Source organism: Impatiens glandulifera, chromosome 4 (assembly GCF_907164915.1).
Source record: "Impatiens glandulifera chromosome 4, dImpGla2.1, whole genome shotgun sequence".
Lineage (NCBI taxonomy): Eukaryota > Viridiplantae > Streptophyta > Magnoliopsida > Ericales > Balsaminaceae > Impatiens > Impatiens glandulifera.
In genome coordinates, this window is record NC_061865.1 from 18959490 (window position 1) to 19031578 (window position 72089).

Here is a 72089-nt window from a genome sequence, read left to right on the forward strand (position 1 = left end):
ATTCAAACACATCGTTCAGGTCGACTTTGAGGAAATCCGGGCAAACAGTTCGGCTCCGGCAAAGCAAGTCTTATCCCGGATTTCCGAGTCCGGACTCGAATACTTCCTAGGTGGTCCGTTTGTTCTATACCAGGAAGCGGTTGAGGAATTCTTTAAAACCGCATCTCTCACCGGAAGAACAATAACCGCAACCGTCGGCGGTCAGCAGCTCGAACTAACCGAAGAGTCGGTCGCTGAAATCTTACAACTACCAACAGAAGGAAGCAACATTTCGGCGGATCTAGATCGAGAGACCTTCGAGGCGGCTTGCCAGGTTCTCTCGGCAACCGCGGCTCCTATAGAAGTCTCCGGAAAGAAATCATCACTTCGACCGGAATACATACCGCTATGTGATATCTTCACCAAATCGGTCCAGGCGAGAGGGGGAAATTTTGACAGTCTCACCAAGGCAAAAATCGAGATGCTTGCCGGTTTACTAAACGGCATCAAAATAAACTGGGCGAAGGAAATTTTCAACAAACTAAAGGAAATGGTTATACCGGATTCCACCCGGTCATGGGGATACGCCATCCCACTCGGGAAAATTATGCTCCACTACAACGTCAACACCGGTCCAGGTGTTCTTATTTCTTCAAGCAAAATCATAAGGTCCCGCCAATTCAAGGAAAGAAAGAGCAACAGGAAGGTCTCTACAGGTGGCCGAAGAAAGAAGGTAGGCGCTTAGAAAGCAGCTCCGGTAAAGGGAAGATCCGGAAGCAAGAAAGACAAACAACCGATAGAATTCGCGGATCCGCTATCCGAAACGTAAAATGAGGACGATTTGGCCTCTAGTTCTGACCGAAGCGCTTCACAGAATAGCGAGGATAATGAATCCGGTAAAGGAAAAGGACCGATGGACGAGGAACAATCGACCAGTCTTGAAAATGCCGATACCGGTGCGGATAGCCTTGGGGAGGTAGACGATCACGCTAACGACAACACCTAGGAGGTGGCCGAGAATATCGTGCGCAGAATAATGGAGGAAATCGATCAGCAAGCTCACGAGGCATCCAGAGTATTCTGTTAGTGGTCCAGTACCGGTGTGACATATTCTACAAACAAATGCTACAGGGCCTAACCGCTGGACAAAAATTCGAAAGGTTGATGGAGATGGAGGAGGAAGTCATCAACCTAACAAAAGCTAAGGATCCAAACGAAGCCTTGGACCGACACGCAATAGTGGAACCGCGTGCTGGGCTACAAAAGCTAGCCGAACATATTCAAAACCTAACAGAAAAGTATACTCCGGGAACACCGAATTCTCAACTACAACTCTTGGTGTTGGAGTTACTTGCGGTCAAGAAAGGAGAGTTCACCGAAGAAGTGGCGCGGCTTGAAGCGGTGCCCGAACAACAAGATACAACGCACTCTCCGCCTCATGAGAATGTTGACGGTCAGAATCAAGGCGATAATGAGATAGCTTCCCCTCTAGCGGATCAGACTATCAACATAACCGACGACAGGACAGAGACTCCTCTCACCGGCCTACGCGCATCTGTTCAAACCGGGGATTCAGAACCGGCCGTAACAGAAGAAAGAGTCAAGACTCTCATTGAAGAGTTTGTCAACGACCCGGTTAAGCCATGGAAGAGGAAAATTAAGAAAGTCGCGGTTCAAGCAATCAGGATAGTCGAGACAACAAGGGATGATCTTGGTCAGGCGGGCAAGCGGATCACGTCGGTAGAAACCAACTACGGTCATGCCGGTGTACTGTACGGTGCTCATCTTAAGCGAACCATGGCCTTTGAGGATATGACTTCGAAGTTGGTGGATGACTTCGAGTCGGTCATCCAAAGGGTAACAGAGATGGAACGGTCTCAAGAAGAGACCGAGCAACGGCTGACAAAGGTCGATGAGGACCTGGGGCGGTCAAGTACCCAAGCCGATTCGACACTCGACAGTGTCATAAGTCTTGAAGAAAAGAATGCAAGTCTTGAAGAAAGGAACACCAAGCTTGAGGCTGACCTCAAGGCGGTCACCGAACAGGTGACTGAGTTAATAAAGGCCAAGCTTGCTGCGGATAAGGCAATTGAGGAGGCGAATGCCCTCGCGGCTCGGCAAGTTCAAGATGCGCTGGACGAGGAGACGCGGAAAAAGAAGGAGGCAACATTGTCTGATGCGAACGTGGTCGAACGCTTACGGATATTAACGAACAATAATCAGGAACTCGCAAAGTCCATAGCAGCTCAAGAAGCCAAAGATGCAAAGCGGTTCAACGCTGAGAAACAAATGTACGACGAATATGCCAAGGCTCACAAGAAGTCCCAGGTGGCTCCCTCCTCTTCGGTTCCGGTGACACAAAAAAGGAAAGCCCCTTCAAAGAAGGCTCAAGTCACCGAGATGCTGGACAGAATCACCGAGACAGTTGTTGACCCTCCACTCAACCCGGCTTTGCAAACCGAGGATGACGTCGAAGAGGATTTACAGACGCAACTCACAAGACATCGGGTTCTCGATGCGGTTCCAATCAGAACGGTCGGTCAACAGTTCTCTTCTCATACGGGCACCTCGGGAGCTGGAGGTTCCTCTTTAAGGCCGACTCAACCGGCTAAGGGACAACCAACAGATGAACAAATGGAACAATTTCTGCCGTCCAGATTGAAGAAATAGGGGCTTTCTTTTCTATCTTTACTTATGTTTACTTCGGTTTCTACATATATAATATTTTACCCTTCTACGGTTATCTTTACTTATATATATATAAAGTTCTTTTTGGAAACCGGCCTACATTTGCAATCTTACATGATTTTGATGATTTTAAATAAAATAATCAAAAAGGGAGAAATTGATAAGATAAAAGATAAAAGATAAAAATTTTCTCAAAATTTTCCAAAATTTTTCGAAAATTTCTCCCAAGTCAGTTTCCAAAAATCCGGCCAAAACAAACTCTTAAAAACAGAACCGGCCTACATTTGCAATCTTACATGATTTTGATGATTTTAAATAAAATAATCAAAAAGGGAGAAATTGTTAGATAAAATTAGACCGGTTAATAGAACTTAACACAAACAAAGTTCCTATGCAGGAACAGACAAAGAACCGGACCGGTCAAATTACTCAACCGGTCAAGTCATCAAACCGACCAAGAACCTGACCGAACAAGAAAGACAAGATCGGTCAAAACAGAAGGCTGGAAACACCAGACAGTCGGTCATTTAGAAGCCAAAGAAAAACCGGAAGTCATCCGGTTAACATCCATGACCGACCAGCATAAAAAGATACTTCGGGTATCTGTTGAGAATGATGCCTAAGGAACAGACTGAACATTGCCATATTCATACAAGTCTAAGGAAAGTCTGCAGGCTACAGAAAACCGTCCTACAAGATCTTTCCACTTCAGGATAAATCAGAAATGCAATCTTCCAAGTACAGACAACTGCCCAACCGATAGTTACCATATTGAGTAAAAGACAAACCTAGCCGGTTTGACCTACACACTGGAAGACTAGACCGCCAGGTCTAAATCACTGAACCTCTGCTCAACCAATCAGATTCAAGGAAATGAAATGTGACCGTTGACACATTTCACCTATAAAAGAAGGAGCTGAAGAGGAGTAAATGCGGAACAGATAAGGGGTTTTTACAAGTTCTGAATTCTCAACATTGTGTTATATCTCTAAGCTTGAAGTTCTTATTTGACGTGTATTCTACAATTTCGATTAAAATTGTACGGGTGTTATCGAGCAGGAAATAAGTCTCGATCGGATTGTTTGTATTCATTAGTGAATATCCTTCTCGCGGTTTCGAGAGGAAGGGGTGACGTAGGAGTTTTATCTTCGAACATCCATAAAAATCTGTCTTGTTACTTACTTTCTGCTTTCTTTACTTTATAACCGATCTGCACTAACCTACTAATACCGCTTCAACCGATTTAACATCACCTAAACCAAATTACTAAGTCTCAAAACCGACCAAGCAATTTCCAAACCTGTCCTATTCAAAACCAGTTCTGCCTATCTTGTGAGTGTGCTGCTTCAACCTAAAACAAACCACTTCCGCGCTTGAACCTGGTTCAAGGGTTTGTGATAGTTTGTGTAGTATTGAAGCCCCGGTGTTAATCTCTAACCGGATTAATCACCACCCTTTGAGTGAAACGCGATAACCGTCCAGACCCCGGTTCTCCAGCCGCGACCTAGATCCTAACATTCTAATTGTCATCAATTTAACTACTGGAGAGAAGATTTCATTGTAGTCAATACATTCTTTCAGTTGAAATCCTTTCACAACCAACCTTGCCTTGTACTTCATGGTTTTATCATGTTCTTCTTTAATCCTGAAGATCCTTTTGTTGTGAAGTTCTTTCTTTCCCTTTGGTAGCTCAATGAGCTCTCAAGTCTGATTCAACATCAAAGAGTCCATCTCATCTTTCATAGCAGACTCCCACTTAATCGATTCATCAGATTGTATTGCTTCCTCTTAACATTCAGGTTCACCTCTATTTGTCAACAAGATATAGTTCAGAGATGGAGACCACCTCTCAACTGGTTTTCGATTCTTTGATGATCTTCTCAACTGTATAACTGGTGTTTGCTGATTTACCTCTGGGGCCACGTTCTAAACGATTCATCTTCAACAACACATTGTTCTTCTTCGACAACCGGTATATATTCAGCTGAAAATTGTCTCAAATCGACTGTACTAGTCTCTTCCAACTTGGAATCACCATCTGATGTATTCCCAACACAATCTTTGTAGAGAACCTGTTCATTGAAGATAACAATTCTGCTACGAATGATATTCCGATTTTGATTATCCCAGAAACAATAACCAAACTCGATATCACCATAACCAATGAAAAAACATTTATTAGACTTTGGATCAAGCTTGCTTCTATCACATTCATTAATATGAACATATGATAAACAACCAAAAACTTTCAAATAAGAAAGATTTACCTTTTTATTTCTCCAAGCTTCTTCAGGAATTCAGAATTCAAGAGGAACAGAGGGTCCCCTGTTTATCAAATAGGCAGCAGTATTAATAGCTTCTGCCCAGAAGGTTTTAGGCAGCCCTGTATGCAATCTCATGCTTCTAGCACGCTCGTTCAATGTTCGATTCATTCGTTCAGCTACTCCATTCTCTTGAGGCGTTCGGGGAACAGTCTTCACCATACTTATCCCATTCACAACACAATATTCTTTGAAATCTAGATTGATATATTCACCTCCATTGTCGGATCTCAAGCACTTAACTTTCTGATTTGTTTCATTTTCAACCTTCACTTCTTGAAAATAGCAAATACTTCAGACTTGTGCTTCATAAAGTAAATCCATACTTTTCTTGTTGAATCATCTATAAAAGTCACATAGTAGTATGATTCGCCAATAGAAGAAACAGGTGCAGGTCCCCACACATCAATGTGTACCAACTCTAGTCTTTCTTTCTTGAGCTCCTTCCCAATCTTTAAGAAACTCACCCGTTTCTGTTTTCCAAGAATACAATTTTCACATAACTGATGTTCAACAGACTTCAGTTCTGGAATCTGTCCATTCTTCAAAAAAATTTCATCCCTTTTTCGCTCATATAGCCCAACCTGCAATGCCACAATTCACTGTTCTTCGAGTCATCAACTACAGCAGCAACTGTTTCTCTGCAAGTTGAAGTCGTGTATAACGTTCCAGTTTTGTGACCTCGAGCAACAACAATTGCTCCTTTAGTCACCTTCCATGCACCATTTCCACAACTGAAATTGTGACCTTCTTCATCAAGTTGTGTAACAGAGATCAAATTGTGCATTAAACCTGGAATGTGTCTCACCTTATTAATCTTCCAAACAGAACCATTTTCCATCTTCAATTTGATGTCCCTCATGCCAACAATATCCAGTGGTTCACCATCTGCAAGATATACTTTCCCACAGTTTCCAGCCACATAATTCTCCATTAATTCTTTGTGAGCAGTGGTGTGGAAAGACGCTCCTGAGTCTAAAACCCATGAATCTATTGGGCTATCAACAGACAGAAGTAACGCAATAGTGACAGATTCTGAAACAACGTTGGCTGCATCTTTTTTATCATCACCATTTTTCTTCGGTGCTTTGCAGTTCCTCTTTAAATGACCCTGTTTACCACAATTTCAGCACTCAAATGTCCGCCCAGACTTGGACTGACTTCTCCTGCTCCTTGACATAGATCTGCTCTTACCTCGGTTGAAATTTCTATCATTACCTCTTCCCCTGTTTTCCACATTTAGAGCAGAACCTTTGAATGTTTCACCAGAATCAATTTTATGAACCTTCTCAGCAAGAATACAATCTCTAACTTCAACAAATTTCAGTTTAGCATTTCCAACTGAATTACTAATTGCTGCCCTCATAGGTTCCCAACTATTTGGTAGAGATGCTAACAAAATCAGGGAACTAACTTCATCCCCAAAATCAATCTCAACATATAGCAATTGATTCACAATTGTATTGAATTCATTCAAATGAGTAGTGACAGAAGTACCATCAACCATTCTTAAGTAAAAGAGTCTTTTCATTAAGTGTACCTTATTGTTAACAGATGGTTTCTCATACATATCAGAAAGAGATTTCATCAGACCCATGGTGGTCTTCTCCTTTGCTACATTGTGAGCAACCGTCTTGGCTAGCGTCAATCGGATAACTCCCAAAACCTGACTATCAAGGAGTTTCCATTCAGCTTCATCCATCTTCTCTAGTTTCTCACTCAAAGGAACATGAAGCTTCTTTTCATAGAGATAATCTTCAATCTGTATTCTCCAGAAGGCATAATCTGTCCCATCAAATCTTCCAATCCCATGTCCTATATTGTTCTCACTTGCCATTGTTTCCAATGCTCAGATCTAGCCTAGCTGCTCTGATACCAGTTGTTAGGATTTCTATCTCCCAAATCCTACCAGCCTGAAAACAATCTGTAAAAACACAAGAAAGAAGAACACAAGAACACACAGATTTATAGTGGTTCACTCAAATTGAGCTACATCCACTTCAGCCACCACCAGATTTACTATGAAGAAGAAGAAGGAATACAGAGTTTTTGCCTCACACTTTATCTCGATAGAATTCTGTCTACATAATGTAAACCCTTTTAATAATCACATATTTATAGGGTAAACATTCAGGTAATAAACCTAAATAACTTTGGTCAGGCCCAAGCCCAAAACCAAAAAAAAAGAAAACCCAATAAACTCTAATTAACAATGTAGAGTTTATTATAAGTGTAGGCTCCATAACTCAACACGCCGTCCAGATCAATGATCACAACACATATACAATAACTTTTGGCCCTATTTTGGTATCTTGTTGAATGATTATGGAGGAACTATTTTGGGATAGATATAGAAACCAGGTCGCTAAGGTTGACATTGTATTGAAGAAAATGGTGAGAAAACAAAATTAAATGTTGGTATAGTCGAATTGGAGGCTCTTTGTGTGTGACAGTTTTTGCGATCTCCACTCTGCTCAACTTTTGGCTGCTCAATCGTATGTAGCAATTGGAGTTCCAGTTGGAGGGAAACATAATGGGAAGTTTGGTCTTTTTGACATAGATGGAGGGCATATTAGACATTCAACCTAGGATAAGAATATTGTTGTGGTAGAGGCCTCAAAATCTCAGTTTGGAGATGATTAGGGGAACTAGATGCGGTAGTAAATGTAACTGTAACGGAAACAAATTTATTAGAATGGAGCGACTCCAATGATGTCAAAGTCTATCAATGATGTAACAAATTGAATGGATTCTAGTGACATGACTAGTTGAAATGCCTAATGCACAGGATGGTGGAGAATGAGAGTATTGTATTGCAGTGCTACATTGTCCCACTAGCCAGGACTCTTTTAGTGTAGTCTCAACTCAAGATAAATTGAAAACTATATTTTTCAAATGTGTTTGTTAAAACACGACACAACAGAAAATGCATGTAGAAAAATTCTTTTTAGGGCAATATATATAGTCTCTCTAGAATTTCATTGTAAAGTATTATGAAATAATATAGAAACAATTGTAATGAAAATGGCATCATAGATTGAACAGAGAGTGTGAAATGAGAAGGATAATGCATATTTCTGATACAGTTAGCAAAACTACTAGACCGAATGTCAAACATATCTTTGACCGATTAATCTCTACAAATAGAAATAGTATTAAGCTCGGGGAAAACCTTCGCCAAACACTTACCACCACACCAAGTGTCGTCCCAGAATCGAATCGAACTTCCATCACCCACAATAAAAATCGAATGCTCTTAATAAACCTTCCACATGGCATAAATATCATCCAAATATTGCATTCGTGTTAACAATGATAAATTTTAATACTTTTAAAAAGTACATTGATGATCAAGTTTTTTTTCATAAAAAGTCAATAATAAAAATGTGAGAAAATTATAAGTCAAGAGAATTCAAACGTCACACAATTTGAAAAGACAAAAAAAGTCTATTTTTTTATTGGTACATGTTGATCTAGTAATATTCAAATAATTTATACTAATCAATTATATTATAACTTAAACTAAACTGTTCTTTTTATGGGTTTTCATCATTAAGTTGGATATTTCTCTATTTAATGAATTATTAAAATGAGTTTTATCCTGTAAGAAAATATTAGAGCATACATACATATAACACGAAAAGTATAGGTTAAGGATAAGAAAACATACCTTTTGCTTCCTTGGTTGATCAGCATGCCATAATATTAAATATTAAACCTATTTTTATTACTCTTTTGGTCTTTCCTAAACATTCTGCACATAAAATGGAGAATTACAAATCAACCGCAATTATAAGAAGATTGCAAATCAATTTTTGTTCAACTTTGCAAAACTACTCACTCTACTCATATAAATCTCAAGCGTTTTGAACTTTTATTATCATAATTTTGTATTCTCTTGTTGAAATCATTAGAAAATATTGTTATTAATGGATTTCTAATTGCACCAAACACATAGTCATGTCATCGTATAGTGTTGTTTTTATAAATAACAATGTTAGCAAAATTGAACTTTCATTACAAGAAGATTCATTTTTCTTTCTCAACCATTTCCCTGTCATTTTTTATGTTATCTGAATTGTATTAACACTATTTATTTTCATATTCATCCATTTGACAGCTAAATATCAAATTTATACATATTTTTCTAGTCCAGTGAGCTAAACTTTTACTTATCCATTTTGAATGTTAAAAAACTGTAGTATGGTGTTAGGGTCTGCTCACCAAAGCCTCGGTTCTAAAATATTTGCAGCACCATTTTTTCGGCCCTAGTGTGCATATGGGTCAGTTTATGTCTTTTGCTTAATAATTCTGTTTTGTTTCTCTTCTCTTATATTTCTTTTAAACCGAATTCTGTTATTTTTTCAAGTTGTTGTAACAAGTTTGTAACCGATCGACTACTCTTGGGTAATTCAGCCGCTTTAAATGCTGATGCCCACCCCACTTTTTGGGCTATGAATTGAAACTTGTGAAAATTGTTACTCTAAGTTATTCTCTCGGCCTTGAACCTCTTTCTTGGACTAATAGGTGTATTCTAGTAGTATTCTCTTCTCACCCCGGTTTCTTCTCTCTTTAATCTCGAATTCTCTTATCACATTGTATCCACTGCGCTTGATTAAAAAATTCTATACTCGGTCCCATCAATCAAGAAAACGTTTCTTGAAGTAAAGAACTCATAAGGCTAAGTTATAGTTTATAGTCTAACACAATGTTAGTTGTATGAAATAGATATTTTTATTATACAATGCTTTCAATTACCTTCCTAATTAATGTTCTCTTATGAAAATATATAGTTTGTCAATATATATAGATCATTACCATTTTGCCTGCAATTTGTTATAACACTCAAATTAATATGTACTCGTTTTTTTTTATCATTATTAAAGAGTTATCTAAGTATGTTGATGAGCTCCTAGAGTTTTAATTGTTTTTAATGTGTGTATAGAGGATAATCATTGACATTATCTTGATTTTCTATTCAGTAAATATTCATTAATTATTTATCATGAATATCTAAACAGGGTCGGTCTGCTTCACTTATGCATTTGTTCAAAGGAACACCTAAAAAATATTTAAAAATATATTTCTACAAATATTTGAAGAGTTCACTTATAATCACTAAGCTTATATACAAGATAACTTAACAACTAAACTAAGTTTCTTCTATTGTGATTTAATCTCAAACTAATAGTAAATAAATATAGATTTCATATTAAAACAATTCAATAGTTAACCAATAAGTTAAATTCAAATAGTTCACCAATTAAAACATCAAATAAAGTTGAGTACATATAAAGTTCAAACAATCAAATGTCAATTATCTCTAAATAAACTCATCTCCAATTATATGAGTAATCGATAATGAAAACAATGTTAGATATTTTTAGAGTTCCATCTTCTTAGCACGAAACCTCCAGAAGAGCTTCTTTGAGAATCTGTACTCTAAACATTATAGATGAGTCGTTACTCGTATCCATAAGCTCGAACAAGCACACATCTCCCAATTTTAAATTATTGTAGATGGCAAATATCTTCAAACCAGTGAATCTTGTCGTCGCCTGATTACTTCCGTTGTAGTATATTTTCCACTTATTTCCCAAATACTCTAAAATCACGTACACATTGTCATTGGGAAGATATGGACCCATTTTCTCAGGAACATCCTAGTTGCAAATATATAATTATTAAGAAGGCACTTATAAAATTTGTTAAAAAACAACAAGTAACTTAGTTGGGAATCTTATATCAAAAAACAGTTTTTATATGAAGTTATTATATGAATAGAGATGATTACCAATGAATAAAATGGTTCGAGGTTACGTTGAGTTATGCTAACTTGGAAGTATGGTGTTCCTAGTAGAGGAAGAATTGGCTCCTTCTCTATTTCGGGTATCATTGATCCCGACAAAGGTTGGATCGATGACATCTCAGCATTCACTGTAAGTGTAGCCAACAACGCCTTCTTAGCGTCTTCCGTTGCCATGATCTCCTTTATTGATCTATACTGTTGAAGATAAGTAATACAAATATTTTAGAAATTAAAAGGTTTATAGTAAAAATTTAGAAAATCTGTAATCTAGTGAGTTATAGATTTTGAAATATTTTTTTCTTAAAATGTCACAATTAGAAGTAGATTATGAAAATATTCCTTAGATGATGTAAGATATTGATTATTTAAAATTAAAATAAAAACTTAAGAGATTTAATCAAGATTATATTTTTTATGATAAATATTAAAATTCAAAATTAATTTTAAAGCTTATTTATGGATCATATATTCTACAATATTAGAGGATGTATTGTGCTTCATGCTCATAAACAATGAGAGAAAGCAGGAGATCTCCCATGAAACCACTTAGTAAACTTATGAAACCAACACACGTACTATAACTTTTGGCTCTATTTCTGTATCTTGTTGAATGACTGGAGAAACTATTTTGGGATAGATATGGAAACCGGGGTGCTAACCGACATTGAATTGATGTAGCAAATGGTAGGAAGACGGCAACAAATGTTGGTTTACAAGGTTTCAATCCAATTCAGACAACATTGTCAGATTGAAGGCTCTTTGTATGTGTCAGTTTTTGCGAGCTCGACAGTACAACTTTTGGGTACTCAATCGTATGTAGTAACTAAGAATAGATGGAGGAAACATAATGGGAAGTTTTGATATTTTTGACAAAGGTATAGAGCATATAAGACATTCGACATATGATCGGAATATTGGCCGAGGTCTCAAAACACTTAGTCTGAAGACGATTATGTGGAACTGAATGCGATAGTGAATGCCACAAATTTCTTAGGATGGAGCGACTCCGATGACATCAAAGGCGATCCAAGGATTAATAAATGGAATGGATTCTAATGACATTACTAATCGAGTGACAAGGGGGTGTGGAGTGTAACAAAGTCTCAACTAAAAAGAAATTGAAACTTCATCTTTCACGTGTTTTTGAAACGCAGCGGATAAAACGTCCTTAAAATAAATAAAATATAAAAAATATGGAAAAGTGTTGTAAGGGACCAACATAAGAGAATTTTAGTAGTCTCGATAATCTTATTTTAAAGGATTACGTAGATGATATAGAAAAAATTGCAGTTGAAACAATATTAAAAATTGAATAAAGAATGTGATAATAGAAAGATGTAAAAAATCACAAGTGGATAATACAATGAAATTTATGATATAAACCACAATGATAAATTTGGATACTTTGGAAAATTCTATTGATGATCTATTTTTGTTTTTTAAAGATCAATGAAATGAAAAAAATATGTGAGTAAGTCAATAGAAAAGCATCTGCAAAGGTCATGAAAACGATGAAATAGGGAAGCCACGTGTTCACCTATTTTTTAAGTTGTTAGTGGGCTAGGGATATTTTTTGTGGTTATTCAAATAATTTATATTGTCAAATCATCTTATAACTTGAACTTAATAGATAAAATAAAAAAATATAGGATAGGAAAAAATACCTTTTGCTTCCTTGGTCGATCAGCAGGTGACAATTCTGGATTCTTTTTTATTATTCTTTTATCCTTAGTTCTTTTCACTTGCTTTGATTTCATTTCTTGGACCTTGTTACTATCTTCACCAATTAAGCTGTAAAATAATGATAGAAATAAGAATTGATTTGATTTGAGAAGTGAAATATAGGGAGAGTTATAAGAGAAATAAAAGTCAATGAGAACAAATTATAATATTTTATAAATTCACATTATTTTTAAAATGGAGTAGTGTATATAAACATATCACATGGCAACTAAAAGAAACATACAAATGGAGGATTACAAATCAACCACAATGATAAGAAGATTGCAAATCAATTTTTGTTAAACTTTTTAAAACTACTCACTCTCCTAAGATAAATCTCAAGTGTTTGCACTTTGTTTGTTATCATAATTTTGTACTCTTATTGAAATCAATAGAAAATATTAATTATTATGAATATATCAATGGATTTCTAATTACATATTTTTTACCAAACAGTCATGACATCATATAAGAAAGACATTTATATATGCTCAGATTGCAAAACAAACATAAAAATATAACTACTTAATGTAGATTATAAATAAAATAAGAACTATATTATATATAACTCAATAGTTCAAGTGTCCTGTATATTCATTTAATAACTATTCAACAATTCACTTTTGTGATAACTAAGACATTTTTTAATTGTTTTCTGGTATCAAGAGAATCACACACATCTAAAAATCAAATAATTCTAACAAATTTAGCAAGAATTCAATAGTACTTGCATAAAAATAGCTTCATGAAATAATTGATAATAAATGTTAAAAGATCATCAAATAATCTAATGAGAAGAAGATATAATTCAAATATTGTCATTCAATTTCTCTATTTTTGGAATGGAAATGTTATATTTAATTTATACTTGACTTCAGTCCGATTTGATATTTAATTGAAATAAATTCTTAGAATCAAAGCAAAATGAGTAGGGATTTGAAAGGATTTCAAAACCAGCTACTGTGTTATTAAAATTTTGATTATCTAACTCTATCGGATTTCATATAACAATTTATCATTTCAGAATCTCAACAAATTTCTAAATCTCGTCAACAAGCTTCGTAGTAAAGTATACAAATTCAAGCTTTGAAAAATTTCAAAATATCAAGATTGATTTTCTTTACCTTTGAGATATAGGTTCGATCTCGTTTTCCAGTATATTCTTCTTCTCTTTCTCAACCTTATATGTCCGTCGAAGACTATAGGGCGCTGATCTTCTTCGTTTTCCATCCATCTTCCTTCTTTCTTTTTCTCTCTTGTGACGCCGCCTACATGCTAATCTTATTATCGCCTTTTGTTATTAGCTTTTAAAAGCCTAGGGTTAGCATATTGGGTTAAATAAAATGATGAGTCCAATTCAATGGTGTCCATGTAGAGGTGTTTAGATGGGAAAAGTTGAAATTAAAATGAACTTTAGCACTTTATTTCAAATTTTATAATAATTGATATTGAAATATAATATAATTTTTATATTTAAATGAATTATAAAACTATTATTATTAAGAAATTAATTTTGTTTATTTGTATATATATTTATATCATTTTTAATATTATATTAATATATACAAAATAATAAAATTAATAAAATATTTTATTGACTATCATTGCTTTAATAATAAAATAAAATTGATCCAACTTGTCGTTTTGTGGGATAGTACAATTATAGGTAACTATGAAAAAGTGATAATGAGACAAGGACAAAGATTAAGGTGTCTTAGAGCATCCTTATCCATGAAACATTTTTTGGTCATGATCATGAAAATAGCTTTATGACCAAGATTTTTGTGATTGTGCTTATACATGATCAACCAAATCTTGATCATGAATTAAAAAATATTATTTTTATTTTTAAATTAAAAAATAATAAATAATTTTTAAATATAATAATAATATTTAATTTCTAATTTTTATACATAATAATATTTTTTAATTTTTAAAAATAATAATCAATTTTTAAATTAAAAATAATAATTAATTTTTAAATGATAATAAACACGAAATGAAAATACATTGTTAACATAGCGAAAATTACAAACTAAATATAGTAGAAATTAAAACAGACGGCGATAATTAAGAGAACAACACCAACAACCATATTTCACATATCAGTCGCTCCATATAATTGCTATATATTTTCGACCAAGTTCGATTTCAGTAGTAGGTGCGTGTTTTTATCTGCAACATCGTCCTTATTGGCCAAATACGTATTGATATCCACAATACGTTCACTCGAGAACTCAAAATCACCGTCTTGTTCAACATACAGCTTGCTTTAACTTCTTCCTTCTACCGGTCTTACTTGCACGCCTCTGCGGTTTGTTTGCATAATTATCTTCCATGAATTCCTGCGGGTTATCATAACCATCATATGTGTCTCTTTCATCTTCAACTATTATGTTGTGCATAATGATACAAGCCATCATGATTTTTCTAATAACGTCTCGATTCCATGCGAGCGATGGCTTACAAATTATTGCAAATCGAGCTTGAAGCACCCCAAATGCACGCTCAACGTCTTTTCTAGCAGCCTCTTGGTGTTTTGCAAACAATTTTTCTTTTGGTGTCTGGGGAAGAGTTATTGACTGGATGAATGTAGCCCATTGTGGATAGATACCATCTGTGAGATAATATACCTTATCATAATGATTATCATTCACCACAAAGTTGGAATCTGGTACTCGACCTTCCAGAACATCATCGAACACCGGTGATCTATGAAGGACGTTAATGTCGTTATGTGATCCTGGCATGCCAAATCCACAAGTCTTTAGATGCAACTGCTTCTAATATTAGTGTTGCCTTCCCACTTCGACCTTGATATTGGCCTTTCCAAGCAGTCGGGCAATTTTTCCATTCCCAGTGCATGCAATCAATACTCCCAATCATGCCTGGAAATCCACGTCGCTCCCCTTTGCGCAATTCTAGTAATTTTGTGGGTAGGTATCAAAATTTTGTTGGGAGTTTTGATAGAAGTTTTGGGACGAATTCTGAGATATACCGTAATTATCTCCCAGCGACATCATATTTTGCCACCCGGTTGGATTATTACGTTTGAACTGTCGAAAACTTTAATATTCGGTATCAAAATCAGCGGAAGTGTTTGGATTATTGTTGTAGTTATTCATAATAATTTAGTATTAATTATGGATAATTGTAAACAAAGGAGGATAATTAGTAAAAATAGAGAAAATAGTGATTTTTTTGTGCTCCGAAATATAGCAAGAGTGTCTCTATTTATAGATCTCGAAAAATTATGAATTTTGATATAATTTTATTTTTTAATTATAAATAATATTAAAATCGGGTTTTAAGGATAAGAGATAAAGAAAATATGGGCAACCAATCAGATACTGACAGACATCATTTGATTAGATGACCATGGTTGTGATTTTTGTCCTAACTTGACAAAAACAAAGACCAAATCACATGGTTTTGGTTTTGGTCATGGAATGACCCAATATTTGGTCATGATAAAGTGACATGATCATCCATGACCAACATCATGACCCATTATTTGGTCATGGATAAGGATGGTCTTAAGGTATACCATGTCCTAACTCCTAACAATATTAAAGTTATAAGATTAATTATCTTATGAATTGTATAGAATATATTAATAATAATTTTATAAAAATAAAACTGTCTACTATATTAAATGAGATATAATAAATTATGTGCAAAACACACATTTAAATATTGTTGGATAATATTAATTAGTCTAGTCCCAAAACAATGGGTTAATGAACATGTGATCTTTTACAACAAATTTTAGACTTTACTAACTAATGAAAATTGAAAAATGCAGATTTGATAATATGAAATGTGACTTAAAAAAAATAAAAGAAAAACGCACACGTAATTAATTGGCCGTCTTGATCTCGAATCTCATAAATGATGAGGTGAAACCAAAAATAACTTGATCATATATTTTCTTTTTATAAATCTTTAATTTCTTTGAGTCATCACTCAATTTGTCAAAACAAAAATGAAGAAAAATAAAACAGTGTTTTTAGAAAACACAAGTGAAAAAATTATTTATTTGATTGGGTGCTGTTTTGATGTTCTCTACTATTAACTCTAGGTACTTTTGTAAAAACGGTACATTTACATTTTATTTTAAATTCAAACCTAACATATTTTAAAAATAATTTCGGTCCTACCATGTGTCTTATTTATAGACTATTTTATTCCTAATCATGGTCATCCAAATAGCAAAGTAATTCCAAAATAAATACCTGAAATTCAAGGACATCAAGCTAAGAAAAATCAAATTAAACTTAAAAAAAGTCTTTTATATTTTAAGTTATTTAGACTTAGCAGTTCTAAAGATATTTTTTAACACAATTTTGAATAGTTTAGAGGCTGAACTAAAAATAAGATTAAACTGACGAATTTGTAGATAAACAAATTATTAAAATTTATGTGCAAAAACCAAGTCATTGGGAGTAATATTTGAATTTTTATGAATTTTGAACATGTCACCAAATATTTTTTTAATTTAAAAAATTTCAAACCTACTTTATAAGCACCACTTCTAGATAGAAGCAATCAGATAAATATAAAGAATATTGGTAGATGTATATTTGGTGTTCATTGTGTGTAAATAATTTAGCCAATTTGAATCAGTATCCAAAGCATGATTACCAAGATGCATGACATAAATAATGAAGAAATTCCAATTTTAAAAACTTTACATTCTTGCCTCTATATGACCTATTTAATATATGATAAAGCAATTGGTATTGATATGAGCTCATAATTCAACACCCAAAAGATCAAAACCATTTTAACCCCGACATATTTTATTGTAGTGTTCGATAGACACACTTATAGTTTGAATTTAAAAATATTATGATTGACACAAACTTGTAGAGAAATGGGTAAAAATCTTATGATATATTAATCAACTATGAACATTCAATTCAAAACAAAATGTTTCAAGAAGATAAAAATTCAAATTAAACATTTTCTTAAATTTGAATTTAGGGATTTTATTTTGATTGACACGATTTTAACGAGTTCTTAGAAGGGAAAATGAATTATTATCATATATTGATGAAGTATGAATCATCAATGGAAAGAATCCACAAATTGAACAAATGACTCAAATCGGGGTTATATTACATTAAAGAACAATCTACAACTAACCTTACAAGCTTAGATGATTCAAAACCGAAATCTCCAATGGTGAAATCTTCCTCTACCCTCTCGTGCCTCTACCCTCTTGTGTTTTGAAACTTTGTATTTATATTTCCCTGGACATAGTGAATCTAATGTAACAAACCTTAACCATTTTGGTTAAATATCCAGAGTTGGTTTTGAATTTTTTCTTTATATTCTTGAATTTTAAATGATAGATTCGTCTAATATATCAATTAAATTCGATGACTTCAAATAGTTTCGAATTTGATAGTTTAAATAAAATAAGGCTGCCCCGTTCATCTCTTTCAGCCTTCAGGTGGTTCCTCAAGCTTCCATGTGATCAAGACCCACCTTCAAGAGACCGAAGCCCTAGACCCACTACCCGCGTTGACCAGGCCTATCCCAAGTTGACTCCGCCCTAGGGCTGGCGCCGCCGGACGCCGTTCCCAAGCTCACATTCTGCAAGCCTTCACCCACTTTCCTTTTCAGATTCAAATCCTTTATTTCTTCTTCTCCACTACCCACTTCATCTTTCAATCATCCACAATGGTCTGGTCTGTATAATTGGAGATATTGTCCCCTCAATCGAAACCGCTTATGGGCCCGGAACCGTCTAGGCCGTCGATGCCATCTTCCGTTGGAGCGTTCCCAATATACCTTCTGGCCCTACTAAACCTGAGTTGGTAAGTTCATTGATTCTTATTTGTGAAAAAAATTAGGTGTCCCCAAAGGCAATTCCGCCTCCAAAGAGTTCAGGACTGCCCCTTAATGCTTACATGCTCCATAATCTTGTTCATGTCGAGCTGAATGCTTTTGCTTGGGACACAGTTGTTCGGTTTTCACCTTATGTTATATCATTTTTTTGTTTTCTTATGTGTGCAGTTATGGAGACATGCCAGCCCATAATCTACACTGGAGAGAATGTGAGAAATCTTGGTTTGTTTCGGTTTGCGAAAAGATGGGTGTTGTGCCCTGCTACACTTTTAAAGGCGAGTGGATAATAATGTGTTAACTACTATTGCTCATCACTACTACTACTTAGTTAAGCATGTTTTTATTGTGTCCAGAATTGTAGGGATTGAAGGGCGTTTTAATTACTCAGCTTGCGGCGAAGCTGGAAAATCCCGAGAGATTGGTGAGATAATAATTATGGACATGATATAACAGCTAGCACTTGATGTGTTACGGAAAAGTTCAGCATGTGGAGCAAATATCTGTCATTTACAATCCATTTCCAGGTACATAAACAACTAATGATAGTTCAAATGACAATTGCCTTCTGCAATTATGGACATGATATAACAGCTAGCACTTGATGCTATACATTTTTACACAATTTGATGGCATTTCTGAGCTAGCTTATGCAGCAGTTGGGTATGAAGCCTGCATAGCTATGCCGCACAGTCCTTCCTTGGCACTAATACACGTTCCATTCTGATGTATCCTTCCTCGCCCCACGAGTTCTTCACAAGCCAATATTTGGTCCCATCATCCGCAGTGCCATAGCCCACAGCCGTTACACCGTGGTCTAGAGAGGTTCCACACGCACCCGTGAAGACACCTCCGGAGTAGAACTGAAAACTGAACCCTCCTGCATCAATGGCTACCGAAACAGGGTGATTGGCCACAGCTTTGAGCAACGTACTCTCGCTGTTTGCGGGTACGTCTTCAAATCCAGTTATCTTAGCCGCGTGGTTGGCTGCCTTTTTTTTGCTGCATTTGTCATCAGTTCCAGCGTATGGGTAGTTGGATTCGGTTGTGAGGCCTCTGTTGCTTTTTATGAACTTGAAAGCATCATCCATAAGACCGCCATTGCAGCCTTGATCCACTCCGTTTACGTCGCAATCAACTAGCTCTTGCTCAGGGAGATCAGCTTACCAGTCGTTAGCTGTGTGATTCCTTCCATGGCACAGCCGAAAATCCCCAGCAACACCCTATCGATTGATCAATGAGGCCTTTTTATTTTTTATAAGTAAATCCTACAAAAGCGAACTCACCACACTGGCCTTGGTCCTTGACTGGAGTAACTGCGCCTTTCTTCCTCCAGTCAATGGTAGCGGGCACTGCTGAAATGTTCCCATATCGGAAGAAATCGGTTGAAGATGTCTGGCTCTTGAACCTATTCCTTAGCTTGAACTCTTCATTCGTTAGGTCGGCAAACCGGTTCTCTCCGAGTTTGTATGGAGCCTTTCCGGGCTTTGTTAAACAACTCAATCTTCTCCACGTTCTCTTTGAATACGTTGAACCGAGTGTACTTCTCAGCATCATCTTTGTAGACACGATTATGTTGCACCATCCATTGCTTGTGCCTCTTGAGCATCGAGGTGTCAAGGAGAGACCGGGACGTGGTTTGAGAAACGAGGGCTGCAAAAATCAAGAGCAAAGACATTCATTCATTCCCATGTTCTTGGAATACATCTTAATTCAAATTTTGTTAAATAGTAGAGGTAGATTTTGCTTTCCAAACTCACATTGTAGTATTTTTATAGGCATAAATAAATGGGTAGAGATGTTAGAATTAATTGTATCTTAATTTGGTCTTTTTATATATATATATATATATATATATATATATATATATATATATATATATATATATATATATATATATATATATATATATTATATATATATATATATATATATATATATATTATATATATAATAATGCTTAATTTTTATAGTGTTCTGATTGTGGAGTCGAGAGTTTTGGTTAATTTGGATATATGTGAGAGTAATGGTACTTGGGTCGGATTGTGGGTTGACCCCCCCATAAACTTAAAACGGTTAAAAATAAAATTAAAAATGTTATAGGTATGGTTCGAATTTGCAACATAACAAAACAAGTACAACCTTTTAACTAACTAGGCTAATAACACTTTATATTTTTAAATCAACCCAAAATTTGATAAACGCGTGACATTTTAACAATATAAGTTCAACTTTTTAACTAATATATATATATATATATAATGATGTTTAATTTTTAAAGTTTCCAGATTGCCGGGTCGAGAGTTGTGGTTAATTTGGATATATGTGAGAGTAAATGAATACTTGGGTCGGATTGTGAATTGACCCGCCTATAAAATTTTTATCATAATATTTTTTTCACGGTTTTTTATATTATTACTCGTGCAAATGCACGGATTACATGCTAATTAGTATAAAAAGTATTGTTTCATACAGTGCATTTTGAAATGTTCTATTTCCCTTGTAGCTTTCTATTGTCTCTATTTTGTTTTCAAATATTCACAGAAGAAAAGGAACACTCCAATTTTATTCGTATATATATTACATCTGAAATTGAAATTGATTGCTCACATGTTTAAAACTCAGTGGTATTTCTCATTAGAAACTAGATCCCTATATAAAAGAGAAAAAATCAATTGTTTTTCTTAGAGAGGTGTGAACATTATATTGTAACACTATATATATATATATATACCCGCGACGTCGCGAGAAGTCCACTGAACCTTATCATTTAGAGAAAGGAGAAGTCGTAACAAGGTTTCCGTAGGTGAACCTGTGGAAGGATCATTGTCGAAAACTATTTCAAATAACCAGCGAACATGTTAAAAAAATGGGTTTTGATTGACATTGGTCAGTCTATTCCTTTCATGTGATTGGGGTGCATGTTTTGTATCCTCTTTTGGGTATATTATATGTTCCCCCAACTCATAAACAAAACCCCGGCCTAAACCGCCAAGGAATGTAAAAAAGACTACCCATGCTAGACCCATTTACTTGGGAATATGTGTTGGTGTTAGTTTTCAGTAAAAATAACGACTCTCGACAACGGATATCTCGGCTCTCGCATCGATGAAGAACATAGCAAAATGCGATACTTGGTGTGAATTGCAGAATCCCGTGAACCATCGAGTTTTTGAACGCAAGTTGCGCCTAAAGCCATTAGATTATTATTATATATATATATATATAATAATAATAATAATAATAATGCTTAATTACAAATGATTCGAATTGTCGGGTTGAGAATTATGATTAATTTTTAATATATATGTGAGAGTAATAGATACTTGGATCGGATTGTGGGTTGACTCGTACATAAATTTAAAACGATTAAAAATAAAATTAAAAATGTTATATGTATGTTTTGAACTTGCAACATAATAAAATAAATACAACTATTTAACCAAGTAGGCTAATAAAACTATATATTTTTAATTCAACATCAAATTTGATGAATGTGAGACATTCTTAACAATATAGGTTCAACTTTTTAATTAACTCTATATATATAATTGGGGTGAACAACGGATAAAATCATTCAGTTTTGTCCGATCTGTATTAAATTCAGACTAAATTTATCTAATTCGTAATCCGAAATATTTTACAAATTAATACGGATATGAATTGGATGAAATATGGTTTGGACACACTACAATAAAAAACACTTTTGGCAACGCTTAAAAAGGCTTCTGCCAACCCTTAAAAGCGTCGCTAAAAATATTACCGACACTTATTCTTGCGTCGCCAGAAGCAGGGTGGGCGCAAGTTATAACGACGCTTAAATAAGCGTCGGTAACATTAATTTAAGCGTTGCTAAAAGTCTATTTCATTTTTAACCATTCTTTATATTATAATATTAATTTATTTTTACAATTTATCTGAATATTTTTAAAATTAAATTAATAATCAAAAAAAATTAATTTATACTAATTATTGACATTTTAATTATAACAAAATTAATATAAATTTTTACAACAAAACTATCTCATAAAATACAAATTATTTGAATTCTTCTGTCTACAACTTTCTAACTGGTTTTTAGCTAAATCAGATTGCTTGAAGCTGCAGTTAAGTTCAGAAAGCTGGAAATACAAACAAAACATAATCAATAATAAAAAAATAAAAGGCCTCCAAAGTTGGTACCAAACTTTGAAAGAGAGAGACAAGTCTTCCCACCTTCACATCAACGACCTCTGAAATAATTTTCTTTTGACCTGCAACCACATCTGTCAAACACAAATTTCATTAAACTTTTATACAAATAACAGCAAAATAGTCATTAAGTCATTTAAGATTCGTAAAAGCATTGAACCTTTTTCAGCCATTCCATTCTGTACTTTTGCAATCACATTCTCAACTTCATCATCTGACTTAAGCCTAACTGTAAAAAAAAACATATTTGGCTTGACAAATAGGAAAACTTATTGTTTGACGACAAAGAAATCATAACAGTTATGTATCAATTGATGTATCCTCCTCCTTAGTTGAGGAGTCAATCAAAGAGGCAGTCAATGAGTTAATCAATTCATTCTGAAAAGGAGGAATCTGCTTTGACTCAACAACCACCTCTAAACACATAAAGAGAAAACTATTGACCACTTCTAAATAAAAAGTAGCATTACTCAGGTATTGAGAATCCAGTGACATACAAAGAAATAAGTTTTTGAGGTTTTATATGATTAGGGAGTTCAAGTGGGAATCAACCTTTGACCATTGGTCTCCAAGATAACACCCATTGCCACTTGAGCTTCCCTAGAGGGTTCATAAGTATTTTAAATTTGGGAAAAGAATTTTTAGAGCCAATTCAACAAAACAGTGAAAAGAATTAAAAATAACCTGATTTTTATTACTCATAGCTCCAAAAAATGAGTTAGTGAGACTCCTCAAGACAGTTATGAAAGGCAGCAAAATAGCTGGATCTTTAGAGGCTGGCTCACCCTGCTATTAATGCAAAACAGTTGTCAAGAGAAAAATATATAATGGACTTTGTAGCTACAAGAATTGAGGTATTAAATCTTTTACCTGCAGCACCTCCAATAGTAGGTCTTCACATTCACCAGGTGAAGAAGATACAAATTCAGCACAGGTCTACCAATTAGAGAATAATAATTTAGATATTTTTCCTACTTTGAAATACCATATAATAATAACCTACATAAATGCAAACAATAAATTCTATGCAACACATACCCTCTAGTAGAAGGCAGAGGATATAAACCTCTGTCTTTGACAACTTTTGGCAAAACTCTGCATGTTGAATATGATATTCATGGCGCCTTTTCAAAAGAATGCTAGCCAATATTTTAACATCTTTTACATGTAAGAGTTGACCATCCACTCCTTTGACCAAAGAAAGGATGTTTAGCTGTAAAGTGAAGGGAGAGGCGGGGGAACACAAGTTTGTTAACAAAGATCTCAATTATAAAAAAAATAGATGCTCAAGAACAACAGCAATATAAGTGTACAACAAGCAAAAGAAATTAAGAACCTTTGACAACTTACCAGTGCAAAAGAAGGAAGGTTAGAGCAAAGCCAACAATGAAATGCATGATCTGATTCTTTTTAGATTTTTCAAACCTGAAAAGAATGGGATGTGGTTACTAAATATTGTAGTAAAGTCATGCAACTCTCTATGGTATAGGCACAAAGTACCAAAAACTATTACGGAGAGGAAAAGATCATACAATGGCCTGGAATATGTATAAGATGAACAAAAAAAAGTACTATAAAATCAGTTAAAGACCTTTCTCCAATTGTTTCTGGCAGTAGAAGATTATTGCGTGAGCAGCCCAGAACAAATATAAAAAACGAGAAAAGCACATTTCTATCAGATAGTAACAATGCTTTAAATTCAACCATTAAGCTTAGCAGTTCCCCGAGAAAGTGACTCCATTTTCCACTTTCACCTGTCATAGTTTTAACAAAGAAGGATGAATTATATAAGATACCGCAGCTCGCACATCCTGAAAGAAGATAATAACATGCATAAATTTGGATAAAAAGGAAAAGATTATATTATTGTCAATTAATACAAAATCATTTAATGTACACTTTGAATGAAAATCTTTAACCAAAAAGATGTATAACCTGAATATCACTAGACAGAGGAACAAGCAGCGAAGGAAATTCAGCCAGAAGTTGGACAAGTAAACTTTCATCTGATTGAGAACAAAGAAACAGGAAAGAGCGAAGGCTTTCCAGTTGGACAGCTAATGGAATACCTGTCCCAAGAAAGATGAACCATAGATAAGAAAGCAAAGTTAGTGAATACACAAAACAGAATACAGAATAAGTAGCAGCAACTCTCACACTATGTATATAAGGAATTGGACAACTGTACTCTATGTTCTGCATATACTTCTCATACAAAACACAAGGAATATAACTTAAGCTTTAGCAAATAAAGCTTTTCTAAATATTGTGTCCCAAAATTATTTTTGCTGATAAATGAAAGCATAAAAGTATTTAGTAAAGGGTAATGATAAACAAGATAGAAAAGACAATAAATACTTAAAAACATGAACAAAATAAACAATATCAGAAATGTCAAATTAGATGGCAGTAAAAAGGGATGACATTAAAACAAACCTTCTTCAGTGAAAAATCTAGATAAAAATCTGCCTTGGGAATTCTTGAATTTTGTGACTAGAAAGTTGAGATACTTATGGAAAATATGTTTTGACTTAGATGAAGAGAAAAAGACAGAAATCCTGTGAACACAGCCAACCCTACTCATCATCCTGAAATTCCATGTTTTGCAGTGATTATTAATTGTAAATAGACGTGGGTTGTTCCAAAGATGATGAGAACATAAAATAAATAAACAAAAAACTACAAACCTTGTAGAAACCTGATGAAACCGTAGTAAAAAATTTCTCCAGCAACCTCTAGAACAAGGCAAGCAATATCTCAGCATTGAGTTGTCTCAAATTGGCACCAATATTGACTTGAAAAGTTTCTCCAAAAATATATTGCAGTGTCCATCCATAATTATTATGCCTGACTATTAATGGAAGTGTCAGAAGTTAAAAGAATAAAAAATGTAATAAGAGAAATAAAAAGTACCAAGGGCTTCCAGTATAATAATTCCATCTAAAAACATGATCTAAGCTTATAACTTCTTATCGGCCCAGAAGCATTCTAAAATCCAAATAATGGAGAAACTACATTGATTGGAAGAGACAAATGATGAACTTTATCTCTGTCAAATGAAGGAACTTCATAATATAACAAAATTAAGCCAGAACTTAACACCAAAAATCAGGTATGACAGAAAGGGAAAAAAACTAATTTGTAATTGAAAGGAAACAAAATAAAAAGATACCAATCTTCTGCTCCATGGATGAATCCAATAAGACCAAGAAAAATAATGTTTTCAACAAGCCACGACATATGTTTTGCTGGATCCAATGAGACTGTTTCTACAAACCTTCTTAGAGTATCCTTGTTCAATTTCTGTAAAAAGCCGAAGAGGAATTCGTTATGAACTCATAATAAACTCTCCAGAGATTCAGATCAAATAATATTATACTTCAATTCAACTGTAGATATCATAAAGCTTGTGCCTAATATATACAACTTCAATGGTGGATTATCAATTCTAATCTTATTAAGCTACTAACAAGCAGAGTAAGCCATAAATGTGTCAATGGAATTGATTAAATTATTCACAAATAACAATCGAGTTCAATTTTCGTAATAAACAGAAGAAGAAATCGTTATGAAATCATAATAAACTATCCAGAGATTCAGATCAAACATTATCATGCTTCAATTGAACTGTAGAGATAGAGAAACTAGGAATAAACTGACCTTCCAAAGTAGTAACGTGATAAAGTGGACCGTGAAGACCGCCGATGGCAGAGCGGCCGAAACCTTCAGCTTGACCGGCGAGAGCTCGAAGAGAAGAATCGACGTTCACATAAGGCAGAGATGGAGAATCCATTTTAGATTTAGCTTCTTCCATTCTTTGATCTTGGCCTAAGCTTTATGCTTATCGGTTAGGGTTTTAGCATCGTTAAGGATAGCTCTCTGTAACGAACTATTAGGATAGAAAATGACAAATGGCTTGGAATTGGGCTTTTTTATATACCTATATACAGAATAATTCTTAATTTTAAAAAAGAAATAAGTTAATTTTTATTCTTAAATATATATAATGTTTAATTAATTTATTTTTAGTTTATATTATTTTTTATTTTACATTAATTCAATTTAAATAATAATTAAATAAAAAAAATTAATAATTTTTTTTAATAATATTATAAAAAATTAAAAAATATGTCATATAAAAAATAATAATAAAATTTTATGATTAATAAATTTTAAGTCAAATTTAATTTTAAAAATATTAAAATAGTGAAATAAAATATTTTTAAAATTTAAAAATAAAACATAACAAATATTAAAATTTAGAATAGTTAATTTGTAAGATTATTAAAAAAATTTGTATATAAAGAAAAATAAAGGTAGTTGTAGAGGTATAAAGGTTGGCAAAAGTTTATTTCTTTAAACTTTTGCCAACGCTTAATATATGCGTTGGCATATAAGCGTCGTCGAAAGTCCTTTTTGTTGTAATGACAATCCAAACTAAAAAATATTTATATATTTGTAAATGTCAACTTGAAATTATTCAATAATATTAAATTAATTAGATTATTCAAATTCAATCCGAATTAAACTCAATCCGAATTTAATCCAACACAAAATAGTTAATTAAATTTTGTATTTCGGATTCGATTCAGATTAGTCTGTTAAATCTCAACTCTTGATTAAAAAATATAATTATTTAATTTATTTTTTAATGTTTAATTATAAGACAATATTATTAAACTTTTAATTTTATAATTAATATTGTTTATTTATAATTTGAATTTGAAAAAAAAATCTTATTGACTAAACGATGCAGAAATAAGTAAAAAATATATTATATTTAAATGAAATGCAATTTAAAGAAAAACAAATTGAAAAATAGATTTTTATTTAGATAATTTAGATAATTTGGATAATCCTTATCCAATATGAATTTAATCCGATCCAGAATTAGTATTTCAAATTCGGATCGGATTGGATATCGGATTAATCTATCAATTGCTCACCCCTATATATAATAATGCTTAATTTCAAAGTGTCCGGATTTGTGGGTCAAGAGATGCGGTTAATTTGAATATATATATACTAGAGTAAAATGATACTTGGGTCGGATTGTGGGTTGATCCGCACATAAACTTAAAACGGTTAAAAATAAAATTAAAATTGTTTTATGTATGTTTTGAACTTTTAACCTAACAAAACAAGTACAACCCTAAAACCAAGTGTGATTGGGATGTGCTTTGTCGATAGATAATAGGTCGGTAACAATTGAAATTGGTTAAAAAAGTATGAATCAAATATTTGATTGATTAAAGTGTGAGGTCACAATGCTAAATGTCAATTGAGATTGGTATATTATTTTTTTAGGGATAAGAGACGGTTAAAGTGTGGTTGGTATATTTTATTTTAATGAAGAGAAGAAAGAGAAATTATTAATGAAAAGAGAAATATATATTTAGACGTATGTACTTGTACAACTAACTCACTTAGTAGACGTATGTACTAATAAAAGATCATTTAAACAAAAATTGGCTCATTTAGCCTCTTTTAGTAACCATGGTTAACTTTTATTTTTAAATTTATATATTTATTAATTAAATATTAATATATTTTTTCTATCCTTCTTTTTCATTAATTAAACTAGGTAATTTATTTTATTCTTAATTTTTTTATTATTTTAATATTAATTTTTTTTTATATTTCATTTTTATTTCTCATATTTCTTAAATTCTCATTTTTTAAAAAAAAATTAAAAATTTATTTTGAATTTTATGTTTTATTGTAATATTTTTTTAAGGGTTTTTTCTTATTTAATTTAATATAATAAAAATGAAAAAAGGTTTTTTCTTATTTAGTTTAATATAAATAAAAAAGAAATTAATAATTTTGTATTTAATTTTTATTCACGAACTTATATTAGTAGTAAATGAATTGTTTTGTCTAATATTTGATTATTACTCTTTTGGTGTTTGATGAATGAGTTTTTATTATTATTCAATTCTTAATTATTAAATAATTAATTTTTGTATTGAAGGATTTTTATTGTTGAAAATTTTTTTATTGTTATATTCAATTATTGGGATTTAACAATTTTAAAATAATTAATAATTAATGTGAATATAAAAAAAAATAAGAAGAAATATATAGAGTTAAAATAATTAATGATGAATGGTCATATATATAAAATAAAATTAAAATAATCAATCATAAATACTCATATATATAAATAATAAAAAAATTATAAAAAAGATAAAAATATAGGGTTCATATTTATTAGTAATAAATGAAATAATAAATGAAAAGGAAAGAGAGAGAAAATATATTAATATTTAATTAATAAATATATAAATTTAAAAATAAAAGTTTGGTTACTAAAAAGAGGCTGAATGAACTAATTTTTAATAGTACGATTAAATTTAAATGACCTTTCATTAGTACATACGTGAACTAGTTGTATAAGTACATACGTGTCTATGAACTTTTTTCTTAAAATAAAAATTAAATATACATATTTATAATTTATTAAATTATTCTTTCTCTTCTTTAAATCATTTTTATTTCTCTTAAAAAATAAAAAGTCTCTTTTTATTCTTATTTAATTTTGTTATAAGATATATATTAAAATTCACCTTGTAAATAATATTATAACTTTCATTTTTATATAACGAATCTTCTATATATATATATATATATATATATATATATATATATATATATATATATATATATATATATATATATATATATATATATATATATATATATATATATATATATATATATATATTGAAGATTAGTAATTTGAATTTTATTTATTATAAATATTAATAATTTGTATTTTGAGTTAAAATTATAATTTTTTTTAATTTCAAATTAAGTCAATATTTATAATAATTTTATAATAAAATTAAAAAAGGGAAAATATTAAATAATTTATTTAAATAAAAAAATAATTAAGAGAGAGAAATTATTAAATGCAGGTGACATGTACAATTTAAAATGAAAGAGAGAAATTGATAGGCGTCATATTTATTAGGTGACATGTATAATGCCACATCATTCGCTGCCTCATTCTCTCCAATTTTTTCCAATGTTTTCGATATATATATATATATATATATATATATATATATATATATATATATATATATATATATATATATATATATATATATATATATATATATATATATAAATGAAAATTTTCAATCAAATATAATGATAAATTCATACTCATTGACTAATTTATTTTGATATAACTTCTCAATTGATCACATATTGTTCAAGACAATAACATTTGCATAATTACATAATTTTATCTTTCAATCACCATAAATGAACTTCATTGTTTTTCACTTTTAACATCATAAGAAGCTAGATACTTCTTAATTTTTTTTAAAAAAAAAAACATTCCATTGATCATTTTAATTTTGATTTCACACAATTCTAATTTAATCCTGGTGATATTTATGAATGTTGGTCTAATTCTCTGCATAGTGATTTTATTGCTAAATCACTACTAAATTTGTTGTATCTTGAGAGACAGACATCTGATAAACTTCAGCGCAAGAAAGAGACGGTGAAACTATTTTAAAGAAAATGTGTTAACCACATACCTCAAATCAACATTTGATTTCGGTGATATATATTGTAGTTTATTTAATTTCTTTGTAATATTATACTTTTATATTTTCTGTGATTTTAAGACAATATTACGAATTAGCACCTTCCGATATACCAAGGAAAGAAATGTCGAGGCAAGGTCAATTTAAACTAAATAGAGGGAAACTGCAACTAAATTCCAACTAACTCTTCGCTAAACTAATGTTCAAGCTCTGTTGGATTCAAATGAGATCCTAAATCAATTGATAGATAAAGGGGATAGTGTGATAGGAAATGATATACATTACACAAGTCTAAGACAAACATAAAAAATCTCAATTATGGTTAGATATGATTGAGGTTGAAGTCTCTAAAGGTGATGATAAATACAAGTACAAACATTGTCAATTACTTCTTGCAAAGATGAAGTCAAGTACTATAACACACTTAAAACGATACTTAAATCATTGTGGTAAACACTTGAAGTCTAAAATAATGCTTGAGAATAAAGTTAAACAACAAAAACTATTATAAGGCTTCGAATTTGTAAACACAATTATGCCATCTTTGTTACTTGATGAATATTTTTGTATGGAACGCATGAAAGAAGCTCGACTAATTGGATCATAATACATCCATTTACTTTATTGGAAGAAGAATATTTTAATATATTATGTATACGTAAAATGTAGTAGTGGAATCACGAAAAAGAAAAACAAATTGCATGGTTTGCTAAAAATGTGAGTAAGATTAACCTCACAACAATTTTATGGAAATCGAAGAATAAAAAAACTAGAGTACATGGTCATCATCGATTATTGGATTGACTCATCTTGTAGATTGAATAAACGTGTTCTCATTTTTTTTCATATTCCTCTTCATAGTGGTCCTCAAATTTTCGATAATATTTTAAATTGTGGAAGGGAGTGGAATTGAAAATAAAGTATACATTATTTATGTTGACAATGTGAGTGCTAATGATGCTGCAATTAAGTATATGCATGAAGATTTTTTAGAGCAAACCAAAATTTAGTTTGTGGGGAAAAATTTTCAGGTGTTGTGCACATATTTTAAAATTTAACAAGTTAATAAACAAATTTAAAACCTTCATCCAACTTTATGAATAAAATTGACATTCTTCCCTATTTTAAATAGACGAATCCCTTAGTTTTAGTTGAGTAACTTTTCTATCGCAAAAATAGAAAAATGATGTCCTCTAACTCGGACAATGAAATCCAACATCACGTATATTAGTAGGTAGAAAAATAACAAAAATATAAGTTTATTTGCTATTGACAACCTCATGACCACATTTTAACCTACCATTATACATTTAAACAAGATATACTAACTTAAATTACACAAATGCAGTTCATTAAAGTAACATTAGTTATAGCATGATAGAAGTCTCTTTATTCATTGTTTCTCATTCAAATATTATTCAAACAATTAGAGAACACTAAAAAATAATTTAAATATTAGGACAAAAGATTATATTCATTTCATCATGCAAGTAGCACACATTTTCAACCTGGCCATAAGGTGAAAATATCTAAAGTTAAAAATGAGTGTATACAGTAATATTAATTTTCAAATCAAAACATATTAGATTATGAAAAATAAAATTCACATTTCAAATAAAAATAAAAGCATGCAAAAGATAATAAGACCAAAACATGTGCTCTTTGTAAGAATTTGTTACTTCGATCTCCTTTATTTTTTTGGGGGATTTCAGGGGAGAATGAAATGTTAGAGTTTTGTAGCTTTTTTAACTTCCTTTTTTTTAGTTTGTTTATTTAAAGGCCTTACAAATAGTTTGTACTCAACTTTACATTATCAAATAAAGTAAATGTTAGAGAAAATTGTTAGTTTATGATGCCACACAAGCAAACCAACAACCACACATAAGAGTAAAACCAACAAGCACAAAGTTAAAATTGCAACATTGGACCATTAAACAAGTTTCTCGCAGTTATACTATTCTCCATAATAAATATCAGTTCCATAAAAAATGTAGAGCCCATTGTTCATCTTTCAGTAATTACTTATTCACAAAACTTAAAATCCAAATTTTTAGCACTCAAAACTCTAAATAGTACAAGTAAGATGAATCTGCAAACTATTTAGAATAGTGTCTTTTAGCTCGAATTTAGAACACCCCAAGAGAACTTAATGCAATGGATTCAGTTGAACCAAAATTATTTTAGTCGATGAGAAAAAAGAGAAAAATTTATTCATAATGGATAATGTAGTCAACATAGATTAGACATTTTTCAAAACACACAAGAAAAAGGAAGTTGGAGAGGAAATTACTCATTTAGGAAAGATGTTATAATGAAAAAACAATGTAAGGGTTCGATCGTGCATATTTCCCTGTGCGCCAATGAAACTAATATCAAATATAGACCTAGATCATCCAATACTTTTCCAAGTAACAATTCAGACCTATTATATTTGTCATCTCGATCCAAACCTTCCAACAACTACTGATAGACTCAGACATCACCAACTAAAATTTAGTCATGCTCTAAAAAGACTCTAATTACCCACCACCTTACGACAATGTAGAAGAAGGTGATACGCCAATTCAACCTTCATAAGGCATATCCGACAACGACTAATCATAATACAAGTTTGTTTTCATACATATATCGTCCCTCCCACTATGAATAACACTCCAACCAAAGAACGAAATCTTAAAATGAATTTTAGACTCCCAAATTTTCTCCAAATAGTAATTTTACGAAGTTGAGCATACAAGTTATAAGAATATCCCACGTGAAAACAATCTATATTTTTCCACCGCATAACATCATATATGTTCGGTTTTACATTCTTATGCCTACCATGATCAAAACCTTAGAATGATGTGATGTGACTGTTAAAATCGTTAGTCCAAGAATTAAACATATCCTTAATAATGACAATTTAAACGGGCTCATGAAACACCATATTGAGACACATAACCCTCCCTTAGGCATCATTCGCATAAGTTAATCGAGGTCTTATCTCGATAGCTATATATTAAACTTCAAATGATACAACTAAAAAAACTATATGAACTTCAAATGATACAACTCAAAAAACTGTTAAGACTTTTTAGTGAACCATTCAATCCAATCATGACCAAATTTAGCATGTCAAAAAATTATAAACAAAATTTATTGTTACAAAATTTTAAATTGATTAGGATAATTATTAAGTCATTAAATTCTGATTAAACTCCTCTTTAAAATTGTTATTCTTTTGAAATGCAATGATGCTACTACTAATAACAATAATGAGAAAAAAAAAATATAACTTATTCCTCAATTATAAATTAAAAGAAGAATATATAATTATTTCAATTAATAAAAATAAAAGAATATAATTAAATAAAAGAATAAAATGAAATACAAATATGTGGGGTATAAAAGTTTAGGATTATGCCCTTAATAAGGAACATTCAGCCGGCAACCCTAAAGGGAACCTGTTGGTGTCATTGCAGTAATTATAAACCATGTAGTTCTTCTGCACCCATCTCATCTTCTCCGAGATTGCTATAATCAATGTTGGTTCGACGTTGTCCGAGTGGTTAAGGTGTGCTACCTCGTTCTTCTTTGTTCGATATTGTGTTGAGTAATGTCCCATTTCATTGCAATTAAAACACTGAATGTGACTTTTGTCTCGAGGAGCTCCTCGACCACCTAAACGACCATCTTTGTCTTTCTGAGATGGTGCTCTTCGGCCTCTGTCTCGGGTTCTACCTCCTTGACCAGGGGTCCCACTATCTGTGGAATCCCTTTTCCATTAGTTCAACGAGTCTTTCTCGTTCTTTTTCAACTGTGCCTTCCACTCCTCCTGAGTGAGTAGCACTTGGCATTCGTATCCTATAGTACTTATGCTTTTCTTGCGCATGCGCTCTTTGAAGGCCTTCAGCCTTCCAACCGCTTCCTCGAATGTTAACGTCTCGAGGTTATAAAATTGTTCGATGCCGACTACCACACTAATAAACCTTTTTGGCACGGTGTCAAAAAACTTCTTTACTATCGTAACATCATATAGTGTTTCTCCAAGGCTCGAGTACCTGACCGATATGGATGTGAGTCGACCATCATATTGATCGAGCGACTCACTATCGTTCATATGCATCCTATCAAACTCATTCTTCATTGTCTGCAATCGTGCATTCTTCACACAATCTACGCCGACGAACCTCGTCTTGAGACAGTTTCCACACTTCTTTCGTCGTCTTCTTATTTGCCACCTACATGATAAGATCCTCCAGAAGTGCTTGTAGAAGATGCGACATCGCCTTCTTATTGAGTCAGGCATCAATCTTTGTGCCTTCTATTGACTTGATGACCTACCACACTCCTTGATCCTCCAATATAGCCTGTAATTAGTGTGTGTTAGCTGCGGATAGTGGAATATGCCATTGTTTTGCTGCACGCCTAATGATCTTGCATCGTTCGATATATATCCCACTAGATGATTTTTGGCTTTCACCTGATGCTCTGATACCAAATGTTATTTCAAAGAGAAAATCACTCACAAGACTTAAAAGCAATTACAAGAGTTACTATCTCTCTTATTTTCTTCTTATATAATTCAGATCATTATTACAAATCTTCCAGTTTCGTCAGTAATACAGATCTTCCGTTTCCACATTATTGCAAATCTTCCATTTTTTTTGTACAGGTGTAACGACCAGGAGTAATACAAATCTTCCATTTCTTTGTAACAGTTGTAACGACCAAGAGTAATGCAATAGTGATCAATCTTCTTTTATATCTAATGTGACTCTAAAATTATTAGTCCAAGAATTGAACATAATCTTAATAATGACATTCCTATAATGACAATCTCATTAAACACCATATTGAGACACTTAACCCTCCATTAAGCATCATCCATACACCATATTGAGACACTTAACCCTCCATTAAGCATCATCCATAAAAGTTAATCGAGGCCTTATCCCTGCAATGAATCTGAATTCACAATGACTCTTTTCTAAAGAATACATATTGAACTTCAAATGATACAACCCAAATGGCAGACAACCATTTTTACATCTAATAAGCATGTTAACAAATTATCATCCAAATTTAGTGTACAATTCTAAAGAATATATATTGAACTTCAAATGATACAACCCAAATGGCAGACAACCATTTTTACATCTAATAAGCATGTTAACAAATTATCATCCAAATTTAGTGTTACAAAATTTTAAATTGATTAGGATAATTATTAAGACATTAAATTCGTATTATATTTCTCTTTAAAATAATTATTCTTTTGACATATTTAAATGAGTGTAATGATGCTACTACTAATAACAATAATGAGAAAAAAATATAACCTATAACTTATTCCTCAATTATAAATAAAAAAGAAGATTGAATCATAAATTTCTAAAAGAATAAAATAGCTATTTCAATTACTACCAGAAAAAAAGAAAAAAAGAATATAATTAAATAAAAGAATAAAATGAAATAGAAAAATGTGGAGTATAAAGATTACGATTATGCCCTTAATAAGGAACATTCAGCGGGCAACCCTAAAGGGAACCTGTTGGTGTCATTGCAGTAATTATAAACCACGTAGTTATTCTGCACCCATCTCATCTTCTCTTGGCCGGTCGTGTCCATCTGCTGATTGAGCCAGGCATTGCCACTTGAGACAGAGGACGAGTCGGTGCAAGACGACTTTCCGGCGGCAGCGGACCAGACGCAGGCGGTGGCGTCGTTGAAATTGCGGTAAAAGGCGGTGAATGGAGCGTTGGTCCAATCCGTCTTGACAAGTCCACCTCTGGTTGCCCAATCATCGGCGTTCCATAGGCTTGAATAGATCCTCATAGGCTGGTTCTTTAAGTAGGGAACGCCGATGGACTCTGCGTTCTTGAATTCCCTAATGGGTATTCCGTCGACTGAGAATCTGTTGTTATTAATAATAAGATTATTATTATTATGAGTATGTATGTATGTGTTAAAGATTGTATTACATTTACACATACATAATTCGTTGTGGGTTCCATAAGATTGAATAGGTGTGGAAATCTGCTGTTGGATCGAACCAGAGGTAGAATTGTTGCTTTCTGTTTCCTTTTCCTTGACTGAACACATTGGTGTGAAGAATGTAAGGGTCGCCGCTCAGATTCCCCAAGAATTCGAAATCTATTTCGTCCCAAGTCGATCCAGGCGATTTCAACTGCACCCAATATTTACAATTCATTGTAAGATCATGAATTAACTAGTAGTAGATGATTTGTTTGTTTGTTTTTGGGAAAAACAACTTAGCGTCATTTCATTAAAAATTCTCAAAAACGGGAAAATTGTTTGTATGTTTGTTAATGATAGAAAAATTAAGTAAGTTAATTTTTAAAACCGGACACTCATTACAAGTTTTGAATATTTATTCTAATCAAAAAGGGAGAAATTGATAGAAAAATTAAGTAAGTTAATTTTCAAAACCGACCACTCATTACAAGTTTTGAATATTTATTCTAAATAATCAAAAAGGGAGAAATTGATAGAAAAATTAAGAAAGTTAATTTTTGGAACCGGCCAGACGAACTAAACAACTGTTAACTCTCATGTGCAGGTACAGATCAAAACCATATGAACCGGTTGGGACATCATAAACCGGTTGCTGTTATACTTCAAAGAAATCAGTTCCAAGTGATCAAGTTAAAGATCAGAGGAACCGGTTTTTACCTTCTCAAGCGACCGGTCAGCAAAGACAAAATCTTACACACCAGCCGGATCATACAGCACAAGACACAAAAACCGGAAGATTCAAACTTCAAGAGTGACGTACCATGACGAAAGAAACGTGTCTTGAAAGAATAAAAGAAGATCGGATCCGATCGGAAGCATGCGAGGAAAGCAATGATGCTTTATTGATCCGAAGTTGACAACCTGAGGTGCATGTCCAACACGTGTCCAAGTTGCTGATTCATGTGAGGCTGCTAGTCTTTTCGACGAATAGGTTCCTGGAGATGTCCAAATCTGAAAACCGGCTATGTCATCTTCTGCTCAGAGCTGCCTGCATGACCGCCAGATGTTGAGGAAGGTGAAGCGTGCAAGCAACCTCTCTGCACCAGGCGTGATAACGATCAACCAATCCAAAGGAGAGAGAAGAAAAGAGACCGTTGGCTCTTCTCAGCTATAAAAGGAAGACGAAACGTCTTCATTCAAAAAAGTCGCAAGTCGCAAGTCACAAAAGCAAGTTACAGATTACGAATAGCATTAAGTTAGAGAGATAAACTTCTATATTCCAAAACCGGTGTGTCTAAAACCGGAAGCTTTCTATATTGTGTTGTGTTGAGTTGTTGTATTACATCAAAGAGTAATGTTTGGTGTAACCGGCGAGTAGCGAAGTTGGGCTCGACCGGAGGTATTGTGATAACTATAAAAGTTAGTGGAGATCCTTCTCATAATCTGAGAAGAAGGGGTGACGTAGGAGAGTTTGCTCTGAACATCCATAAAAATCCTTGTCTCGTGTTCTTTCGTTGCTTTCATTATTTACTTTACATAACCTCAAACTAATCATACACTTTAAACCGGTCACTCAAATCCATAAAACAAACTCCTCCTAAAACATCATCTAAAGTCGCAAACGTTGCTTCAACCTGAAACAGACATTTCCGCCCTTGAACCCGGTTCAAGAGTCTGTGACAGTTTGTGCAGTGCTGAGAACGGTTTTAGTCTCTAACCGGACTATCACCAAAGTGTGTTGTGTGTTGTAAGCGGCCACCCTTCCTGAAACCGGAAACACCCCGGTCCTCCAAGGGCATCCCCGATCCTAACAAATGGTATTAGAGCGAGGTTCTTAGCACTCAAGCAACCAAGGAAGCATGACCCACAGCGACAAGCCGCCAATGCTAAACAACGAAGCGTTTAGCAGTTGGAAGAAACATATGTATCTACATCTGATTACATTAGATGATGAGATGAGTCGAGTCCTGAAAGAGGGACCGATCAAGATCAACAAGGAGGCAGACCTATGGACGAATGAAGATCGAAGACGGAGTAACCTGGACAACCATTACATGAGACACATCTACAAGGCTATAGATGATAACACTTTGAACAAAATATCAGAGTGTGAAAATGCAAAGGAAGCCTGGGAAACGATCATTCAGATCCATGAGGGAAACGAAAGAACTAAGGAGAACAAAATCTTGGTGGTTACACATAAATATGAAAACATAAGGATGAAACCAGGGGAAAACATGAAGGAATTCAGCAACCGGTTCACCAGTGTAGTCAACGAGCTTCAAACACTCGGAAAGAAGTATGACAACCGAGAAGTAATCATCAAAGCCCTAAGATCTCTGCCAAGCACGTGGGATATCAAGACCATGGTGATGAGGGAATCGAGCACCCTTGGGCAGATGAAGTTGCATGATGTGTTCGAGGATCTAAAAGCCTACGAGTTCGAGATCAAGTCTCGGATCGAAGACGAAGCATCCACATCAACCGCAACCAGAGCTTTGGTTACATCAGTGGAACCGGCGGCTCAAGTATCAACCGTTCCGGCTCCAGTCAAAAACACCGATCAAATCACTGAAGATGTGATGGCGATGCTAGATCAGAAATTCGGGAAATTCATGAAGAAGAGCCAGTCACCATCTAACAATGATTTTAATTATAACTATGTAGATAAATCAAACAAAAGATGTTATAACTGTGACGGTTTTGGACATTTCAGGTCAGAGTGTAGAAAACCAAGAAGAGACGATATAAAACCGGAAGGAAACTATCAAGGAAACAACTATCAGGGGAACAACTACCAAAGCAACCGGTACCAGGGAAACAACTACCAAGGGAACAATTACCGGGGAAATAACAACCAACGAAACGACTACCGGAGAAACGATGATCAACATGCTGACGAAGGAAAAGAGATTCAGAAAGCGCTCATTGCATCCGACGGTGGAAGCGAGTGAGCATACTCCGATAATGAAGACGGTGAAGAAAAAGTAACATGCTTCATGGCAAATGACGAAGAGGTATTTGATTTCTCTTCTGACGAGTTTACCAAAGAAGATCTGGTTTCTGCACTCAACCAAATGGTTGCTGAGTTCAGAAACATATCTGCATACATACCAACTCCAATAGAATCTAAAATCGAACAATCAAATGATGTATATGATAAAATCTGTGAAACCAAAATGTATGAACCGGATGAACTATTCTCCGATAATGAGAAGACAGTTCAACCGGTAACCGAAACCGATGAACGAGCAATGTACGTCACTGCTGCGTGGGAGAGATCACGACAAACGGTAAAACAAATGTGTAACTATAAAAGACACCCGAAGTGTAGGTGTGGTATCGGTTACGAACCAAATAAACAAAACGAATCAAAACAGCCTAACAGGATAAAACTCACGAAGAATAATCTTCCGTTTATAAAATTTGTCAAGAGTTCACAAACCGAAAATGAATTAAAACCGGAAGAAACGCTTAAATATGTAAGTCCTACCGAATCCGAAAAATGGCTTCATCCTGAGAGAAGGAAAGACAACCGGAAACAGAATAAACCGAATAAAACTCGACATCAAAGAAACTCATCACAACATAAGGCATTCTTGAGCAACAGCCAAGAAGTTAAGCCAAATATTATAAAAACAGATACCGGGAAAGTGATCCGACTTATTCAAGTCTGGATCACAAAGGGACTAATCAACCATGGACCCAACTGAATGTGGGTACCAAAAAGGTGTAAATAATTGTTTGTTGCAGGTTAGGAGGAGCAACCGGCTAAAGAATTCAGAATGGTATCTGGACAGTGGATGTTCAAGGCATATGACCGGAAACAAGGAGCTACTAACCGACATCAAGTACGAAACCGGAGCAATCATCACATTCGGGGACAACTCGAAAGGTAAAACCGTGGGCAAGGGTAAGATTGTCCATGGTGATCTATCCATAAGTAATGTATTATTGGTAGAAAAATTACGTTTTAACCTGTTAAGCATAAGTCAAATGTGTGATGTGGGTTACAAAGTTGAATTTCATAAAAACTCATGTTTAGTTAAAAACCAAAATAATGACATTCTGTTAACCGGTAACCGGATGGGAAACATTTACAAAGTTGATTGGAAAACTGATTTTGAAAAACCTGTGTGTATGATAGCCGGAAATGATCCAAACTGGCTTTGGCATAAACGGTTAAATCACTTGAATTTCAAAACGATTAACTTCATTTGTTCCAAGGAACTAGTTCACGGTTTTCCAAACGTTAAATTCTCAAAAGATAAAGTATGTGCTGCATGTCAAATGGGCAAAAAAGTAAAATCATCTTTCAAAAGTAAAGGAAATTATCAATCTGAACGATGCTTAGAACTCTTGCATATGGATCTGTTTGGTCCGGTCAAAGTAACTAGTTTAGGAGGCATGCATTATACTATGGTAGTTATTGATGATTATTCCAAATTTACTTGGGTTACATTTCTAGCTTCTAAAAATCAAGCAACTCCAAACCTGATTAAATTGATTTTGAGAATACAAAATGAAAAATCCATTCGAGTGAACAAAATCAGAAGTGATAGAGGAACTGAGTTTATAAACAACAACTTAACTACTTTTCTTGATGATTCCGGTATTAGACACGAGTTGTCTAGTGCCAGAACTCCTCAACAAAATGGCCTGGCTGAGAGAAGAAACCGAACTCTCAAGGAAGCCGCAAGGTCAATGATAGCTGATTCGGGTATTGCTCAAAAGTTTTGGGCTGAAGCTATCAATACCGCTTGCTATACACAAAATCGATCTTTAGTAACTAAACGGTTTTCTAAAACTCCTTTTGAAATTTACTTTGATCAAATTCCAAGTGTACGGTATTTTCAAATTTTTGGTAGCAAATGTTTTGTTCACAATAACGGCAAGAATTACTTGACCGCTTTTGATGCAAAATTTGATGAGGGAATAATGTTGGGATATTCAGCTGTAAGTAAAGCCTACAGAATATACAATACTAGGACTTTAACAGTTGAAGAAACCGCACACGTTGTTTTCGATGAATCGGTTGAACGAAACACTGCATTACCCTTCGACCTTCGCAACAGAGTGGAAAATTTTAATATCTATTCTGATGATGAAGACGAGGTTCCGGTTTTTAGACGATTTGTCAAGGACCAAGCGGTTGATGCTGAACCTCAGCCTGATCAAGCTGCTTTACGGCAGAAAGTTGACGCTTCAGTTTCTACTTAAGAAATCGGTCGGTCTGACTCTGGTCAACCTACCGATCAGTCTAACCTTGATCAGCCAACCGAAAGCTTGATAGACACGTCTCGGATTAACCTCAGAAGGAACAAAAATCATCCTCTTGAACTAGTAATAGGTAACATATCCTCACCCGTCCGAACTAGGCAACAAAATTTGGATCACTATGAAAACTCTGCTTTCATATCACAAATTGAGCCGAAAAAGGTGGATGAAGCATTGTCAGATCCAGATTGGATCTTAGCAATGCATGATGAATTAAACGAGTTTGAGAGAAATAAAGTCTGGTACCTAGTTCCCAAACCGAAAAATAAACCGGTTATAGGTACGCGATGTGTATTCAGAAATAAACTCAATGAAGACGGTTTAGTTACGAGGAACAAAGCCCGGTTAGTGGCTCAAGGCTATAAACAGGAAGAAGGCGTTGATTTTGAAGAATTATTTGCCCATGTAGCTAGACTTGAGGCCATTAGAATATTTTTGGCATATGCAGCTTTTAAAAACTTCAAAGTTTTTCAAATGGATGTTAAGAGTGCTTTTCTAAATGGTAAGGTAAATGAAGAGGTGTACGTTAATCAACCTCCAGGTTTCAAAAATCCAGAACACGAAAATCATGTTTACCGGCTAAATAAAGCCCTTTACGGTTTGAAACAAGCTCCAAGAGCTTGGTATGATACTTTGACACAATTTTTATTTGATCACAAATTCACAATAGGTTCGGTAGACAAAACACTTTTCAAATTTGAAAGAAAGGAACAAATCTTACTTGTTCAAATTTATGTTGATGATATCATATTCGGATCAACGGATCCAAAATTATGTGACAAGTTTTCGAAAATGATGACTGATAGATTTCAAATGAGTATGATGGGAGAATTGAGTTTCTTTTTAGGACTTCAGGTTAAGCAAATTGAAGCCGGAACCTTCATAAGCCAACCGAAGTACACAACCGAACTGCTGAAGAAGTTTGGGATGGATACATGCGCCGAAGCGGCTATGCCAATGAGTCCTTCCGTAAGGCTGGACAAAGATGATGATGGTCAAGCCGTTGACATCACAGCATATCGAGGAATGATCGGATCACTGCTATATCTAACAGCCAGTCGACCTGACATTTTGTTTGCGGTCGGAGTGTGCGGAATGTTCCAAGCAAATCCAAAGCAATCTCATTATACGGCGGCCAAAAGAATTCTAAAATATCTAAAGGGAACTCAAGAAGTGGGAATTTGGTATCCAAAAGACTCAAGTTTCAACCTCATAAGCTACTCAGATGCCGATTACGCAGGATGCAAAATCGATAGAAAGAGCACAAGTGGAACCTGTCAGTTTCTAGGCGACCGGTTAGTCACTTGGAACAGCAAGAAACAAACATCTGTTGCAACATCAACTGCAGAGGCAGAGTACATAGCGGCTGGAAGCTGCTGTGCACAACTTCTCTGGATCCAACAGTAACTAAGGGATTTCGGGATAGAGGCCAAAGAATCTCCAATCTTCTGTGACAACACCAGCACCATAGCGATTACATACAATCCGGTGTTGCACTCAAGAACAAAGCATATCGATATCCGACACCATTTCATCCGGGAGCATGTTCATGAGAAACACATCCGGCTGGAATATGTCTCGACCGAGCAACAAGTAGCGGATATATTTACAAAACCGCTACAGGAAACTAAGTTTTCTCACTTTCGAAATATTTTGGGACTTACTAATCTTAATCAATTGATATCATGATTATGCATGCATGTGAAAACCGGGATATGTGCTCAGGGAGAAGCTCTCGCTTCTCAAACCATATTCAATTAGGCCATTGATAAATAAAATATTCTAACCTGGAGGAAGTCTCCGGTTATGCCCGATTACTTCATAATTGCAAATCACATGTATACTTACTATACGATTGAAATAACCAGGTTTAAGTGGATAAGATAAATTCAAAAATGAACAAATGTTGACATAAATCAACGTTTCTTCACAATCGGAATAAAATATCCTACTAAAACCGGTCATGGAAAACCGCTTAGTACAAATGCATTCTGGTCTGATGGAATGAACTTCTCCGGCTAACCTGGGATGACTGACTGAGTTTTCATGCAAATTTTGAAAAATGAAGCCTGTAATCAATAAAAACAAGTCTACCACAATCGAAATGACGACATGTGTCCATCATCAAGAGAGGGAGACTCACATCTTGTCAATCGATATTTGTCATCATTATTATCTTGGTAATAATTAGATTTTATCTTGGAAATAAACATTAGTTACTTCAACAAGTTAAAGTCTATTAAATGACTGATGACATCATCAAGCATGCTTAAAACTCATTAATCTAGCCGAACCCCTGGCTATATAAACCACCCTTAAACCTTCACAAAACTTCACAAGATTACTATTCACAAGTATCATTCTTGAGATAAACCCTCTCTCTCAAGAACATGAACACCAACTCCCTAGCAAAGAAAATTCTATTGGCAAATTTTAATTCAATCTACCAATATGAAGATCACGAAGTCAAAGAAATGTTCTTAGCCATAGAAAGAAGCGGGCTAAGAAGCTTCCTCGAAAACAGATTCATTCTTGACTACCTAGTAGTCGAAGAATTCTTCCAGACCGGAAAAGAAGTGCATCGAGACATAATCGTTGCACAAGTCTACGGTCAAAAGTTCTTATTTAGCGAGACGGATTTCGCTGTATACTGCGGTTTGCCCAATGAAGGGGTAACCGACTTAACATACTCCCCGGTGACCATGGAAAAGATGTGTCGCCGGTTCTCAGGATCTGACATCCCGGTTAAACCCTGGGGTGCTAAAAGCCAACTTTCTCATAAGTACCAGCTTCTCTGTGAGATTCTGGGAAAGTCCGTCTTGGGCAGAGAGAAAAGTTACTACTACACCCAAAGGCTCTTCGAGATGATGATCGCTGTAACGGTTGGGACACCGGTTAACTGGTCCTGGATCATCTTCAGTAACCTGAAGAAGATGCTCCTCTCCAACAAAACCGGCTACGCTCCTCAACTAAGCGGTTTCTGTGCAAGTCTGGACATCCACTCCGGACCATTCGTAACTCTCCATCCAAGGCATGTGCTCACCAAGGAAAGAGTACAAGAGATGATCGACCGGTGGGAAGCAGTCAAGGCTAGAAGAAATCAAGCAGCTGAGTCATCTAACGTCTAGCCTGTCCTTTTCCTTTGCTCTACTTTATTTCCTTTCCAAAACCGGTAATTTTGCTGTACTACCGGTTTTGTACATCAATCAATGAATCAGATTTCCTTCCTCTTTTAAGTCAAAACTTAAAAATCATAAATGATCAAATATTCAATGTGCCGTATCAAAATAAAATCAAATCTCTTGGAAACAGAAACTCTCATTATCAAAAAGCATGCCTGACTTGTTTCGACAAGACATGCCTTTATTCTCTTGGAAAATCACAAAGTCATTAATGACTAGACATAAACGGCTAGATTTTTCAAAATATCCTCATTAAATGCTCTCAACCGTTCCAAGCTATAAAAGGAGGTTCATTCCTCCATTTTCAAAACACGCTTCCAGTACTCCTTCTCTCTAAAACTTCAGAAAATCCTTCTAAACCTCCCTCACTACTCATCATAATGTCGGCCGAACTCAGAAATACCCTTATCGTCGATTTTGAAGACATCAAAGATAGTGCATACTATGAATGTATCTTTCAACATATCATAGATTCGGGGCTCCAAGGCTTTCTTAAAGGTTCAGACACTATCCTCGTGGAGGAGGTGTGCGAATTTTTCAACAACGGTCATGTTCTAGATGATGGCAGCATTCGCACCATCGTCGACGGTCAATTCCTTCAGTTTACCGAAGAGGAATTCGCCAACTTCTTTCACCTTCCGACCGAAGGTTTTTCGGATTTCCCAACGCCGTTCCTACCGGCTAAGGAAGACTTCTTCCAGATTTTCTCCTCTTCCAACGCTCCGATCAAGGACTTTGAGAAGAAAGAAACCCTCGCTCCTCACTACCAAGTCCTGCATGACTTGGTTCAAAGGTCTATCATGGGCCAAATGCCTAACCAAAACTATAACCGGGAGGCATTCGACATCATGATAGCCATCATTCGAAACTCGTCGATCAACTGGGCAACCTACCTCTTCAACAAATTAAAGCGGCTCATGACCGCTGCAAGGGGAAGGACCAATTTCGCTCCTCAAATCACCATGTTCCCGTTGTCCAAACGTCGCAACCTTGGAACCGATGTTCCAGTTGGACCATCCAACACTATCACCATACTCATGAAGAAGTAACCAAACAGAAGAAACCGGCAAGAAAAGCAGTTGAAACTGAAGCCCCACAAGAACTGAAGAGGAGGAAGAAGGCGGCTGAAAGGAAGAGTTCCAACAAACCGGCGGACTCCGAGAAAACTCTTTCCTCGGATAATCCATCAGAAAGAACCGCAGACGTCTTCCAACCCATTCCCATCAACACTGTTGTTCCTACCCCTGTTCCATCTAATTCTCCAAGGCAAACCGAATCCTCGGGGAGCCAAGAAAACAAGTCAGTTTCCAAGGAGGAAGCAGAGGTGAGCGTTCACTCTGAAACCTCCAAGTCACCAAGCAAACGAATTGAAGAGGTAATAGCAAACGTGGGCTTAAATACCTCTGAAGCAATTGAGGATGTAGTCCAAGACATTGCAAAGGAAACCGAAGAGGACGATGTGTCAAGTCGTCGCAAGACAGTTGATCAGGTTGAGATACCTGATCAGAGTGAAGAACAACCGGTCGAAGAAACGGCCAAAACAGCAGACATTACACCTCCGCTCAGGAGGGTAATCTTGAAGAACAGGAACCATCCGGTTCCGCAGGAGGCAAGACAGCTCCAGAAAACCAATCGGCTCAAGATGGGCCATCTAACTCAGCCACAATACCTGAAGGTTCTGTTCAGGTCAACAAAGGAAAAGGGGTTCTTATCGAAGATTCAACGGTAACAGGAAAAGGTACGCTGCAAACCGGTCCTCAACTAGAAGTCATAACCGGGGACGAGGTTATCTTTACCGCAGAACAAGAAGATGAAGTATTCGAGGAACTTCTCAGGGACATGAACAAAGGTGCAAATGATGCATTAGCTCCATACCTCATGTGGGTGAAGCTCAGGTGTGAAACAAAGTTATCCGACATGGCTCCAGGACTGAGTGGCAACAGGCATTGGGACAGGCTCATCAGGCTGGAAGAGAGGGCCCTCCAGTTAGCTCACACCGATCTTACCCAACCAGCTTTCAGTAAAACCGCAGTACTTCTTGAAAATGCTCGGTTACAAGTAGTGGAGAATGCTTTTCAAGAAACTAAAGGAGCGACGCTAAACCCGATTGAAATGAGAATGGCCGAACGGTTCATTGCGGTGCGAGAAAAGCTCGTACAAAATCTCGATCTTTTTGATATGCAGTGGAGGAAAGGTTGCCGAAGCCAACTCAATAATGCCGACTTATATCAAAGTAAGCCATTCTATGCGGTCGGTGAGACATCCGGAACGACGGAAAACCTGGGACAAGACTCTTCTCAAACTGCTAAGGCTCCGGAAATCGATCAAATAAAGCAAGCGGTGGTTGAGACAGTTGACTCATGCCTTGGAAGTTATAAAACCGCAACCGATGAGAGGATTGTAACGGCTGAAACTAACCTGTCAAACTCTATAAAGTCCATGATAGATACGGCTATGCAGACCTCAGTCAAAACCTTGATCGCCGAGTCCATCCAAACCGCAACCGCTCCATTATTAGACATGCTGCAGGCAATGGCCATTCAAATTGGGGAGATGTCCAAAGTCCAAGTCAGCACAACTCAAACACAAATCGAGTCGGATGCTGAAACTGCTAAGAGGCTGCAAGAGGAAGAAATGGAAAGGGAACGGGTGCAGAAGGAGATTGAAGACAAAGACTATGAGCTTGCCCAAAAGTGCAACGAGGAGGAACATGCCAACATCCAGAAACTCCCACCGGTTCAACCATCCCATTCAATGGACACAAGGAATAAGAAGAAACGGAGCGCGGTTGCGAAAGTACTCAAGCGGGCAGAACAAAGAGCAGTTGTACCAGTCGTGCTAAATGTGCAACCGCTTGATGAAGAAGAAGAAGACTCTGAGGAACTTCACCAGCGGAAGAGAAGGGCAACTGCAGGCTCAAACGCAACTCCATGCTTCAAACCTATTACTGCTCCACCGCTTCCTCCACCAAAGCCAGTATGTGCCAGTTTTGGGTTCAGCAAAAAGACTCCCGGTCATTCAAGCGTATGGGCCGGAATGCTAATTGATGCTGAAAGACGTGAGAGGGAGTGGAAGGCAAGAGAAGAAGAAGAAAGAAGACAGCTTGAGAAAGAACTGGAAAAAGAGCTTCACAAGAGGGGGCCATCCAAGCCTTAATCTCTCTTTATTTCCTTCAAAACAATTTATGTTTAATTATGACTCAGAACTTGGTTATTTTATTTTTCTGATAGTTTCCACATACATTTTTGGAAAATCAAACACATGCTTTTGAAACATCTTCTTCCAACAGAAAATAATTAAAACGCTAAACAAGCTTTTCAAAACCGACCACTCATTACAAGTTTTGAATATTTATTCTAAATAATCAAAAAGGGAGAAATTGATAGAAAAATTAAGTAAGTTAATTTTCAAAACCGGCCACTCATTACAAGTTTTGAATATTTATTCTAATCAAAAAGGGAGAAATTGATAGAAAAATTAAGTAAGTTAATTTTAAAAACCGGCCACTCATTAAAAGTTTTGAATATTTATTCTAAATAATCAAAAAGGGAGAAATTGATAGAAAAATTAAGAAAGTTAATTTTTGGAACCGGCCAAACGAACTAAACAGTTGTTAACTCTCATGTGCAGGTACAGATCAAAACCATATGAACCGGTTGGGGTATCATAAACCGGTTGCTGTTATACTTCAAAGAAATCAGTTCCAAGTGATCAAGTTAAAGATCAGAGGAACCGGTTTTTACCTTCTCAAGCGACCGGTCAGCAAAGACAAAATCTTACACACCAGCCGGATCATACAGCACAAGACACAAAAACCGGAAGATTCAAACTTCAAGAGTGACGTACCATGATGAAAGAAATGTGTCTTGAAAGAATAAAAGAAGATCGGATCCGATCGGAAGCATGCGAGGAAAGCAATGATGCTTTATTGATCCGAAGTTGACAACCTGAGGTGCATGTCCAACACGTGTCCAAATCTGAAAACCGGTTATGTCATCTTCTGCTCAGAGCTGCCTGCATGACCGCCAGGTGTTAAGGAAGGTGAAGCGTGCAAGCAACCTCTCTGCACCAGGCGTGATAACGATCAACCAATCCAGAGGAGAGAGAATAAAAGAGACCGTTGGCTCTTCTCAGCTATAAAAGGAAGACGAAACGTCTTCATTCAAAAAAGTCGCAAGTCGCAAGTCACAAAAGCAAGTTACAGATTACGAATAGCATTAAGTTAGAGAGATAAACTTCTATATTCCAAAACCGGTGTGTCTAAAATCGGAAGCTTTCTATATTGTGTTGTGTTGAGTTGTTGTATTACATCAAAGAGTGAGTTTTGGTGTAACCGGCGAGTAACGAAGTTGGGCTCGACCGGAGGTATTGTGATAACTATAAAAGTTAGTGGAGATCCTTCTCATAATCTAAGAAGAAGGGGTGACGTAGGAGAGTTTGCTCCGAACATCCATAAAAATCCTTGTCTCGTGTTCTTTCGTTGCTTTCATTATTTACTTTACCTAACCTCAAACTAATCATACACCTTAAACCGGTCACTCATATCCATAAAGCCAACTCCTCCTAAAACATCATCTAAAACCGCAAACGTTGCTTCAACCTGAAATAGACATTTCCGCCCTTAAACCCGGTTCAAGAGTCTGTGACAGTTTGTGCAGTGCTGAGAACGGTTTTAGTCTCTAACCGGACTATCACCAAAGTGTGTTGTGTGTTGTAAGCGGCCACCCTTCCTGAAACCGGAAACACCCCGGTCCTCCAAGGGCGTCCCCGATCCTAACAGTTAACTTACGTAGTAGGCGGTGACGGTGCCTGCGGAGTTCCCGGAGACGAGTTTGATCTGCATATCGATTTTACCGAAGAGGTATTGATTCTTGGACTGAAAACCGGAGCCGGAGGGCTGATCAAGGGAGAGACTCGGAAGGTCTCCATTGTTGAGTATTTTTGCTCTGCCGTCGCCCCAGGTTATGTCTACCTTCTAGTTGAAGTTTGCGCTGCATACATCTATACTCAAAATTACGAAAGCGAAGCTCAGTACGAAGAAGAGCATGATTAGTGATGATGAAGAAGAAGCCATTGAATTGAATTGATATTGATGGATGTTATAATATATTGATTGATATGATGAGAGAAGTAGTAGTATTTATAGTTGTGTTGATCATTGAGAAAGGGAAAGAAAGATAAAGAAGATTCCAGGTTCATTCCATGAAAGCTGAAGCTGCAAACAGCTGTGTTCCTCCAACAGTCGTTACTCCCTCGCTTGTTACGCGTAACCGAAATCGCGTTATTACCTTTATCTTTTTCTTTATTTATAATATATTCACCATATTTATGCATATATATTGTGAAATCATTTTAAGGTAGAAATGATTTTTTTTTTTAATCATTATATCTTCATCTAGTTATATATATAAATACAAATCATCTAATTTAGTGAAAAAATATTGGGTGTTTGTTCCCTACATATTTGGCAATCTAGGGCAACTTCAAAACAGAGATGAGAATATGATGTATCTTTTAAATAAAAAATATGAAGAGGGATTAATAATTTAATAATTTTTGGGGAAGAATATTACGAGAGGTAAGTTGTCATTTGTAATGTAATGCATGGATGCCAAAATGATGGAGGTTAAGAAGCGTACAAATTTTTTATTTTTATTTTCCATTTTGAGGTGATGTGTGAGGGCATGAAAAACAAAAAGAAAGACAATGATGTTTACAAAATTCCTAAAAAGGCTTGTTATTAAATTATTTATCTTTATCACAATGAATGTTTTTTTTATGTTCCTTTCAAACTGAGTGCGAATAAACGTTATAAAATTTAAGAACGTAGAATATGCATCACATATATTGGACAAAGGAAATGTTCAAAAACATAAAATAATTATCTAATAATAATGTATATCGATGATCAGAAAAACTCAAAACAAGATATGTACATAAATTAGTGTGAATAATCTCAAATGACATAAGAGTAAATGAATTTGAAAAAAAGACAAGCTTAATATGTTTTTCTAGAGGACATGAATGACAAATTTTATAATCGTCTATCACATCTTTGTAGATTGTCAATATTGCATTGGATATTAATTCAAATTGACTGATATTTTTACACAATATGCATAATACTTATGTTAGAAAGGAGTCAACAATAGCAGGGGGTTGACCAAGTATTGTTAACCGCGTCGACATACACTTTGATATTATCTATGTTAGAAGATAATATCTATTTCTATTCTTCACAAGTATTCACAAACTCTTCACAAGAACTTCTCTAAAAATCGAAGTTCATCAAAATACTGGAAGCGCCTCTCCAAAAACCGAAGTGAACATAATACCGGAAGCGCTTCTCCAAAAACCAAAGTCAATCAAAATACCGGAAGCGCTTCACCAAAAACCAAAGTGAACATAATACCAGATGCGTTTCTCCAAAAACCGAAGTGAATCAAAATATCAGAAGCGCCTCTCTAAAAACCAAAGTGAACATAATACCGGAAGCGCTTATCTAAAAACAGAAGTGAACATAAAAATACTGGAAGCGTTTCTCCAAAAACAGAATTGAACATAATACCGGACGCGCTTCTCAAAATCCAAGCCGATCAAAATACTGGAAGCGCTTCTCTAAAAACCGAAGTCGAACAAAATACCGGAAGCACTTCTCCAAAAACCGAAGTGAACATAATACCGGAAACACTTCTCCAAAAACCGAAGTGAATCAAAATACTGAAAGCGCTTCTTTAAAAACCGAAGTGAACATAATACCAGAAGCGCTTCTCCAAAAACGAAGTGAACATAATACCGGAAACGCTTCTCCAAAAACCGAAGTGAATCAAAATACCGAAAGCGCTTCTTTAAAAACCGAAGTGAACATAATACCAGAAGATCTTCTCCAAAAACGAAGTGAACATAATACCGGAAGCGCTTCTCCAAAAACCGAAGTGAACATAATACCGGAAGCGTTTCTCCAGAATCCGAAGTGAATCAAAATATCGGAAGCGCTTATCCAGAAATCGAAGTTGATCAAATACTGAATTTAATTTAATATTGGACTTGATTCCCATTTCGGTTTTCTTCACTTTGAACCTACATAGAATCAATTTAACACAAATCAGTCTTATTGATACACTTATAATTAATAAAAGACTTTAACCTAACAATTTCTTTTTTTTTTATTTAAGCTAAATTATCAAAACCCAATAGAATCATTATATTAAATGTCCTAGATTAATTTAATCTAACAATTTCTCTCTTTTTGATTATTTAAACTAAATTATCAAAACCCGATAATTTTATAACGTTGATTAATTATCCTAAGATAATTAGCGACTTTAATATAACAATTTCTCCCTCTTTGATTGTTTAGAATAAATTATCAAGTCAATGCCATATATCTAGCAATTTCTCCCTTTTTGATTGTTTATCATAAAAATGATCAAAACAAGTAATTGATTATATCTTAAACATGTATTAGTCAATTTTCCCTGTTTGATAATGAAGTCAAAAAATAAAATTAGTCAAGAACATAAATTCAACAATATCAGTTCAAAGAGTTCATAAATAAAAGGGCAGAAATTACAGAATTTTAGGATCCCTTTTTAGTTATTTCGTCAATATCCCCCATGACTTTAGCAATGAAACTTCTAGGGCCATGATCACCAGAGTCACATCCACGTCCTCTTCCTCGTTGATTCTGTCTTCCTCTTTGTGGATCATGATCAGGTGGAGGGATGCTATGACCGCTTCGAGTCAACTTGCGTCTGGAACGAGAGCTACGAGGGTAAGAATTCCCCCGGTTTGTCATTTCTTGCAAAGTAATATCGTCAGGATCATCAACTTCAGCAGATTGTTCAGCAGCCTGAATAGCTACATTCTCCTCATCTTGAAATCTACGCGCAGCTGCATCAGCTTCTTCCATTTTCTCCAATTCAACAGCTTTTAGAGATTTAGCGATTTCCATCATTTGAGAAGAAAAAAGGTCAACTGAAGATTTAGTCTCTCCATGAAGAGTGAGATTCGTGCCAAAAAGAGATTCCATCCTGGATAGTTGTTGTCTCATCACAATAACTCTTGCGTGTTACCCACAACATTTCCGTCTATTATCCTATGAGCCATAGCTAGCTCAACATGCACAGCCGAAGATGATGCATACAATCTCTCTATGTGTTGCAACCTTGAGTTAAAGGATTGTAAGGTCTCCTGCCACGGAGCCAGAGGCTCCATGACGATTTGGCAGATGTCCACTATTCTTGGAGACTCCTTTTCAGAATGAGAAGGGATAGAGAGGTGGGAGCCAACATGGACAAAACTAAGAGGTGCAAGACGAGAACTGAACTGAATGGGTAATTCTGGTTCTGCGTTCCGGATTAGACATTGAGAATGAGGTACATAAATTATTTCTTGAGAACCGACCTCATCTCCAAGAACCTCATTGCTCAGTTTACGGATACAACCAAAAATTTCTTTGGAGTTGACAGACATACCAGGAAAAGAGTTAGCAAGAGTTGGCTTCTTGGATTTTTGAGCTTTAGACTCCTTCTCCTTAGCCGCCTTCTCTTCCGGAGAAGATGATTCAACCCATGTCGGGAAGTATTTTCAATTTGAGGAGAAGAGGAGGGAACTTCGTCAACATCGGACGATGGTTTTGAACAGATTTGATTTCCCTCAACTTCTTTCTCACTTTCTTAGGACTTAGAAAGAGTAACACTTGTTGATACTTTTTCATTAGATAATAACCCCTCTTCCCGTACAGAGTCCCAATAACGCTCTATCTCTTCCTTAGAAAAGGGAAACTTCTCTTTAATAGATGGCCGCGAATGATAATCCATGTGAAATATTTGAAAACGTCGTTCCTCTGCAGAAGAGTTCACCTGTTCGATTAGATACTCCTTCGACATTTCTTCACCTCTCTCGAAGATCTGTTCAGCTCTAAAGATAAAACGAATCTTACCTTGAGGGGGTGACATTTCGTCAAAGAAATCCATTGGCTCGTCCTCATGATAATAGTTTAAATTTGTTCGAGGATTAGGAACTCGAGATTCATCTAAACTGGAGGATTATGTGCCATACATGAATTTAAGAGTGGTTGAACAATACTCCTTCATTAGCCCACTAAGATGGTTTATCACCATTAAATCTGTTTTCGTAGTAACAACAAACGGATTGATATTCCTTCTACAACTGATATAGAATGGAAAAAGGGCACGAACTCTCGTATAGACTTCCACTAGTTATCTTCTCTTGAGAGCTTCGTGAAACACTTTTGTTTTGGTCAAGGAAAAGATTATATTTTCTAGTTTCAGCAGTTCATTCCATTTCTCATCTTCTACAACATTTGGGAGTACTTCACTTATGCTTATGCATAGTCCCGCGATGTGCCAAATATTAAATAGATCTATTTTGACATTGGTAGCAGCTTCAACTTCTTCGATTATTAGATTAATGGAGGCTTGATCTTCATGAGTGATATCATAAGGAGGATCGGGCGTTAACTCACCAATTCCTTTCCCCGTCCCTACAACTTCAACAAGTTCCGGATCCTCTACATGGTCCCTAATCACGATCCCTCTAGCTTGTCTCATCTAGGGAAATGATGAAATTCCTTTTGAGATAGTAACTACTGAAGAACACCCCACAATTCCAGCATTTGTGATAGCTTCCTCTTCCACATCGATAGCAGCCGAAAAGGGTAAAACCTCTTGCTGAGTGGAAGGATAAGGATTAACTCTTGACCAATGGCTACCTCGGCCACCTGTTGCGAACAACTTAAAATATTATGAACATTATTACCTATTGAGGAGACCTCAACCACAGGTAGAACCTCCTGCTGGATAACAAAAATAGCATCAAGTTGGTCGGCTGCTGCGTCCTCCTTCTGATCTACTAGAAGAACATCCGACCGATCGACAATAAGAATGTAGATCGTATCGGTTGGAACAGTAGTGACTACCCTTTGAACCTCTACATCCGTAGGTTTAAACGGAATATCAATAGGCACCGCAACCTGCGCTTGGACTGATTCTGCTAAAGAACCTTCTAGCGACGAAGGAGAGGCAACAAAAAGCGGAGGAGCGGTGATATTTACTTCAAACCTAGTCCTCTTATGAGATGAATTGATTTCTCTAAATTCTCTAGGTTTGTCTTTAATAATGTTGTTGGAGCTCGAAGCCGATTCAACTCTAGATGGTTTGAATGTCTTGGCAGATGTTGCGCGACTGGAAGTATTAATACGTTTAGATCCGCTCGGTGATTTACCGCCTACCAATTTACCACCGCTTGACTGTTGTCTAGAGGCCTCAGAGTTAGACTCTTTTCCTTTCTTCGTTTTGGTAATATAACTTGCAATCGAGATGGAAGACAAGACCTTATTGGGATTTAGAGGAGTACTCGGACTGGTGTGCACTCTCATATGCTTCAAGATCAAGCCAATTTGGACTGGAAAGCCCAGACTTCTTCTGTTGTAAGGAAGCACCATCTAGCAGAGAATGTTGAATAGAACAGATCCCTAGTTCACGGTTACTTCTCTTATTATCGCAGTCATCATTTAAACTTGGATTGAGTGATTGCGTCAAAAGCTCCCCCTCCCTTGAAGTAGAATACAATACTCACATTTTAGATGCTTCTTCTTCCCGCTGCAGCTGATGGGACCATCAAGATCGGAAAAATAGGTTTGAATCTCAATTCATATATCTGAAGAAATCTATGTAGAAAAGTCTAAACCCTTTGTCGGGAGCCCTAGAATCTCAACGGACATGGCTTCTGATAGTATAATATATGTTCCCTTCACCTTTGCTAAAATGGAATCTCTTATGAACTTTGCAGATTCAAAGAAGGCTCTTACTTTCTCATCGTAGCTAATAAAGGGACCCCCTAGGAACTTTCTGAGGCCGTAGGCCTCAAGAGATTGGAAAAGGACCTCCATCTCCGGTAGCCTAGAGTTGTATATGGATTCAAAGTCCACCTGTATCATGTTGCTAGAGAAAGAATTTTCTTTAGCCATTGCAAGAATCTAGAAGAACTGAAGAAGATTAAGGAGTTTTTCTAGAGAGAAGACAAAGCAATCGAAGTTTTAGGGTTTAGGAAAAAAATCAAGAAAAACGTGAAGCAGAATTTTTGGCATGCAAAATGGTTTTAAAGGATTGAACAAACATGTTTCAAACCGCACTTAATGCAAACGAAGACAAACCATCATATTAATGAAGCGTGTTTCCCATACGCTATGATTGAAAGACATAAGACACCATTTTAAAAGTATATTCCCAAGGAAACTAATCATTATTTACTTCATTAAGCATAAGAATCCTGTAACAAATATATTAATATATCATAGTAATGAATATCAGTTATAATTTTAACTATAAAAGACATGTGTCTTCATGTTATTCGATATTTGGGGACATTTAAAAAATATTTATTAAAAAAAAATGTTTCCTCTAAATATTTCGAAATACACCTTTATAATGTATTAGTGGGAAAGGTATAAGGACAGATAATGACAAAATAAGACAGATGTCCCATTTTGGTCTGAATATGAGAATACCAAATTTTTTATGTAAATAACCAAATAGATGTGTTGTCCGCATATCTTGTATTTAAGAAGCCGGTTATTTGTTTTAGAAAAACCGCTCCCGTTTATAGAGAAGACTGACCGGTTTAAATCTCAAGTTACTTAAGCAATTTCGGTCTGATCTATAAAGTTTCAGTCGAATGATCTGATCAGTTCCAATCGAAAAAACCGTCCGATTATTTTTGTCTGGTTTATTTACTAACTCATTTCCCTATAAACTTATGCAAGGTACATGCAATAAAAATGATTTTATAGAGAAAGTTTCTCCCTAAATTCATGCATGATATTATATAAAGACAAATGCAATAAAAGTATTTTTAAGATAAAGAGGTTCTCCCTAAATTTATGCATGCCATGTTTTTAGAAAATTTAGTTAAGGTCTAGAAGACTCAAAATATTTTTAAAGTAGGAAAACTTAGTCTCTTGGAGTGCCTTGGTGAATATGTCGGCCACTTGTTGATCTGTTGACACGTATTCTAGCCGGATGTGCTTCTGTGCCACATGATCTCAGATGAAATGGTGTCTAATTAATACCAGTCTCAACATTACACAAGTTGTCACAAACTCTTGAACCGAGTTCAAGTGCGGAAGTTGTTTGTTTCAGCTTGAAGCAACACACACAACTTGGACAGAAATAGGAAAGACTAAAATGGAGAAGGATCGGTTTGGAAGATGCAGAGAGAAAAGAATACAAGACACAATATTTTATGGATGTTCGGAGCAAACTCTTATACGTCACCCCTTCTTCTCAAACCTTGAGAAGGATATTCAATCAGAATATTCAAACACTTTACAACGCTTACGTCTAAGACCTGAGACTGATTTATTGCTCTTTATTGATCTCTCAACAATAGCACTTTATTGAACAAAAAACTTTTGTCAACTTACATAGTCTCACTACTCACACAGAATCAATTAGATTGTAATACTAACACACTCTGATTTTGAAGGCTTGAATGATATCAATAAGATCCAGGCAAGAGGAGATTGAAATTCAAGTTCTATATATATATATATGTATTTGTCTCTCTGTCTGTATCTATTTGTCTCTGTGTCGTTATCTATCTATCTCTATGTATTTTAGTTGGACTCCGTTCTTATCTGTGTCATATATCTTCAACGGATACTTGTAACGGTCAAATTTGTTTCATAGGACATGTTGACAGTCTGCCTCTACTACATCTGCTCCTAGGCAGTCTTTAGACTTATACTAAAATGGCAATCTGACTTTCTTCAGCAGACCTCTACTTCTTAAAAGTTTTTCATCACACTTATATTAAAATGGAAATGGATCTTCACTTCAGGTGCATTAAGTGTCGGTTGACCGATCTTCACTACTGGTTGTATTTTGTCGGTTGACCGATCTTCACTATTGGTTGTATTTTGCTCAGCTTCCCTGAAATAGCAACACATTAAATATTATTTGCAGCCAATGAGATTTGATCCCTAATCACCTGAATGACAGACAAGAGTGCTTATCATTGCACTACAACACATTGTTATTATCTTTAAAACAATTAATATACTTGATAAGACTTAGCAGTTTAACTTATATGTCTAACACATGCCTAGTCAAGCATCAAATTCATTGACTTTATTCTTCCTATACATTTCATTTATTTGTAACTTAATATGTATATATATTTTTTTTAAATTAAAGACAGATCTAAAACAATTTTAAAATAGGTTCAAAATGCTAAGATATTTAAGAGATTGCACCATAAAAATCTTTGTGTTTGGTTTTCAGAAATTAGAGTTGCGATGTTGCAAAAATAATGATGACTCATTTCAACAAGTTGAAGTTGTTTATCTTAAGGAATAAAAAAAATCAATAAATAAAGATAAGTCTTTATTATATATATATATATATATATTAATTATTAACAAATTTGTTCTTATAATCTTAAAGCTTAATTTTATAAGTTAAGAATATAATAGGTTAATTATTAACTAAGGAAATATATTCAATTTATATATGTATATATAGATTGTTTTATATATTTATCTTTTGATTATGATACAAAGTTATAGTTTTTTTATAGAGTATAAGTCAAAAGGAAAAAAAATGTATGTTCCTAAGTCGTAAACAGTAGTATAAGAATGAAAGAGCGCACTGATGTGATGCAGTGGTTTGATGTTCAGACGCAAGGATGCAAGGAAAAATGTCCCTAGTTTGAATCTCATTTTAGCCCATGATTTCTTTTGTAAAATTTGATGTGTTATAAAATGACTATAGGACATGTTGACAGTCTGCCTCTACTACATCTGCTCCTAGGCAGTCTTTAGACTTATACTAAAATGGCAATCTGACTTTCTTCAGCAGACCTCTACTTCTTAAAAGTTTTTCATCACACTTATATTAAAATGGGAATGGATCTTCACTTCAGGTGCATTAAGTGTCGGTTGACCGATCTTCACTACTGGTTGTATTTTGTCGGTTGACCGATCTTCACTACTGGTTGTATTTTGCTCAGCTTCCCTGAAATAGCAACACATTAAATATTATTTGCAGCCAATGAGATTTGATCCCTAATCACCTGAATGACAGACAAGAGTGCTTATCATTGCACTACAACACATTGTTATTATCTTTAAAACAATTAATATACTTGATAAGACTTAGCAGTTTAACTTATATGTCTAACACATGCCTAGTCAAGCATCAAATTCATTGACTTTATTCTTCCTATACATTTCATTTATTTGTAACTTAATATGTATATATATTTTTTTTAAATTAAAGACAGATCTAAAACAATTTTAAAATAGGTTCAAAATGCTAAGATATTTAAGAGATTGCACCATAAAAATCTTTGTGTTTGGTTTTCAGAAATTAGAGTTGCGATGTTGCAAAAATAATGATGACTCATTTCAACAAGTTGAAGTTGTTTATCTTAAGGAATAAAAAAAATCAATAAATAAAGATAAGTCTTTATTATATATATATATATATATATATATATATATATATATTAATTATTAACAAATTTGTTCTTATAATCTTAAAGCTTAATTTTATAAGTTAAGAATATAATAGGTTAATTATTAACTAAGGAAATATATTCAATTTATATATGTATATATAGATTGTTTTATATATTTATCTTTTGATTATGATACAAAGTTATAGTTTTTTTATAGAGTATAAGTCAAAAGGAAAAAAAATGTATGTTCCTAAGTCGTAAACAGTAGTATAAGAATGAAAGAGCGCACTGATGTGATGCAGTGGTTTGATGTTCAGACGCAAGGATGCAAGGAAAAATGTCCCTAGTTTGAATCTCATTTTAGCCCATGATTTCTTTTGTAAAATTTGATGTGTTATAAAATGACTATAGGACATGTTGACAGTCTGCCTCTACTACATCTGCTCCTAGGCAGTCTTTAGACTTATACTAAAATGGCAATCTGACTTTCTTCAGCAGACCTCTACTTCTTAAAAGTTTTTCATCACACTTATATTAAAATGGGAATGGATCTTCACTTCAGGTGCATTAAGTGTCGGTTGACCGATCTTCACTACTGGTTGTATTTTGTCGGTTGACCGATCTTCACTACTGGTTGTATTTTGCTCAGCTTCCCTGAAATAGCAACACATTAAATATTATTTGCAGCCAATGAGATTTGATCCCTAATCACCTGAATGACAGACAAGAGTGCTTATCATTGCACTACAACACATTGTTATTATCTTTAAAACAATTAATATACTTGATAAGACTTAGCAGTTTAACTTATATGTCTAACACATGCCTAGTCAAGCATCAAATTCATTGACTTTATTCTTCCTATACATTTCATTTATTTGTAACTTAATATGTATATATATTTTTTTTAAATTAAAGACAGATCTAAAACAATTTTAAAATAGGTTCAAAATGCTAAGATATTTAAGAGATTGCACCATAAAAATCTTTGTGTTTGGTTTTCAGAAATTAGAGTTGCGATGTTGCAAAAATAATGATGACTCATTTCAACAAGTTGAAGTTGTTTATCTTAAGGAATAAAAAAAATCAATAAATAAAGATAAGTCTTTATTATATATATATATATATATTAATTATTAACAAATTTGTTCTTATAATCTTAAAGCTTAATTTTATAAGTTAAGAATATAATAGGTTAATTATTAACTAAGGAAATATATTCAATTTATATATGTATATATAGATTGTTTTATATATTTATCTTTTGATTATGATACAAAGTTATAGTTTTTTTATAGAGTATAAGTCAAAAGGAAAAAAAATGTATGTTCCTAAGTCGTAAACAGTAGTATAAGAATGAAAGAGCGCACTGATGTGATGCAGTGGTTTGATGTTCAGACGCAAGGATGCAAGGAAAAATGTCCCTAGTTTGAATCTCATTTTAGCCCATGATTTCTTTTGTAAAATTTGATGTGTTATAAAATGACTATAGTCATTTATGTTGGAACTATTCGAATTTGTTGTGTAGAAATTAAGAGATGAATGGATAGTCGATGATTTCTTAATAAAAATCAGACTAGTTAAAATGACTTTACTCATTAATGTTGAAACCATTCTATTTTCTTGTGTAGAAATTATGAGATGAGTGAGTCAGTCAGTGATTTCTTTATAGAAATTAGACTTGTTAAAATAACTCTTGTCATTGATGTTGAAATCATTCCAATTTCTTGTGTAAAAAAATATGAGATGAATGAGATTCGTTAATTGATTTTAATTATGTATGTTTGAATAATTCTAATTTATTGTGTGGAAACTATAAAATGAAATAGGGCACTTAACGGTTTCTTATATAGATATTTAATTTGCTAAAATGACTTTGTCAATATATTTTGAAGCTTTTCAATTTATTTATAGAATTGTGTGATTATATTATTAGATGAAATATAATGAATGTCATTTGTGTTATAACTCATTATATTAATGCATTCAAAGAGATAACAATGTGAGTTAAAATTATCTTAGCAATCATTATTTTGGTGAGAACAACCCCATATTTATTTTGAGCATTGTCACTTCACGTGGATTATCGGTCAAAACACGATAATGTAATTATTTCGACTTAGTTAGGAAAAAATGATATAAATAAACATTATATAATTATTATATATTGAAAATAAATTAAGTAAAAGATATTCTTAATTAGAATAAGATATATATATATATATATATATATATATATATATATATAAAAGAGGAAAAAATAAAAATAAAAATATTTTTATTTATATATTTATATAATATATTGAAAATAATTATGATAATAAATTTAATAATTTTTATTATATATAATGTTATATCATTATTAATAGAAAGATGTGCATTTAATATTAGTATAAGAGATATAATTATTTATAGTTATTCAAAATCTAACTTATAAAATATATATATACATACACAAAATTATAAAATTATTTCAACAATTATAATTAATCTACCGATTAAAGTGTTATATTTTATACTAGAGACTAAAGTTTGAATCCCTCAAAAAGAAGTAATTATTATATGTGAGTGCGTGAACATTGGTGGTGAGAGTGTTGTCTTGATTAACACAAACATTAATGAAAAAATCTAAGGGTTCGTCTATGAAAGATATGTTGCTTGAGTAATGCAAACATTGGTGATAAAAACCTAAGGGTCCGTCCATTGAGGGAATACCGCTTAGAGTAAAAAAAATTGGAGAGAAAGCCTAAGTGTTCGTCAATGGAGGGTGATTTAGGGCTTAGGATTATTCCCAAGAATGTTTAAGAATGTTCCCTCGAATTTGATTATTAAATCATCAAAATCATTATAGATATAAAAACTTACATGAATTGCTTAGTTGATTTTTGTAATATTTTTATTTTTTCAAATAAGTATACAATAATAAGTAATATTAGACCCCAGTTGATAATTTATATAATTATTCAAAATCTGACTTACAAAATATATATAAATACACAAAATTATAAAATTATTTCAACAATTATAAGTGGTCTAGCGAATGTTGACTTCAGAAACATTGGTGAAAAAACCTAAGGGTTTATCCATGGAGGAAATGTCCACTTGAGGAACACAAATATTGGTGATAAAAAACCTAAGAGCTTATGCCTAAAGGTGTAATCGAATGTATAAGAATGCACCCTCGAATTTGGTTATTAAATAATTAAAATCATTATAGATATAAAAATATATAATTTTAAATGAATTGGTTTGATGATTTTTTAAAATAAGTTAGTTATTTTAAAAGTAATGATTTTGAAGAGGTGAAGATTTTTTTGGTAAAAAATTTAATATATAATAATATTTTAAAACATAGGGTATTTTAATATTTTGTTAATAAATTGAACGACGTGATTAGGGGTGTTCAATATTTGTTTTGAACTAAATATCCAACAAAATTCGAATTTTATTCTCAGTTTTCGAATCGAAATTTAAATCCATTTGAATTCAAATGCGATTTTTTATTTGATTTTTGAGTTGGGCTTCAACTTGAAAATCAAACAAAAATCTAATTTATTTTTTATTAATTATTTTAATTATATATCATATAAGTTATTACACATAATTAAATGATTATATATAATTTATTATATAATATATTAAAATATTAAAATTCAGTTCGATTTTATTAAAATTTATTTAATTTGGTTATGTTTTGAATTGATTAAGAAGTTAGAAAAACTCAAACCAAATAATTCGATTAATTCGAAAACCGAATCGATTAACACCTCTTAATATGTTAGACGAGAGGGAGATTGACATAATAAAAAAATTGATTAATTTTGGTTATTTAAATAACCTAAACTTAAACCGCGGTTAAGAGAATATAGTGTGATTCATGCTCAGAAACAATAAGAGGTCTCTCCATCGTGTGTCACTCCCTCCCAACATCAGGTTAGAGTCTCCTTTATTGCCAGCTTTGTCCTACAACAATGAAAAAAATGAAGGCGGTTGGAAGTTCGAGCCAACAAATACAAACAGGGTGGTGGTTACTCTCAAACTGGAAGTCGTTGCTTCAGCCGATGCTAATTCATTTGTTGTTGCTGCGGTTTTTTTTTAGGACCGGAGATGTTTGGGCTGTACCGGAGCTAGGGGTGAGCAAATGGGTAAAACCAATCCGTTTTGTCCGATCCGTATTAAATCCAAACTAAGTTTATACAATCCGTAATTCAAACCATTTTACTAATTAATACGGATCGGATACAGATTGGATTAAAAATGGTTTGGATAATCCAAACTAAAAAATATTTATATATATAGCTTGAAATTAGTCAACAAAATTTTTTTTTAATTTTTTTTTTAAATTCGAATTTTTTATTATTATTAAATTTGAATCTGAAAAAAATAATAAAAATAATAATAAAAAAAGTAAAAATAATAAAAAATATTGTTGTCAAGTGATGATAAGTAAAATATATATTATATTGAGATAAAATTTAATTTAAAGAAAATTAATTAAAAAATATATTTTTATTTAGAAAGTTTGGATAATTTGGATAATCCTAATTAAATTCGATTTAGTTCAATCCGAACTCAATCCGATCCGATCTCAGTCCAATCCGAAATATCCAATCCGGATTAGTATTTAAGATTCAGATTGGATTGGATTTCGAATTAAATCACCCAATGCTCTCCCTAACCATAGTTACATGATGCTACAAAGGTGACCTTGCCGTGTTAGGATTTGTATCTCCCAAATCCTATCAACCTGAAAACAATCTGTAAAAACACAAGAAAGAAGAACACAAGAACACACAGATTTATAGTGGTTCACTCAAATTGAGCTACATTCACTTCAGCCACCATCAGATTTACTATGAAGAAGAAGAAGGAATACAGAGTTTTTGCCTCACACTTTATCTCTCTAGAATTCTGTCTACATAATGTAAACCCTTAGTAATCACATATTTATAGGGTAAACATTCAGGTAATAAACCTAAATAACTTTGGTCAGGCCCAAGCCCAAAACTAAAAAAAATCCTCAATAAACTCTAATTAACAATGTAGAGTTTATTATAAGTGTAGGCTCCATAACTTAACAATCTCCCACTTGGAGACTAACTTCGTCATCTCTCGATCGGTAGTGGCTTTCCATTCGGTGTCTTAACGAAGAAGACCAACTGAAGTTGCACACAACTTCAGTTTCTCATTTGTCACAGATTTCGTCAACATATCAGCTGGATTCTCACTCCCGAGAATCTTCTCAAGAGCTAATACTCCATCTTCTAAAGCTGATCGGATGAAATGATAACGAACTTGTATATGCTTCGTCCTACCATGATAAATAGGATTCTTTGCCAAATGAATAGCACTCTGACTGTCGCATCGCAACACACTTCTCTCGTAGTCTTGACCCAATTCTAGCAAAAAAAGGTTGTAACCACATCATTTCTTTAGCAGCTTCTGTCACAGCAACATACTCTGCCTCACAACTAGAAAGAGCAACAATCTTCTGCAATTTTGAAACCCAACTGATTGCAGTACCTCCTAGAGTATAAATATACCCTGTTGTACTCTTCCTACTATCAACATCACCACCATTGTCAGCATCAACATATCCTTCCAAACCCATATTAGACTTTCGAAAACACAAAGCGAGACTCGTACTTCCTCTTAAGTATCGTAGTATTCACTCTACTACTTCCCAATGTTGTCTACCCGGGTTGCTCATAAATCTGCTAACAACTCCCACTGCATGTGCTATGTCTGGTCTTGTGCAAACCATCGCATACATAATACAACAAATGGCAGAGGCATACAGAACAGTGGCCATGTAATTTTTCTCCTCCTCTGTTGAAGGCGACTGATCTTTAGATAGTTTGAAGTGACTAGCTAAGGGGGTAGTAACTGGTTTTGCATCACACAAGTTGAACCTACTAAGAACTTTCTTCACGTATTCTTCTTGTGAAAGCTTGAGAACTTCTTCATCCCTAAAAATTCTCATTCCAAGGATTTGTTTTGCAGCACCCAAATTCTTCATTGCAAACTTTTTAGACAACTCTTTCTTAAGCTTGTTAATCTCATACAAGCTTGCTCCAGCAATCAACATGTCATCAACGTAGAGAAGAAGAAGAATGTACGATTTATCAAACATCTTGATATAGCAGCAATGATTAGCTTCACACCTCAAAAAATTGTTACTTTTCATGAAGCTATCAAACTTCTTGTACCATTGCCTTGAAGCTTGTTTCAAACCATACAGACTCTTCTGAAGCTTACACACAAGCTCATCTTTTCCTTTGATTTCAAATCCTTCCGGTTGTCGCATATAAATTTCTTCATCTAGATCACCATGAAGAAAAGCAGTTTTGACATTCATTTGTTGAAGATGAAGGTCTTCTTTCACAACCAAACTCAAAATAGTTCTAATTGTCATCAATTTAACTACTAGAGAGAAGATTTCATTGTAGTCAATACCTTCTTTCTGTTGAAATCCTTTCACAACCAACCTTGCCTTGTACTTCATGGTTTTATCATGTTCTTCTTTAATCCTGAAGATCCATTTGTTGTGAAGTGCTTTCTTTCCCTTTGGTAGCTCAGTGAGCTCTCAAGTCTGATTCAACATCAAAGAGTCCATCTCATCTTTCATAGCAGACTCCCACTTAATCGATTCATTAGATTATATTGCTTCCTCATAACATTCAGGTTCACCTCTATCTGTCAACAAGATATAGTTCAGAGATGGAGACCACCTCTCAACTGTTTTTCGATTCCTTGATGATCTTCTCAACTGTATAACCGGTGTTTACTGATTTACCTCTAGGGCCACGTTCTCAACGATTTCATCTTCAACAACACATTGTTCTTCTTCGACAACCAGTATATATTAAGCTGAAAATTGTCTCAAATCGACTGTACCAGTCTCTTCCAACTTGGAATCACCATCTGATGTCTTCCCAACACAATCTTTGTAGAGAACCTATTCATTGAAGATAACATTTCTGCTACGAATGATCTTCCGATTTTGATTATCCTAGAAACGATAACCAAACTCGATATCACCATAACCAATGAAAAAACATTTATTAGACTTTGGATCAAGCTTTCTCCTATCACATTCATTAATATGAACATATGATAAACAACCAAACACTTTCAAATAAGAAAGATTTACCTTTTTATTGCTCCAAGCTTCTTCAGGAATTCTGAATTCAAGAGGAACAGAGGGTCCCCTGTTTATCAAATAGGCAGCAGTATTAATAGCTTCTGCCTAGAAGGGTTTAGGCAGCCCTGCATGCAATCTCATGCTTCTAGCATGCTCGTTCAATGTTCGATTCATTCGTTCAGCTACTCCATTCTCTTGAGGCGTTCGGGGAACAGTCTTCACCATACTGATCCCATTCACAACATAATATTCTTTGAAATCTAGATTGATATATTCACCTCCATTGTCGGATCTCAAGCACTTAACTTTCTGATTTGTTTCATTTTCAACCAAAACCTTCCACTTCTTGAAAATAGCAAATACTTCAGACTTGTGCTTCATAAAGTAAACCCATACTTTTCTTGTTGAATCATCTATAAAAGTCACATAGTAGCATGATCCGCCAATAGAAGAAACAGGTGCAGGTCCCCACACATCAGTGTGTACCAACTCTAGTCTTTCTTTCTTGAGCTCCTTCCCAATCTTTAAGAAACTCACCCGTTTCTGTTTTCGAAGAATGCAATTTTCACATAACTGATGTTCAACAGACTTCAGTTCTGGAATCAGTCCATTCTTCAAAAGAATTTTCATCCCTTTTTCGCTCATACGGCCCAACCTGCAATGCCACAATTCACTGTTCTTCGAGTCATCAACTACAGCATCAACTGTTTCTCTGCAAGTTGAAGTCGTGTATAACGTTTCAGTTTTGTGACCTCGAGCAACAACAATTGCTCCTTTAGTCACCTTCCATGCACCATTTCCACAACTAAAATTGTGACCTTCTTCATCAAGTTGTGTAACAGAGATCAAATTGCGCATTAAACCTGGAATGTGTCTCACCTTATTAATCTTCCAAACAGAATCATTTGACATCTTCAATTTGATGTCCCCCATGCCAACAATATCTAGTGGCTCACCATCTGCAAGATATACTTTCCCACAGTTTCCAGCCACATAATTCTCCATTAATTCTTTGTGAGCAGTGGTGTGGAAAGACACTCCTGAGTCTAAAACCCATGAATCTATCGGGCTATCAACAGACAGAAGTAACGCATCAGTGACAGATTCTGAAACAACGTTGGCTGCATCATTTTTATCATCACCATTTTTCTTCGGTGCTTTGCAGTTCCTCTTTAAATGACCCTGTTTACCACAATTTCAGCACTCAAATGTCCGCCCAGACTTGGACTGACTCCTCCTGCTCCTTGACATAGATCTGCTCTTACCTCGGTTGAAATTTCTATCATTACCTCTTCCCCTATTTTCCACATTCAGAGCAGAACCTTTGAATGTTTCACCAGAATCAATTTTACCAACCTCTTCAGCAAGAATACAATCTCTAACTTCAACAAATTTCAGTTTAGCATTTCCAACTGAATTACTAATTGCTGCCCTCATAGTTTCCCAACTATTTGGTAGAGATGCTAACAAAATCAGGGCACTAACTTCATCCCCAAAATCAATCTCAACAGATAGCAATTGATTCACAATTGTATTGAATTCATTCAAATGAGTAGTGACAGAAGTACCATCAACCATTCTTAAGTAAAAGAGTATTTTCATTAAGTGTACATTGTTGTTAGCAGATAGTTTCTCATACATATCAGAAAGAGCTTTCATCAGACCCATGGTGGTCTTCTCCTTTGCTACATTGTGAGCAACCGTCTTGGCTAGCGTCAATCGGACAACTCCCAAAACCTGTCTATCAAGGAGTTTCTATTTAGCTTCATCCATCTTCTCTGGTTTCTCACTCAAAGGAACATGAAGCTTCTTTCCATAGAGATAATCTTCAATCTGCATTCTCTAGAAGGCATAATCTGTCCCATCAAATCTTCCAATCCCATGTCCTATACTGTTCTCACTTGCCATTGTTTCCAATGCTCAAATCTAGCCTAGCTGCTCTGATACTAGTTGTTAGGATTTGTATCTCCCAAATCCTAACAGCCTGAAAACAATCTGTAAAAACACAAGAAAGAAGAACACAAGAACACACAGATTTATAGTGGTTCACTCAAATTGAGCTACATCCACTTCAGTCACCACCAGATTTACTATGAAGAAGAAGAAGGAATACAGAGTTTTTGCCTCACACTTTATCTCTCTAGAATTCTGTCTACATAATGTAAACCCTTAATAATCACATATTTATAGGGTAAACATTCAGGTAATAAACCTAAATAACTTTGGTCAGGCCCAAGCCCAAAACCAAAAAAAAAGAATACCCAATAAACTCTAATTAACAATGTAGAGTTTATTATAAGTGTAGGCTCCATAACTCAACACGCCGTCCAGATCAATGATCACAACACATATACAATAACTTTTGGCCCTATTTTGGTATCTTGTTGAATGATTATGGAGGAACTATTTTGGGATAGATATAGAAACCAGGTCGCTAAGGTTGGCATTGGATTGAAGAAAATGGTGAGAAAACAAAATTAAATGTTGGTCGAATTGGAGGCTCTTTGTGTGTGACAGTTTTTGCGATCTCCACTCTGCTCAACTTTGGGCTGCTCAATCGTATGTAGCAATTGGAGTTCCAGTTGGAGGGAAACATAATGGGAAGTTTGGTCTTTTTGACATAGATGGAGGGCATATTAGACATCCGACCTAGGATAAGAATATTGTTGTGGTAGAGGCCTCAAAATCTCAGTTTGGAGATGATTAGGGGAACTAGATGCGATAGTAAATGTAACTGTAACGGAAACAAATTTATTAGAATGGAGCGACTGCAATGATGTCAAAGTCTATCAATGATGTAACAAATTGAATGGATTCTAGTGACATGACTAGTTGAAATGCCTAATGCACAGGATGGTGGAGAATGAGAGTATTGTATTGCAGTGCTACATTGTCCCACTAGCCAGGACTCTTTTAGTGTAGTCTCAACTCAAGATAAATTGAAAACTATATTTTCCAAATGTGTTTGTTAAAACACGACACAACAGAAAATGCATGTAGAGAAATTCTTTTTAGGGCAATATATATAGTCTCTCTAGAATTTCATTGTAAAGTATTATGAAATAATATAGAAACAATTGTAATGAAAATGGCATCATAGATTGAACAGAGAGTGTGAAATGAGAAGGATAATGCATATTTCTGATACAGTTAGCAAAACTACTAGACCGAATGTCAAACATATCTTTACCGATTAATCTCTATAAATAGAAATAATATTAAGCTCGGGGAAAACCTTCGCCAAACACTTACCACCACACCAAGTGTCGTCCCACACGAAAAGTATAGGTTAAGGATAAGAAAACATACCTTTTGCTTCCTTGGTTGATCAGCATGCCATACTATTAAATATTAAGCCTATTTTTATTACTCTTTTGGTCTTTCCTAAACATTCTGCACATAAAATGGAGAATTACAAATCAACCGCAATTATAAGAAGATTGCAAATCAATTTTTGTTCAACTTTGCAAAACTACTCACTCTACTCATATAAATCTCAAGCGTTTTGAACTTTTATTATCATATTTTTGTATTCTCTTGTTGAAATCATTAGAAAATATTGTTATTAATGGATTTCTAATTGCATAATTTTTACCAAACACATAGTCATGTCATCGTATAGTGTTGTTTTTATATATAACAATGTTAGCAAAATTGAACTTTCATTACAAGAAGATTCATTTTTCTTTCTCAACCATTCCCTGTCATTTTTTATGTTATCTGAATTGTATTAACACTATTTATTTTCATATTCATCCATATGACAGCTAAATATCAAATTTATACATATTTTTCTAGTCCAGTGAGCTAAACTTTTGCTTATCCATTTTGAATGTTAAAAAACTGTAGTATAGTGTTAGGGTCTGCTCACCAAAGCCTCGGTTCTAAAATATTTGCAGCACCAGTTTCTCGGCACTAGTGTGCATATGGGTCAGTTTATGTCTTTTGCTTAATAATTCTGTTTTGTTTCCCTTCTCTTATATTTCTCTCAAACCGAATTCTGTTATTTTTACAAGTTGTTGTAACAAGTTTGTAACCGACTACTCTTGGGTAATTCAGCCGCTTTAAATGCTGATGCTCACCCCACTTTTTGAGCTATGAATTGAAACTTGTGAAAATTGTTACTCTAAGTTATTCTCTCGGCCTTGAACCTCTTTGTTGGACTACTAGGTGTATTCTAGTAGTATTCTCTTCTCACCCCGGTTTCTTCTCTCTTTAATCTCAAATTCTCTTATCACATTGTATTCGCTGCGCTTGATTAAAGAATTCTATACTCGGTCCCATCAATCAAGAACACGTTTCTTGAAGTAAAGAACTCATAAGGCTAAGTTATAGTTTATAGTCTAACACAATGTTAGTTGTATGAAATAGATATTTTTATTATACAATGCTTTCAATTACCTTCCTAATGAATGTTCTCTTAAGAAAATATATAGTTTGTCAATATATATATATAGATCATTACCATTTTGCCTGCAATTTGTTATAACACTCAAATTAATATGTACTCGTTTTATTTTTATTATTAAAGAGTTATCTAAGTATGCTGATGAGCTCCTAGAGTTTTAATTGTTTTTAATGTGTGTATAGAGGATAATCATTGACATTATCTTGATTTTCTATTCAGTAAATATTCATTCATTATTTATCATGAATATCTAAACAGGGTCGGTCTGCTTCACTTATGCATTTGTTCAAAGGAACACCTAGAAAATATTTAAAAATATATTTCTACAAATATTTGAAGAGTTCACTTATAATCACTAAGCTTATATACAAGATAACTTAACAACTAAACTAAGTTACTTCTATTGTGATTTAATCTCAAACTAATAGTAAATAAATATAGATTTCATATTAAAACAATTCAATAGTTAACCAATAAGTTAAATTCAAATAGTTCACCAATTAAAACATCAAATAAAGTTGAGTACATACAAAGTTCAAACAATCAAATGTCAATTATCTCTAAATAAACTCATTTCCAATTATATGAATTCTAATTAAGAGCAGAGTAATGCAAACAGAACAATTGTCTAGCAATAAATGAGTAATAGATAATGAAAACAATGTTAGATATTTTTAGAGTTCCATCTTCTTATCACGAAACCTCCGGAAGAGCTTCTTTGAGAATCTGTACTCTAAACATTATAGATGACTCGTTACTCGTATCCATAAGCTCGAACAAGCACACATCTCCCAATTTTAAATTATTGTAGATGGCAAATATCTTCAAACCAATGAATCTTGTCGTCGCCTGATTTCTTCCGTTGTAGTATATTTTCCACTTATTTCCCAAACACTCTAAAATCACGTACACATTGTCATTGGGAAGATATGGACCCATTTTCTCAGGAACATCCTAGTTGAAAATATATAATTATTAAGAAGACACTTATAAAATTTGTTAAAAAACAACAAGTAACTTAGTTGTGAATCTTATATCAAAAAACAATTTTTATATGAAGTTATTATATGAATAGAGATGATTACCAATGAATAAAACGGTTCGAGGTTACGTTGAGTTATGCTAACTTGGAAGTATGGTGTTCCTAGTAGAGGAATAATTGGCTCCTTCTCTATTTCGGGTATCATTGATCCCGACAAAGGTTGGGTCGATGACATCTCAGCACTCACTGTAAGTGTAGCCAACAACGCCTTCTTAGCGTCTTTCGTTGCCATGATCTCCTTTATTGATCTATACTGTTGAACAGGGCCGGCCCTGGGGTAAGGCAACCAATGCACTTGCATAGGGCCCCCCACTTTTATAGGACCCTCACTTTTCTATATTTAATAATATTATATTATTAATATTATTTTTTCCTCTTTTTTCTCCTTTAATATTAAATATATATTATAAAAATAATTTTTATATCTCTTTTTAGTGTCCTATTATAATATATTAATTATTTA

The 72089-nt window shown here is 34.3% G+C and overlaps 2 protein-coding genes, 1 long non-coding RNA gene and 3 pseudogenes across 4 annotated transcripts; 1 reads left to right on the forward strand and 5 right to left on the reverse strand.

Moving 5' to 3' along the window:
* Positions 1–14774: 14774 nt before the first annotated feature.
* Positions 14775–15373, reverse strand: LOC124934877 (putative nuclease HARBI1). Its single transcript, XM_047475370.1, has 2 exons — positions 15319–15373; positions 14775–15262 (listed from the first exon to the last, which is right to left on the reverse strand). The coding sequence occupies exons 1-2, from the start codon at positions 15371–15373 to the stop codon at positions 14775–14777; spliced, it is 543 nt and encodes a 180-aa protein (XP_047331326.1).
* Positions 15374–18973: 3600 nt separating this feature from the next.
* On the reverse strand, positions 18974–20042 carry LOC124934111 (annotated as a pseudogene).
* Positions 20043–21445: 1403 nt separating this feature from the next.
* On the forward strand, positions 21446–21587 carry LOC124937159 (annotated as a pseudogene).
* Positions 21588–22433: 846 nt separating this feature from the next.
* LOC124934112 lies at positions 22434–26461 on the reverse strand. 2 transcript variants are annotated; one of them, XR_007099056.1, is made up of 10 exons: positions 26224–26461; positions 25251–25866; positions 25000–25151; positions 24499–24632; positions 24155–24374; positions 23914–23988; positions 23602–23776; positions 23434–23499; positions 23248–23352; positions 22434–22637 (listed from the first exon to the last, which is right to left on the reverse strand). It is a non-coding gene; the product is annotated as an uncharacterized LOC124934112 (long non-coding RNA). The 2 variants fall into 2 exon arrangements; XR_007099055.1 differs by having other exon boundaries at positions 24155–24317; positions 26224–26459.
* A 9028-nt stretch (positions 26462–35489) lies between these two features.
* Positions 35490–49622, reverse strand: LOC124934110 (annotated as a pseudogene).
* A 21655-nt stretch (positions 49623–71277) lies between these two features.
* Positions 71278–71927, reverse strand: LOC124934878 (B3 domain-containing protein Os04g0386900-like). The gene is made up of 2 exons (XM_047475372.1): positions 71670–71927; positions 71278–71538 (listed from the first exon to the last, which is right to left on the reverse strand). Exons 1-2 carry the CDS (start codon positions 71925–71927, stop codon positions 71278–71280), a joined length of 519 nt encoding a protein of 172 aa, XP_047331328.1.
* Between the last annotated feature and the right edge of the window lie 162 nt (positions 71928–72089).

Coding starts and splice junctions, on each gene's coding strand:
- LOC124934877 (XM_047475370.1), bottom strand. CDS start 15,373: ATGGAAAAATTGCCCGACTGCTTGGAAAGGCCAATATCAAGGTCGAAG. Junction 15,263..15,318: donor ATCAAGGTCGAAGTGGGAAG/GCAACACTAATA, acceptor TTGGCATGCCAG/GATCACATAACGACATTAAC.
- LOC124934878 (XM_047475372.1), bottom strand. CDS start 71,927: ATGCAAGTGCATTGGTTGCCTTACCCCAGGGCCGGCCCTGTTCAACAG. Junction 71,539..71,669: donor TCGAACCGTTTTATTCATTG/GTAATCATCTCT, acceptor ATTTTCAACTAG/GATGTTCCTGAGAAAATGGG.